This window comes from Orbicella faveolata, unplaced genomic scaffold, assembly GCF_042242905.1.
Source record: "Orbicella faveolata isolate gen_17 unplaced genomic scaffold, um_ofav_v1 contig_12, whole genome shotgun sequence".
In the NCBI taxonomy this organism is placed as follows: Eukaryota; Metazoa; Cnidaria; class Anthozoa; order Scleractinia; family Merulinidae; genus Orbicella; species Orbicella faveolata.
The window spans coordinates 28,749,487-28,801,856 of NW_028301539.1; the positions used below are offsets into that span (position 1 = coordinate 28,749,487).

At 40.1% G+C, this 52,370-nt stretch overlaps 3 protein-coding genes, 1 long non-coding RNA gene and 2 pseudogenes across 8 annotated transcripts; 5 read left to right on the top strand and 1 right to left on the bottom strand.

The window, feature by feature from the left end:
- Positions 1-975: 975 nt before the first annotated feature.
- LOC110049413 (G protein-coupled receptor 157-like) lies at positions 976-3,346 on the top strand (annotated as a pseudogene).
- A 7,855-nt stretch (positions 3,347-11,201) lies between these two features.
- On the top strand, positions 11,202-12,416 carry LOC149117444 (uncharacterized). Its single transcript, XR_016205664.1, has 2 exons — positions 11,202-11,705; positions 12,229-12,416. It is a non-coding gene; the product is annotated as an uncharacterized LOC149117444 (long non-coding RNA).
- A 332-nt stretch (positions 12,417-12,748) lies between these two features.
- Positions 12,749-17,504, top strand: LOC110049357 (cytosolic Fe-S cluster assembly factor NUBP2 homolog; annotated as a pseudogene). The gene is made up of 7 exons (XR_016204660.1): positions 12,749-12,831; positions 13,353-13,462; positions 14,036-14,107; positions 14,579-14,669; positions 15,137-15,246; positions 15,886-15,954; positions 16,373-17,504. The product of XR_016204660.1 is annotated as a cytosolic Fe-S cluster assembly factor NUBP2 homolog (transcript).
- Positions 17,505-21,344: 3,840 nt separating this feature from the next.
- Positions 21,345-27,247, top strand: LOC110049385 (G protein-coupled receptor 157-like). 2 transcript variants are annotated; one of them, XM_089283190.1, is made up of 4 exons: positions 21,345-21,591; positions 21,680-22,529; positions 25,323-25,505; positions 26,235-27,247. In XM_089283190.1, exons 2-4 carry the CDS (start codon positions 21,939-21,941, stop codon positions 26,505-26,507), a joined length of 1,047 nt encoding a protein of 348 aa, XP_089139316.1. In that variant the 5' UTR covers positions 21,345-21,591; positions 21,680-21,938; the 3' UTR covers positions 26,508-27,247. The 2 variants fall into 2 exon arrangements, with proteins under 2 accessions (XP_089139316.1, XP_020610837.2); XM_020755178.2 differs by having other exon boundaries at positions 21,345-22,529.
- LOC110049387 (iodotyrosine deiodinase-like) lies at positions 26,098-30,733 on the bottom strand. The gene is made up of 3 exons (XM_020755179.2): positions 30,325-30,733; positions 28,929-29,245; positions 26,098-28,390 (listed from the first exon to the last, which is right to left on the bottom strand). The coding sequence occupies exons 1-3, from the start codon at positions 30,695-30,697 to the stop codon at positions 28,208-28,210; spliced, it is 873 nt and encodes a 290-aa protein (XP_020610838.2). The 5' UTR covers positions 30,698-30,733; the 3' UTR covers positions 26,098-28,207.
- Positions 30,734-35,445: 4,712 nt separating this feature from the next.
- LOC110049384 (testin-like) lies at positions 35,446-46,932 on the top strand. Of its 3 annotated transcripts, XM_020755176.2 has the most exons (8): positions 35,446-35,621; positions 35,745-35,830; positions 39,640-39,934; positions 40,816-41,046; positions 43,269-43,487; positions 43,992-44,140; positions 44,981-45,040; positions 45,686-46,932. In XM_020755176.2, the coding sequence occupies exons 1-8, from the start codon at positions 35,469-35,471 to the stop codon at positions 46,410-46,412; spliced, it is 1,920 nt and encodes a 639-aa protein (XP_020610835.1). In that variant the 5' UTR covers positions 35,446-35,468; the 3' UTR covers positions 46,413-46,932. The 3 variants fall into 3 exon arrangements, with proteins under 3 accessions (XP_020610835.1, XP_020610836.1, XP_089139317.1); XM_020755177.2 differs by lacking the exon at positions 44,981-45,040 and having other exon boundaries at positions 35,448-35,621; XM_089283191.1 differs by lacking the exons at positions 35,446-35,621; positions 35,745-35,830 and adding an exon at positions 36,200-36,554.
- The last annotated feature ends 5,438 nt before the right edge of the window (positions 46,933-52,370 follow it).

Genomic DNA, 52,370 nt, shown 5'->3' on the forward strand with positions numbered 1-52,370 from the left:
TGTTTACGGCATGAAATTTGAAGGCCAATGCGAATATGTTAGTTCTGTTTACAGAAACTGGCGCTATCATGTAACGTATAAATAAATCGCAGTTTTTAGAGGGGACCTCTACTTCCTAATCAGAAAACCGCAGGAAAAATCGAAAATACTGGACTTCGTTATTATCAGCGTTATGTTACATCTGCCTAGAACATCGGTTGTTGATATCAAAAATGTTGATTATAGCAACAGACAGGAGTTCAAAGTCAGCCAGTGAAACCATTCAAAGTGAAGGCGTCGAACGCACTCTGACTCGTAATCTTTGACTACAACTTGTCCGGCTCCGCAGCCAGCCTCTGCGCGTTCCTGGGCGTTCAGTTAGCTCGGGCTATGAGAACAATGGGTCGTGGTCCGGTCCAATTTAGCGAGATATTAGTTACATAATAGCAGTTTTCCTAGAAATAAAAAAGTTAGTCTAACGTAACCCCTGTGAGGTTTGCAGCCGGCAAGCGCTTTTTACAGCGTCACAATCCACCAGAAAGCAGTACTATGAGACCAAGGGCCCATTTCTCGAAAGCCCCGGAAACTTTTCAGGCCCGTAAAGCCATTTTTAGTCCAGCTGTATCTAAAAGAGGGGAAGTGTATACGCCTCAAACTTCTTGCATGAAGGGAACTTCTCTTCATATTAAGAATATGTGAATAAACAGCTCTGTAATCGTAAGGTTCGAGATTTTGCTATGGCTTTACGAGCCCGAAAAGTTTCTGGGGCTTTCGACAAACAGGCCCCAGGGCCACGTCGTCAAGGTTCGAAATCGTTTCACCTTTTACCTTGTATTTATTATGAGAACACGGCCGGGCCACATGATGGCCACATGATGCCTCCAGATTTCAAATCCAACATGTTTACGACCTAATCACCGTACGTGGCGCGCCATGGCCAAGGCCAGTGGCTGAAAGTAAATACTATTACACATTAACTTCAAATAAGGTCAATAATGCTAGAAGAAGACAGTCTGCACAGCCAGCTGAGGACAATAGTCGAGTTCAGGCAGCACAAATGGAAACCACCTCGACACCCATGCGGCACAGACCGGCTCCAACCACATTGGGTTTTGGGCCCGTTGGAAATACAACTTTAAATCGCACTTTGATGGCCATTACTTCAGTGTTTTCCCTTTTTGGAGCCTTGGTGATCATGCATGGTCACTTACATCACTTGGAAGGATATCAGAACCACCTCCAGAAAAATCCTGGCCTATATCTCCATCGCTGATTGTGTTGTAGTTGCAAGTTACCGGTTTGGTGCATTCCTGCCACCAAACAAATTCCGACGCTTGCGTCACGCAGAGTTTTCTCTCAACTACCGCTAACCTTTGGTCGTTTTTCTGGACCACGTTCATGGTTATATTTTTGTACATTACGATAGCGAGACAGAAACCCCGCACGGTCGAGAAATTGTTCTGGGCTTGGCACATCATCGGTTGGGGAGTTCCTGTTCTCATCGTTGAAAGAGCACTGGAAGATGATGTTCTTGCATGGGATCGAAATGACCGTGATACATATAGTTCAGGCTGGTGTTGGATTAGGGTGCAAGATGGCGGCAAAAGCGCTCACAAAAGCATCATGTGGATGCTAATCACAGGCGAGGTTTGGGAAGTGTTGGTTTTTGTAACTGTTTTGTTATTCTACGGACTGCTGAAGTGCCATATTCGCCAAGAGGTAGAGAAAAAGTTTATTGATAGTACCAAGGTAAAGTGATAAGTTTTTCTTGTTATGTGAGTCAGGGGGGGGGGGGGGAGGGGGGCCTGTCTAAAATTGCGAGGGGCCCGCGTTTACCTCTGTGTATAGCCTGTCCTGACAACTAAATTTTATCATATCGTAACAGGACCAAGAGAGCTTGCCAGATTTTTACTTAATCATTTTATTTCTTTCTCAGGTATATCGTAACGAAAGACAGATGATCACAAGTCCCTCGCTGGAGGCGGCGAAGAAAGCAGGTAAAAAGCTGACCCTAGTTCCCCTTGTTTTGCTCTTTCTTCGATCCTGAGGAATGCTTCGCTTTTGTATTTACTTGACTTCATCGGTAAATAAATCAGAGTCGATAAGAAAAGCTCAACACATTTTGCTTTATTTTCAGGTAAGTGTCAAAAAAAAATATATTTTTTTTGAACGCTGCTTGCGTGTGAAGTACAGAAAAGAGATGCGACTAGAAAGTAGTGAAGGAAGAGAGAGTTCAAATGCCTTTGACAGTCATCAACGTATAATCCAAGTTTCAGTCGTCACTTTGAATCGCATAACTGTGTCACTCAGGCTAATCATCGCTCGGCAATTTCAACTAACAAACCTGTACGTTCCACGTTTTTCATGTGCTCGCACTTCTCTTGACAAATCTTAAGCATTCTTATCCTGCTGATCATAATGGCTGCGCATAGCGTGAAAGACAGTCTATAGAACAGTTTCGTTTTATAGTCTCCGTGTTCAACTCTTTACGTTATGAACCAGCCTGCTAAATTTAATGTAAATGTCTAGGTATTCAGGAAACACTGATTGCACTGGGTAGAAAATAAGATTGTAGCTTTGGAAGAAGTTCCTTTTACAGACTCTTCTAGCAGGCGGGAGAGCTGTTCTTTTCTCGGTACGACGCCGTAAACTCAAACATGAGTTTTCACCGCCAGCGTAAAAGCTGAAGAACATCAGCACTTCAACTACACTTTAACAATTAGTTATCAATTTAATAGACGTTAACCGCCTTAGCCAGTTTGTGAAGCTGAAGTCCTGAGCGTTAGGTCTTTCTCATATGAGAGTCTACCATGTCTGTTTTCTCATTTGTTGGGCCAGATGATAATGGAAGTAATTTGCATTCAGTTTTCTTTTTCAGGGAGTGTTTGAATGTGCTCAAGAATTTGCCAAGTTTCTTTTGTTCTGCTTGTTTACCGAGAAATTTCAAGAGAACGTCCGTAGAGTGATGCACAGTCGTTACCAGTGTTTTGCGAATTTCTGGACCTACAATCCCGGCAAACAATCCTATCATTCAGAGGACAGCTCTGTCAGTGGGGAGTATTCTGAAATGAATGAAACGTCTTCGTTATTTCGAACATCGGAGGACATCAGTAGAAATTATCAAACTACTTAAAGCTACTAGAGGGTTTTCCGGCGGCAAATCTGCAAGAGATGTGGTGTACTGAATTATTGAACGGTTCAGAGAGGAGCCGACAACGAGAAGGCACTTTGTGTGGTTAAAAACCACACCTACTTATGCACAGAAAGGAAAGAAAAACAAGTTGTGAACTAGGCTGCATCTAATATGCAATAATATTCAAGGCGGTTGGGAGAAAAACCTCTCAATAAAGTGTGGAGGTTTCTGTGATTTTCCTGTTTTGAGATCAGTCTCGTAATGTATACGTTTCCATGAGGTTTTTCCCGGTTTCTTTCGCATTGCTTTAATATGATTTAGAGTAGCATAGTCTGTCGCAGGTCATAACTGAGTCTGGTAACACCAGAATACCATAAAAATTGACGTCCCGTAGACAATAAAGAAATAAACAAACGAACACATAGGCAGAGAAACAAAAAAACATAAGCACGCAAGGCGTGCAAGAGTTATTTTTTGGGAATTAAAAGTTCTTGGAGGTAGCTACACTCAGTGGTATGATAAGGTAAATCCAACAAGTTTATTTGGTTACGATGCAGAGCGAAAAAAAATTTTCACTCAAGGAAATGTGATGTAAAGCCTCCTTTTATCGAGGTTTGATTTTAACAATCGATCAGTGACTTTGTTTATTAGAATTAGAACTATATGGAGACAGCTAAACATCATGCAGTCTGTAACAGTAAACGGCAGATTGGTGTTGATTTTGGATAATGTTTCTGACTCCACTTGTTTTATACCAAGAACCAATTTAAGACGAAATCCGATAGGAAATAGAGCAATTTCAGTTTTTAACAGGCGAAAACCTTGTACCAGAATGATTTTAAGAATATCACATATACAGTTCTCATCGCGTTTTCTAAAAGCTAACGATACAAACAGTTGCCTGAGATAACACCAAAAACAAGTCCATGTGAACTCGAGAAAATAAATTTCAAATTTCAGAGAAATTGTTCAAACACGGGTAACATTTCATCATCAGTTGAATTTCGTCAATATTTTCAAGTGCTTCATATGAACTTCAATATTTGTTTTTGACAGTTGGTGTTGGTTTTGTCCACCTTTTTGTGGTGGATTCTTTCTTAATTATAACATCGTCACGCAATAGATCGTTTTCACGTCATCACTTTCTAAAATCCAAAACGAAAGAGCCACCAAAGTTTTTACCTCATCAGGCACAAGAGGCGGTATATTTATATCTGTTTACAATTTTACAGCTCACAAGCGGGCTTCGTTTGGAATCCAGAGCATTTTGAATTTCAGGGTTATGGAGGTGCGTGACACAAGGCTATGATCGAGTTTGTCGAAAAATATATACTTATCCCATGATTTTGAGCCTTTTTAGAAGTTAAAGCATTAGGAAAAGTGCTTATGTAAATGCTTGTTTGATCAGTACTGATAATCAGTCGCCTAGATAGCCAAAGTAAGTTCTAGATGTTTACACTATTTTCCGGCCACCATATTGGTGTACCAGGGCTCTGTAAATATCGGCGAAACATTTCGACGAATATCTGAAGTTTGGGGAAACGAACAGGCTTAAAACGTAGAGAAGTGGCTTATTTAGTTATCTTCTATAACATCATGATTTCATAGCTTTTTCCAGCGGATGGTTTTCGATTTATTTTTTTATTGCGTGACAGTGAAAACGATCTATTCTTGGTTTTCATGTGACGTAGTCATATTCCAAAATTAGAAATTATCCTTCCTTCTGAGGTTTTAGTTTCATCAGATAAAAGACCCTGTAGGAACGTGACGTTTGACAATGTTTTAGCTCGACAGAGTTCTTCTTTTTGTAACAGAGCACTCCAAGCTTTTGCGTTGCGTGACATGAAAATGGCGGCCAGAAAAGACTGTCGCGTAGGTCAAAAGACGAGTTATCGCTTTAGCTTTTGTTAAATAAACGGTGCTTGCACTAGAAGAAGCATTTATTTCAATGTGTCGGAGAACTAGAGTAAAAATTTTCGTTTCAATAGCAAAACTCAATGACGGATGTTTTTGTTATTTTACGGTCGCCATGTTTGTGCCCCTCCGAAGGGCACAAACATGACGTCTCCATACAAAGCTCTATAAATTTGGATGACACGCTTCTGCGAATAACGGGCGAATGAAAAACAGCAGAAACCTGATTCTTGGCGAGGTTGTTTATATAGCAATCATCTATCATATTCCAGATTCTTGAATTTATTTATTGAATGGTTACGATTTTTAGTTTTGATCACATGACTGGTGAAAACCGAGAATAGGATGGTCTTATTCTTAGAGTTGCCACAACGATCACAGATTATTTTGGTTTCATATTCCTGCAAAACCACTTCAAATTGATATCGATTTCAAAACTCGTTTAAACGAGAAGACGCCATTGAAGGTAAAGAGCGTTACCTAACGTGAGACTTGAAACAACCAGACACACGAAAACCTGTATAAATTCTATAACACGCCATGAAACCTTTAGAGTTTGGGAAGTTTCCTTGTCACATTACCCTTCTCAACACCTGAGAGCCTTTTTGGTGACAAAAAGTCAGTTACAGAAAAGGTTTTGTCACTTTATGAGAGACGTAAATTTACCTCGTTGAGCCGCGGAAGGAATCTGTTTCAAAACGAAAGAACCATTGTTTCGCCTCAAAATCCAATTAATTTGCGGTTTAACTTGCCGCCATGCAGTCTTCAGGAATATTTGAAGAGTTTCCATACCATAAACTAGGAGCGAGGAGCCAGTTGGTAGAGCACTGCACCGGTATCATAGAGGTCATGGGTTCGAATCCCGTCCAAGCCTGATTTGTTTTTTCACCACTGCAAGTTATACATATAACTACAATGATCAATCACGTCTTCATATCTTTCTCCGCAGTTCACTTGTAAACTGACGGAGTGTTAATAACTTAAAGCCAACAATAGGAATGTATTGGATTTCAACTGATGAACCAACCAGTGCTGACTAATAAAAGATCGTCGATTGCGTAGTATCCTCAAATATCATTCATGTCCCACCCTCTGGCGTCCTTTGGTCGGGAGTCAGGGCCTGTTTACACGGAGAGAGAGTTACCCTAGCACGCGGGTTACCCTAGCACTGAAACATTTCCTCTTTTTTTCTTCATCGTGTTTACAAGGCTGCTAGGGTTACCCGGGTAGGCGGGTTACCCTATCTGCATGCTAGGGTTACCCTGGCAGGCGGGTTAACGTTTTCCCTTGTAAACACTCCAGGTAGAGTTAACCCGCCTACCCGGGTTAACTTTCTATTGCTTCCAGATCCTTTGAGTTTAAGTTGTCCCGGGTTGTAGGGTTACCCTTCCTGTGAAATTTTGCTTGTAAACCCGGGCTATCTTTTGCCCTCCAACTAGGGTTAACCCGCTTGCTTGGGTAACCCTCCCTCCTTGTAAACAGGCCCTTAACCCGCCTACCCGGGTTAACTTTCTAATTGTTTCCATACCCTTTGAGTGTAACCGCGCGTTAAGGTTGTCCCGGGTTGTAGGGTAACCATACTTGTGAAATTTTACTTGTAAACCCGGCTTATCTTTTGCCCTCCAGCTAGGGTTAACCCGCTCGCTAGAGTAACCCTCCCTCATTATAAACAGGCCCTTAATTAATGGCAGAAGGCGACCCATGTTTCAAGTAGCTTCGGAAGTGTCACTTTCTGCCTGGAGCAGAGTCGAACTGTAGAATTGTCAAGCTTAATTGTAGTGGCTATATTGCGAGGAAAAAAGTTAACAGCGCAACACGGATGTGCCGACTCCATTCCGCCTGATAGCGAATTTAGGGCATTTCACGCTGTTTTGTTTTTCGGGGTTCAGTAAAGGTGTAGGAAAAAATAACTAAAAGCAGTCTAGCCTAGATATTATATTATCTCCAGTCAGTCAATCTAAGAAGGATATTCTACCAAGTTAATTTTAACTTTAATATGAGTTCACATCGGCTTTGTGACCTTGCAGTACTATGACATGGATTGGTTCTTGTTTCTCGACCGCTGGTTTAGAGAGCGAAGGCTCAGGTACTAGCTTTGTGACTGAGACAAGTTTGTCCCGCATGGGCAAATTATCTTGAACAATAAATAAATTTAGAGTAAAATAATCATGCAAGCGTGAGCGCCCTCTGAACGCAATTCGTGTATTCATACAGTTTGATATTTCATAAATATTATAATATTTCATAAATATTATAGAGTATCGTATTTAAGTAAAGAACCTGAGTTTTTGTGAATTTGATAATTATACGTTGAGAGATTTTCGGTCTTCTTCGCTTTTAAAATCAACGTAATGTGATGCAGCCAAAAGCGAGATGAAAAATGCACCAGTACATTTAGAAACTAACGCCAAGGGAATTAAAAGGCAATCAGTGGTCTCTGAAGTAATACTTTGCCTGTTATGCAAATGATGCAATGAAAACTTAAATGCACTGATTTGATACTTTACAAAACGTATTATCAATTCCTTGCTATGCGCGAGAAATTCACACATTTGATAATGAAATTCAAACTTAACGACGCAGTTTCCTTTGGTCCATGCGCACCTAAGCCAAATTTCATTTTCAAATTTCTCAACCGACGTTTAGTTCACTTTGAGCTGTATCCACTTCGCGTCAGGTTTATTGACTTTTAGCTATGCGAGCGAAGCTTTTAAAGGTTACATCGAGTTTGGTTTAAACATTGAGCATTTCATTTCATGTGAACAAGTTTCTTGAAGCCATGAGACTGAAAGCTCGCTTGGCAAGATGGCAACGATCCTTCAAACGGTTTGATTCAAGCATTGCTGGGCTCTGCGGTTTTCACCAGTTAGGACATTTCAGAACTGCACTGTACTAATCTTTAGTGGCAACCGACAAACAGGCCGGATGACCGATGCTGAACGATGCAATCCGCCTTAATTTCTTCTTCACCGGTGAGACATTTAGATGCAGTCACCATGTTGAAGTATGCGAAGACAGATAAGAGAGGCAGGTGCAATGGAAAAAGCGTTCTTAGAGGTAAGGACGAGTTTCTCGTTCTCTATAATCAGCAAATGGATTAAACTTTATTCTAGAACCATTTCTGGCCATTTTACTGGTCATATGATATTTTAAAAGACTAAACAATCTCTTAAGAAAGTTACTCTCAGTGACTTTCGGGCTCAACAACAATTCACAGTGCCAGCAAAAACTCAATGTTTAATTTTCCTAGGAAAGCTTCAACATCAGAACCGTGGAACAATGATCTGAAAATTATATTAAAATGCTTGAGTTAGAAATCGAGTGTATGGAAAGCAGTTACTTTATCCGAGGAGATGACTCTCGCACATTTACCCTTACCACTCTTCGTAAATAAGTTTCATTTTTCATAAAAACTCTTTGTGACAGGATACGAAGAGACCGAAGACAACATGTAATTATAAAACGTTTAAACTTAGTTTTCCTTTGTAAATTATTAATCTAAACACCTATTTTTCTCTAGATTAGTCCTTGAAGCGCTGATTACTGTGCAGTACGTACATTGCATGCATATCAGTCTACTGATCATCAGCCTGGTTCAGTGGTGGCTTATAAGGATCCATACTGTGGAAAAACTGGAGTGATTCCTAGGCGGAATGTCTCGAACAGATGAATTCAAGGAAACAGGAAATTTGAGAAGACCTTCCAGTGAGATGGAAAGCGGAAAAGTCTTTCCTGAGAGCAACCCGGCTGAGGACAATTCTGGTAACGATAGGATAAGTAAATAAGGACACAGGTATCGACTTGTTTCTTAGAAAAATCCGAGATCAGTGCTAAAACGAGCTAATAAAATGTCCATTTTAAAAGCGGAATGATCGCAGACGGCAATACGCATTCCTAAGCTGGGTGGAGAGTTTCGTGCGCTCCTCTTAGTGCTTGTTTTACTTTCACGTCCAGAGGTGTGGTTGCAGTCGAGAGGTCGACTAGTCATTCCGTGCTCGCAAGTTGGAAACCTATCCTGTTGGACACAGCACGCAGGTATCATGAGTACCATGCGACAATCCACTGGAAACATGAGTCTGGATGGAGTGTCGGAATCGGGTGGTTGATTTCTGACCGTTCCTGTACTGCCTCAGCGCTTCTGGCTCATATGGACCCCCCGAGGACTGTGTCTGTATTCAAGCTGGGGCTGCAGGTTGTCGTTTCTGTTGTTGTTTTTTTTTTCTGCAGTCAAAATTCTAAAAGAATGAATAAACACTTGATCTGGGTTTTTCGAGAGCTAGTTGTACTTCTCAATAACTTAGAGGAAGGAAGAAATGTGGACACAATATCCGATTGTATGATCAACCACGAATTGGAGCAGATGAGCCTCTATTTCCTGTTTAGTATTCAGCTTTAAGCAATTCATGTTCCTATACAGCAATAATGCCATTGGCTATTGAATTGATATTACACTTTTTTACCTCCAGAAGCACTGACAAGGTCAGGAGTAGTTCTTACATCAAAGTGGACAAGTGTGCTTAAGCAGCGTTTGCTTGTTGTCTTTCTCTTTTCTGCATGAAGAAGAAATTTAGTTATTGGGTTAATCGAGAATGAGAAGAACTTCGTCATGAAAAGAAAATTTATGAATAGTGATGAAGTTACGCTAAAATTTGTGGGGTTGTAGTTAAGTTACTGATTATTTTCTTTTGTTGTTTCTAAACAGTTTATTGACTTGTTATAAATTACATAAGACAGAAAAAAGTTGCTGTCTGCGTCCTTGTGGTGTTCTCTACGGCGAAGTCTGTGCGATTTCCTGGCCTCAACGAACAAAGAACTTGGCTAATATCCAGCAGTCCTCTTGACCTTACGCTTAGTCAATAACCTATATGTAATGCTATGCTGGACTATGTAAAACAATGGGTAATATCTATTTATGTATAGTTCTGTAGGACTGCAAGGTTTTGAATGCAATTGTACTTTAAAGTTATTTTCTGGAATGTAACCAAGCTTAAAGTTTGGTGGTATATGGTTTTATGAGTTTACTAAGGACTTTGTGTCACTATCAGGAAGATGTACGGCTCTCGGTAGGGCCATATCAGCTCAGTTGTATGAAAGTATATAGTTGTGTAGAGCTATATAGGCCTATCTGTGGCTATGTCAAGCAATATAGGGCTGTAGAGTCTTGGAATGCGTGAAAAATAGCTCTCTATGACTATTTCTAACTTTTGATTGGACTCGATACCACGTTTATTCCGGAGTCAATCGAAGCCTCGTTATGTGTGTTTGAATCCTCCGAACTGTGCCTAAACGCATTGTAGCTAGAACTGGAAATGAAGACAGGAACTCACTCACGGTATCATTCATTATTTACTCATCCGATCTTTTGTGACCGTCGGTAAACTTCGGACTTCCTAGAAAAATGGAACGTTGTCGAACATCTTCGGTACTTTCGGTCATCCGACTAATTCGGAAAATCGAGCACTGTCGGAGAAGTCCGCCTAGTTCGGCGAAAAGAGCATCTTCGGTAATCTTTGTTGAACATCTTCGGAAATCCGACTAATTTGGCAAATCGAGCACTGTCAAATCATGCGCAAAATACCTTCGGAAATACGACTTATATGGCAAATCGAACATTGTCGAAGAAGTCAATATTTGGAAATCCGACTAATTCGACAAAGAGAACATCTTCGGTAACCTTCGGTAACCTCCACGAAAATCCGAGTGATTGGGAAAAATCGAGTAACACTTCCAAAGAAGATAACCTTCGGAAATTCGGCTAATTCGGAAAATGAAACATCTTTGGTAATCTCTGGGAAAATCGAAGAGTGTCGAACATCTTCGGAAATCTACTATTTCGGCAAGACGAGCTCTGTCGAAGCATGTGCAGAATATCTTCGGAAATCTGACTAGTTAGGAAAATCAATTTAGAGCCAAAGCAGACCATCTTCAGAAATCCGACTAATTCGGCAAATAGAACATCTTCGGTAACCGCTAGGGAAATCGTACGTTTTCGAACATCTTCGGTAATCCGACTATTTCGGGAAGTCGAGCACTGTCTGTCCCTTTCGAGTGGTATACCGAGGAATATCTCACAAGACACTTGTATTTTCTTAGTATACACACTCACCTGAAGGCTTGTTTTTATACCGAAAAATTCAGATGACTCGTGGGATATAATTACCCCATAAGGGATCACTGTTCCGCCGTTTTGTTACTTTCTAGTAGCAAAATTCATGTCATCTGGACTGGAGCCCTAAACAACTCAACCCAATCAAGTAAGTGGCAGGGCTATAGCCCTTCCTCCCCCTCCGCGGTCCCTGACCCCATTTGTGGTTTTGCACATATTTCAGTAGCCTGGAATGCCAGTCATCTCCCACCCTCAGCTTAATCCCCGGGCGATTAGGCTGAAGGCGGAAGATGACTGACATTTGACGCCAACCTTTCAGCATCCTCGGAGACCCAGGGGCAGTTAATCGGGACGACGCGATATTTTCGGCCGACGCAATATTTTCGGGCGAAAGTTTACTTCTTGATGTAAACTTTCGCCTGAAAATATCGCGTCGCCCGAAAATATCGCGTCGTCCCGACTAACTGCTCCTGGGTCTCCGAGGATGACCTTTCAGCTAGCAGGAAAGCTTCTTGAGCCGACTGTACCAAGGGATGATCAGCAGTTTCCTTCTCAAATTCAAGATGGCGGACGGTGAGTATTGTCGTGCAACGAATGTGTTAAAAATTGCTGTTTGCACAAAGGGTGTATTTATTCTTTTTCTTTGAGGTAAAACTAGGCCGAAGTATAAGTCCTTTTATGGTATTTTTCGAATACAATTCAAGCTTCCTCCACGGAAAAGCGCTGGAAAATGTGTCCAAAATAATTTGTAAGCAAACAGCCTGAATCTGAATGTTTACAATGCATTTGAGAAAAGCACTGGTTGCTGGCTTTATTATTGTTATATTATGCTGGCGTTATTATATTATTTTTAGAGGTAGCCCATCTTAGGGTAGTCCTTTTGGGTAGTCCATTTTAAGCTGGTCCCTTTTGGTATAAGTCCATTGAGGGTGGTCCATGGATTGGGGGTCAGTGTTTTGTCCATCACCGCTAAAGACGCATGCTTAGCGACATTGTTGGAATTGTCCTCTCTCTCTAGAGTCCAAGTAGGCAAGTACAGCGAAAGCGCTGACTGTAATTCTCACTGAGTAATGTGGTTTTTGTTTGTAAATTTCAGGTCAGTCGGAGCACGTGAGCATGTGATTCTAGTTGATAAAGGAGGAGTTGGTAAAAGTACTGTTTACGACACAGATAGCATGGACTCTTTACAGCAAAGGAAAGAAGGTAAGCGGAAATCTTTGCATTCTGTTGACTTACCTTTACCTGCATTAAGGCATTGATTCATATGCAGTGGGAGGGGCTGGGGGGGGGGGGGGTGGAGAAGCTTTATCAGAAAATTTTCTATGTTTTGGATTGGTCTTGTTTTATGTTTGGGAGAGAGATTTGTTATCAGAATATTTATGGTATTGGCCACATGATGTGTGAACTGGCAGCTCTTAGGGAAAAATCCTGTCTTGGATTCAAAATGTTCACTTTGCCTTCCTCCCAGCACCTTCTGTCTTTCCCTGCCTTACCCCAGAGTCACCCCGGTGAAAATCTGTGGATCTGCCATTGGTAACAGAGAAGTGTCTTGTAAAATGTATTATTATAGCAGTACTGCTTTGATCACGATAAATGGCTAATCTTTGTGTTACCTCTTACTGCATGTTGACTTGTGTGGACCAAGTATTCCAAGGATGATGACTGTAGAGGGAAAAGATATACACCAGCGTTCTGCTGGGTGAGTGATAATATAAAGGATCATCTTCTGAAGCCTTAATTTCTGTGGGAGCCATTCACTACATTATGTATATACTTTAATCTATATCGTGTAACAACACTCACACTTGTGTTTAATGTGTAACAGTAAAAGAGTGTCTTTGAACTTTGGTGGCTCAATACAGGAGAATTCCATATCTCCAGTATGATAGCAAGAAACTGACTTGAAGTATTGCAGCTTCTCCTACATGGAATGCTGGTTTGTCAGGGGCCACCACATGTACCTCACGTCCTTGTAACTTTTTTGGGTGGACTTGCTTGGCCTTGGGAAGTCTTTTAATTCACAAAATTTAGATTATTTGTAGTATAAATGCTCTAGACCAGTGTTTTAATTATTACACTTTTCATATATATACTTCACTTTCTAAATTTTTTTATAGGATCAGCTGTTATGTTATTGACATCAAAGCTTGCCTATGTTCCTTGTCGAAGATGTTTACAAGTATTTTCTAAAGACCACTGAGAGTGAACCTTTCTTTTTAGTTGGGTTCCAGTTTACACAGACAAGGACCAACGACTGGCTGTTATGTCAACTGGTTTCTTGTTAAATAACAGAAGTGATGCTGTCTTGTGGAGAGGACCTAAGGAAAATGGTATTTATTCCTTTATGCTCTTTACTTAATACATATTTTTTGATTTACCTGTTCAAGCTTTTTAATCAAAGCTAGATCTGAGTGTCTCACCATCAGTGAAACTCTCCTGAAATCACTTCAAGGAGCTGTGCCACCACATGTTGACTCATTTTTTGTAATGCACAAAATTACCTTAGTTTAAAATGTAGGAAACCTAAAAAAATATGTTTTCTAACTAAAGGTAGCCGTAATTAGGCTTTATTGATAGTGAGCAAACAATACTTAGTTTTCTTTTTTAGGGGCAGTATTACGTCTAGTTGATATATAAATTACAAAATTTTTTACGTGACACTACACTATTTGTACAAAAGTTATGCAACCACTTCTGGAAACACTGTGGCTTTTCTGAGCTTTTGAATGAAAGGAAGATGTTTGAAATCAGCAAAATGTTTTACTATTATTTTAAAACAACTTTGTTCCAGGGCAGTGCACCATACTGTCTGCAATGTACTTTTATTAATGATTTTAAAATGGAGCAGATTCTGTAGACTTTGAGTTCTCAAGTGACAGTTACTGGTATGTTTTTTTTTTTAGCAATGATCAAGTAGTTTCTATCGGATATGTGTTGGGGTGACCTGGATTTCCAGCTTACTGATACACCTTCAGGTATGACAACTACATGTATATAAAATGGTATTTTCAGAGGCTTGTGATGTACTGATGTGTGAGGGACAGTGGCCCAGTGGTTAATGTCATACACTGTAGATCAACAAGTCTGGAGTCAAGGCCTGTTCATGGGTCTTTGTACTGCATTCTTAGGTTAGAGACTTGACTTGCAATGTCTCTCATCACATAGGAGGAGAAATGAGTACTAACAAGTTGTTGGCCAACCTGACCTGCAAAAATACAGGGATACAAGGGGGCATCCAGCAGTAGGCTAGCTCCCCATTAAGGACATTTAAGGGAGAGGTAACAATACTCCATACTAGGAGACTGGAGTTGACCTCCCCTGATCAAAGTAGATATACTTTTTATTGTTAACTTTGCTGATAGTACAATAGTGAACAGTCATTTTGTAGTATGCAGTGTAGTCCTATCATTATTGCTGTGTTCTAAGATTGGTTTTGTTCAATCCAGGAACATCTGATGAGCACATAAATGATTACAGTCAGTAGAAAATCTGTGACATTACAATCCAGATGGAGCAATTTTTGTCACTACCCCTCAGGTATGCATATTAAAGTACTTATTTATAAATGTTGTCAATTATTAGTAAGCCTTATTCAGATTTCGGAAAGTTTACATTTGCTAAAATTTGTGTATTCTGACTACATAGTACATTGTTGATTTAGCCCTGAGAGCATTGAAGAAAGGCCAGCCTTTCACTTGGGCATTTACTAGCCTTTTAATAGCCAATCAATTCAGGTGGAATTGGCTCTAATCATTGTTTGGTCAAAACCTAAGATTGGTTTAGCATCAGTTGATTGGCAAAATTAGTCTTCAGTTTTGAAATTTTAACCCTCATTTTTTTCCCTTTGTTCTCAAAGAAAAATATCAGGAGTTGTTCCTGGGCATGGGATAATTCTCCATCTTCAATTGCTTAATAAAGATTTGCAAGACATTTACCAGAATGAACTAGTATGTAATACTTGGCATTTTCATGGATTTTTGAATAACATTTCTGTTGTTTCTCAGGGCGTGGCAGTGTCTGATGTCAGAAGAGAACCAACATTCTGCAAGAAAATTAAAATCCCAATCCTAGAGTGGTGGAGAACATGAGTGGATTTGTCTGTCCTCATTGTATTGTAAGTGTTAGCCTCCTATACAGATGCTCTTTGGAGGAAACACCCAAGTGGGGGGGGGGGGGTACTCCTATGTATGGGCTATGTAGATTTGTGTCATGGGATAGGGTATAATTTTTGAGGTTCTCAATCCTTAAATAGGGTATCATTTTTGCCCCTGTTGACATTAATTGCATTCACAGTGATCTTTAGACAGGGTATCTACCTAAATTGTGACTGCTAACACTGCAGTGTGTAAATGCCCGGATAAACAGAAAATAAGTTCTACACTTGATGCTTTTAAACTTCCAGTGTCACAGAAGTGAAATACAGCTGACCCATTCATGCCATTCATAGTTTTTGTTTTTTCCTTGAATTGGATACCATTTTTCTTGGTTTGGGCCTTAAACGGAGTATCAGTATCTTTTGCTTCATCTTTAAATACGGTCAGGGTTTTAAGACCTTTCAGTGCACACCTACAGTATCTGGAAGGAACCACTGCTTGACAAGTCCATGCAAAATGCATGTGTGCAGGGGACTATTCCTTTACATGATATTAAAAAGAATATTTACTATACTACATGTATAACTTGTTGTACTTTTGACTGTTATAGTGTACCTTCATCGTCAGTGTGAAATAATATTCCAATTTCTTTCTTTTAGGAATGCACAAAAGTGTTTCAAAAGGAGGAGGTGAAGCCTTGGCAAAGAGCTGTGATGTTCCATGTTTAGGTAAAAATAGTTTCTATCATAGGTGAATACACAGGAAGGGGATAGACCGGTGAGGGGCAATCTAGATCATGTTTCATGGAAAATGGTCTTTTCACAATGTATTGCACTTGTCTACATATTTAAATTTAGTATCATTGAAGCAGTGAAGTATATTTCTGGAAATGCAATGGTCTTGTTTGCTGGAAGCTTAAGGAATGTCAATCAAATTCTTTGTTTTGTTAAGCTTATCAAAGTCAAAGCACAGAACAAACTGTTTGTGATCTAGTCTAGGACTAGGGGTCATTGCAAATTGCAGAAAATTCCCACTGATGTGACGTGTTCAATTTGACATTGGAATCAGTCAGTTTTCACAGAGGAGAGTCGTCTAGCTATATCTTGCTTTCAGCTCTTGAAAAAATATTTTTTTCCTTCTTTGTAGGTTCTATTCCACTGGATCCCAGTCTAACACAATCCTTAGAAGACGGTCAAGCCTTTCCCAACTCACCATTACACTAAATGCAATAAACGTAATCACTTCCAAACTGTTAGAAATGGAAAGCAATGGAGATCAGTGATTGAAGGAACAAGTACTTTTTTTCAAAAAATGGTTGTTGAGTATGTGGCATTTATACAGTTGGACAAATGTGACTGAGATGGCCAAGTGATCAACCACTGGTTTTCTCCTTACAGTGCCAGTCTCTTATCAATCAAATCAGTGATGAGAATTACAGCAATCATCAATCAAGCCCTGCTCTAGTCTTTAAGGAAGAAAACATAGAAAAATGTGGCTTCACCCCTCTATGGACGTTGTGGGAACATATACATGTAAACCATGTACAACAGCCTCCTTTACAAAGTTCTACTTGTTAAAGCAAGAAAGTATGATTACTGAGCAGCATCTTGATTTGGGGAAAGCTTCGTTCAAATTTTGCGTCGATACATAGTTACATAGTGTATACAACTTCAATACTTGTTTCATCTGTGACCTCTTCAGTTGGTTGCCAGTAAAGATTTGTATTTGGGATAACTTCATGTAACCATGCATGAAAAATAAAACTTGATGCTGAATAATAACAACTGACAATATAACCAGATAGAAACAATAATAATAAGACAGAAATAAACCAGTAAATAAATAAATACATAGACCAAAATAAAAAATGAAAATTACTTATAGTTTAACTTGTGGTATCAAGTTTTATTTTTCATGCATGGTTACATGAGGTCACCTTGGATTTGAATCTGTTATGGGCACTAAATTAAGAGGTCATAAATGAAACTAGTTTTGTAGTTGTATTGTTAGTGCAACTGTGTGTTGAAATAAGATTTGAATGTAGTTTTTCGCTATCAAGGTGATGTTAAATGATTGTACTTTAATTTTGACAAATGGACTGATGTTGCAGAAATGATTTATATTCAGAGAAACAATTTGAATGAGGTCTTTCCTAATCCAGGTAGTTGCAAATCATAATTTTACATGGCCAGTAATATACCTAAGATTCTTTGTTCAAAAACTCATAAAATGTTGCAGCTGAAAGGTCAATAAAAAATAAAAATGGAAATAAATACAAGTGGTACTGCCTCAGTTATCTGCATGGTATTTTGTGATTGTACGAATTGCATGAATAATCAGTTTGAGTTACTTTTACGTGTGAGAGAAATTAATGTAGGGATGGCAGATTTCCAATTTTGGTTTTAATGTAGTGAGTTAGTGTGCAAGCATGGCAATACAAGAGTTTTTTTTTTTTTTTGTGAATTAGGGCCTGTTTACAAGGAGAGAGGGTTACCCTAGCAGGCGGGTTACCCTTGCACTCACACATTTCCTATTTTTTTCTTCGTCGGGTTTACAAGGCAGCTAGGGTTACCCAGGTAGGCGGGTTACCCTATCTGCGTGCTAGGGTTACCCTGGCAGGCGGGTTAACTTTCTCCCTGTAAACATTCCAGGTAGGATTAACCCGCCTACCTGTGTTAACTCTCTAATAATGTTTCCAGAAGCTTTGAGTGTAACCACACATCAAGTTGTCCTGGGTTGTAGGGTTACCCTACCTGTGAAAGTTTGCTTGTAAACCCGGGCTATCTTTTGCCCTCCAGCTAGGGTTAACCTGCTTACTAGGGAAACCCTCCCTCCTTGTAAACAGGCCCTTAAAAGCCCTTAGATTTGGTCTGGACTTGCCGCTAGATTGGCTTCTTGTTTGTTTATTCTGACCGTGTGAACAAGAGTCACTGATTCGTCAGTTTTAATCGCAACCAATTCATAACTAGCTGTCCGTAATTTCTTTGGTTTTGACAGAGAAAACCACTTCAAATGAGGATATATCTCAGTATCAATTCCAAGGAATGTCTCATTGAGAAGACAGTGTTACTCTGTGAACAGCGTTACTTAACTGAAACTTGCATTCACAAACTGAAAAATTTTGTGCAAACATAAATGGTTTGGACTCAATTCTTTTTTCGTGAACTGCAGGTCATGCAAATAATATTGATGGGAGCCTGGGGAATACCATCATGGATGAAATCCCAATGTACATTTTGCACTAAGAACAATCATTCCTGTCCTAGAATTGAGAAGTTACTGAGCGGCTAAGACTTGCTTTATTCAAAATTTCCCGGGTCAAAGCCTTGATGACATGTTAGTGTATTCCAAAGACTATGATTCTTCGGCTGATTATCGAATTCTGTCAACTCTTTTGAAACCCATCCACAAAGTCCTGGGCTCAACCATAGTAAATGAAGCATCAGAAATGTCAGAAAAATACTTGCTTCTGTTTGTAGAAAAACAAAGATGGCCGTTGTAAAATCAGGATGAAATCTCCACACACATGATTCACCTTAACAAGTGGCAATTTGATTGGTTGTTTATAGTAGTTCCAGTCTGATTGGTGTGACATACACACATCTCTCACTCATCCATTGATCCACTGACCTGATGATAACATACCCCAGACCCACTGACTAAGGGGTATTTTTTTTTTTTACACAAAAACCCCTCAAAAATGGCACCAAAGAAGACTAACTATGAGCAGGATGCTCCTGCTATGAGCAAAATCAAGTAAACAGTACAGACCTGCCAACTCTCCTGGTTTTCCCAGAGTCTCCAAGTTTTTCATCAAATCTCCCAGTCTCCCGGTTAGAGCATCAAATCTCCTGGGAATTTCCTACTGTGGCTCTTCTTAAATTTTTTCATTAATTTTGTTATTTTCGAGAGACGTCCGGAACATTCAGAAGGCCTTCGGGTGATTTTTGGAGAGTATTCAGACATTGTTGAAAATTATATTCTTACAATGCAAAGATTTCTAGCCGTTTCCAGGTTTTTATACTCTGGGGGTTGGCAGGTGTGACGGTATGTTGTGAACTTGATAGACAGGAGATCTCTAGGGTTGCAATTTTTTTCTCAACACTTGGGATTGTTTTTTTCTATCTAATGAAATATGCATATCCTGCCCTCGATCATGCAATCTGACTGGCTTTTTAATGTTGGCATTAGTTAGTTTATTGGGTGCAGGAAAATGAGATTTTCGCACCCCAAGCCACTCTCAAGCCCATCTATAAACCGAACTGAAACATGAACCCATAAAAAGTAACGTGTTCTTCTATTAAAGTTGAAAAAATTTTCTGGAAGAGTCCCTGTCTTTTTATTGCCACCTGGCATATATATACTTCTTAAAAATTTGTGGAAAGTTTGGGCTTCTGGTTTGGGGTCCTATCAGTTTACATGAGTTTGCAACAGATTCGAATTAACAAATTGACGCCAGTTTTTTATGCATCTGTCCTCTTATTGATGATAAATTGTATCATAACATTGTCAAAGTGGCTGTGGAACCACAAGCCGCAGACAAGCGGTTCTGCAGTGAACTTTGACAATGTTATGACAAAATTTATCATCAATGATAAGACAGACGCATAAAAAACTGATGTCAATTTGTTTTTCATGATAACAAGACCCAAATAAATGGTCAAATGCTGGGAATAAATAAGGGGACAAGACGCCGTAAACTTGCCGTAAACAAAGATAAAGTGAATTTTATTCAAAATGACGCAAACATTATCAATAGCTTTTCTCACTTTTTGATTGGCTACTTTAAAAAGTCCATAAAATCTCATTGGTTAAAAAGTTGACAATTTGACAGCTGAAAATTATTTTAACTTGAAAGCTGGCATAAATTAAAATTTTATCCTACTGTACTCTTATTGATAATAAAAATGAGCCAAATATTATCAGCGAACGAGAAATTTGGCATGATAAATCAAGCGGTGATGCTCATTTTTTGTTTTTAACAATTCGGAAAGCGTGACATCAGTAAAAGATCCATTTAACGTCTTTCACAAGGGAGGCAATTCTGCGCAAGCATTTTGAACGCAGTTTGCAGTTTTTCTCCACGATAAGAATTGGGAGCTATGGGAGGGTACTGTTAACTACAAGATTTGCCGTGTCAAAAAACCCACATGGGAGAGGGAGGGGAGTGTGAACGTCGTATGGCGCCTGACCAGGCCGCCCTGGGACAACGGTTTATGCATCAGTCAATTCCAGCAGTGCCCATCCCCCCCCGGGCTAACCCCCGGGCATTAGCATTTTTTAAAAAAAATTGGCAAATTCCCCGGGGTGGGGAAACATAAGCTGTCTAAATGCCCCGGGGTGGGGACGAAGAAAGAGGGCAAATGCCCCGTCCCCGGGATCGTCGCCTTCCAACACCTCCGCAGTTTTTTAATTGATCAGTGAATAAAACGGTCAACTGTTCAGTATTTTAATGCAACGTAAGACTTCAAGGACAACAGTACGTGTTAGTTGATTCTGATTATATTTAATTCTTTATATTTGTTTTTTAACAGTTTGCTAGAGGATAGCTGGCATTGCGGCGGACGTGCCCCCAGCCGCGAGCGATGATAGGCGCCTGTATTCGCAGGCTACTTTTTCTGTGAAGAATCAAGACATTTTAAATGATGATGCATTGCATTTTAAGCTCGCAAGATCTGTCTTGAAGATCGCATCATTTGAATTCGCAAACCTTAAGTATTTTAACTCCACTTTCATGAATTTAAAATTTAAAATGCTAGGCTAGTTTTGAATGCGAAATGCGAAATAGTCGTGTTCACGTCAGTTTACGTTATTGTTTTGTGATAAACAAAATATAGTTCACCGTGTCGCTTATATTTATATGCTTACAAGAAAACATAACTTTAAAAACAAGTTTCTCTAGTCCCTGACGGACAAGCCATTGTTCGACAAACGCCTCGTCTTTCCCGATGAACTTTCCAAAACACGTGTGTCGAATGCCCGGGAGTCGCCCCGGGGTACGCAAATGCCCAGCCCCTGGGCCGCGATAAAATTGCGGATGCCCCACCCCCGGGACTGAGAACTTGAGCAAATGTACCGCGGTTGGGGGGGGGGGGGGGATGGGCACTGCAGGAATTGACTGATGCATTAGTCTTGGTGGGGTCATGTTGCGAGAAATGATTTTGCAAAAGACACAAACATTCTCCGGTTGCCGTTACCGTGCGTGAAGTATTCGAAAACAAATTCTGCCAATTTGTAAAAGTTCTTTCGACTTCGTTTTATGTTTGTCTGGTTTGGTGGAAGCAAGAAATTTAGAGATTTGGGCGAGTTTTCGGATTGCGTTCAAAATATTTGCGCAAAGCTCCCGTGTTTTGCAGGACATGCAGGTAGCGGTTTTCCATGTAATTCGCGTAAAGGGATGGCACAGGAGACAAAAGTTAACTCTTCGTTGTTTTCTTTCCTTATTTTACACAGAGTGTTGACACCACTGTACTGTCCTGAATGCCCTTGTGTACGTGACGGCTAGACGTGACGCATGCTGAGACGAGCTTATTTTACGCACGAAGTTTACAGGCCTATTTCTCAACTGATAATATCAGATTTCTGGTTGCGAAAAAGTTATTGAAGTTGTTCAAAGTTCTTAACGCAATTATTCGTTCATAACTTCGGTGTATCTGTATCTAATATTGGCAGCGTTACATTTTCATTTGTTCAACGCACTCAACGGGAGAAAATGGAAGACCGTAATATGGCCAATGAAATTTTGACGACAATAACCTCTGTTCTCTCTCTTTTTGGCACAGTTTTCATCGTCATTTCTTTCTTCATGTGGAAGGATATTCGAACAACCTCAAGGCGAATTCTTGTTTACATTTCCATTGCAGACTTCTTCACGTGCGTGGCAACTATCGCTGCAGTCACGAATTTTTGGTTATCTGGAAGTGAGAACCCGCAAGTTTGTCTTGTGCAAAGCGTAATCGGAACTCTCTCAGTGCTGTGCTCTTTCTTCTGGACGGTTTCAATGGCTGTGTATTTGTACATCTCCGTCTGCATGAAGAAATCGCGTTTAGCTGAGAGGTTAATGTACGTTTTTCATGTTTGTTCGTGGGGAATTCCTTTATTAATCGTAACCCTTGCCGCATCATTGCATAAGCTTGGAGACAATGGTAGCAAGGTTTCTGCAGGATGGTGTTGGGTCAAGATAAACTTGAACTGGAGTGACCAAGTGTTCTGGATGCTGTTGGCTGGAAAATTGTGGGAAATAATTGCATCTGTCGTTATTGCTGTACTCTACGCTTTGCTTAAACAGAATATGAAGAAAGAGGTAACAACAATGTGGAAACTGTAAATTAAGTAATAATATTTTTTTTTCAATTAATTATATTTTATATTAGAAGTCATGTATAAGGCACTCATAATTAACAATTAGATTATGAGCTCGAGATTTCTATGGAGTAATGTCGTACCTCAGTAAAGCGACGTTCTGATTGGCGCTTATAGACCGTGCGTGCTCCGTTCGGTTACTATTGTTAAATCAACCAATAAATACTCTGCTACGCTTGCTACAACAGTTAACGAATTGGCCAATCACAAAGCTCGTTCAGTGTGATACGGGACTACTGTTTCTATGAGGTGATAGTTGGTGAGGCCGTAGAATCAACTATTTAAACAATAGAGTGTTTCTGTCGAGGAACTATTGGCTGATAGTTGCCCCGCGGAAATTTGATGTTCTTAAAACAAATATTTGCCCTCGAAGCTTCGCTTCTCGGGCAAATGTGCTAGTTTTAAGAACATCAAATTTCCAAGGGGCAACTATCAGACCGATAGTTCCGAGACATAAACACTCTATTGTCTTTATTGTACACCACTAAATTTTCTTCCGTGCGCCAATTCAAAAATCATATTGAATTATTTTCAACTTTTTTAGATGAAAGCCGTGAAAGCCAAACGTAAAATTTGAAAAAGAAAACAAAAAAGACCCTCTCATTATAAATTCAATTGTTTATTTCCTGTAAGCCTGCTTGCAGACATAAATATTTTCACAGACAAGTACTATCCATCCGGGTATTTTCCTCGGACGGGTATGTATGGGCTGACAGTGTCTCTCCGCGGATGAACACTATTGCGTCACGTGATCAGTTTAAACCAATAAGAATCGGAGAAAATTTAGTGGTAAACTATAATGCCTCATAGAAATCGAGAGCGAATAATCTAATTGTAATAGTAGAATTCTAACTCAAGTTATCGCAAATAATGATTTCCAAATATTTTTCGACGCATTTTTGAACTTTACACTTTAACAAAGTCACATGTCTTGAATCGTCCTTGGTAAATTTGCAGTTGTTTATGTGCGCGCATTGGTTTTTCAATAATTCCAAGTTTTTAAAGTCAAGAATCTGTTTATCTCCTTCTTTTAGTCTTCTCAGAAATTTAATTATCCATTTACATCCAAACTTTCTTCCAAAAAACGTCACATTTTGTGGACGACCGAAAGCTATTGCATTCTTATGGCTAAAAGTATACGAGTAGCTCAGCATTTGCATTAGTATACTAGTAGAATTCTACTAAAGCTGTTAGTAGAATTCTACTAGTATACTAATGCAAGTGCTGTAATCTGATTGGCTGAGCTATTGCGCACTATCGGCCATTAGTTCACCACTAATTTTCTCCGATTCTTATTGGCTTAAATTGATCATGTGATGGGATAGTGTTCATCCGCGGAGAGACACTATCAGCCCATGGTGCCCGTCCGAGACCTGGTGAGACCTATCTGGTGAGTTTTCTCACAAAAGCTAAGCGTATATACAAAATAAACTTGACTTACTTACTTACTTGAATTGCAAAAGCTTGAAATTTTTGAAAGAAATTGATAAGAGCGTGTGCAAGTACACAATACCAAATTGACAGTTCAGTTCGCACGAATTCTCTAAAGCATGAAGCACTAAAACCAGAAATAATTGGAATTGTTATTTGAAGGAAATTTCAGTTAGAATTCTACTAAAACAATTAGATTATTTGCTCTCGATTTCTTTCAGGTGATAGTTGATTCAGCCTTTGGCCTCATCAGCTATCATCTCATAGAAATCTTGAGCTCATAATCCAATTGTTAATTGTTTATTAGAGTTGAGTCTGTGGTCGAGGTCAAATATTCTTTTGTTGAAAAAGGCATACAGATGAATGGCGAATGGGTCAATACTAATTCCTTATTAGCCAAGAGTGAGGTCTTTATGGGAAAATCTCAAACCAAGACCATGCTGTATTGACCAAGCAATAGCCTGCACAAGCATCCAGAGCACTGAGCGATAGTGAGGTCAATATGGCAAGGTTGAGGTTTCAGATTTTCCCGTAAAGACCGAATGTTCGAGGTAAATAAATAATACCTGAGTTGTTTAATATATAGCTTTTAGCTCAGTCTTTGCAGGCCCATAATTGGCCCATGGGCATTATGCATGGGAGAATAATGCCCTACGGTTAGCCAATCAGAGTGCACATTAGATTGGCTACAAACACATGCCATATAACAAAAAAGCAGAATTGACTCTTGATACATTTGTATGCCAAACAATTGATAACTGTAATAACAGCTATTTATCAAAAAGAAATTGTTTTGCTCTTCCTGTAGATCTCTACACTAATTGCCCCCCCCCTTCAGTGTCTAAGGGGGGGGGGGGAGGGAGGGGCTTAATGTAAAGGGTAGTGATAATTCACAGCAAAATCTAGTTACTTCCTGCACTTTGGTAACTGGAAATTAAAATTGTGTGAGACAGTGACACTAGGTTGAGATAACAAACCAGGTTGAAGATTAAATGAGTTTGAGATTAGAGAGAATGCTAATAAATAACTGCGGTTGAATCCTGATTTCTCAAACAGTTGATTTTTAGAACCTCCTGATAACTCAAACCAACAATTGTTTCCTTCCCCAGTTGAACACTGCAGTTTTATTCCTGATTTCTCCAACTGAGCGATTTTTCAAACCAATTTCGTTTTCCTTGAAGATTCGAAAAATCAGGATTCCAATGTGTATTTGGGACCATATAGGTGTATGTAGGGCTCAAAACATTTATAAATTTGGGCATAATGAATCAAACACATTAATAAACCTAATCTTTCTCCCCAGCTTCATCACAAGAGCAGAGTTTTAACCCAAAGCACTGTTGTACAGGCTCAGAAGGCAGAAAGGAAGTTGATATTTGTTCCATTGATATTTGTCTTCTTGCGCATGTGGGGTACCATACGATTTTTCCTGTTAATTGCTGATGGACCAGATTCTAAGTCATATGACTGGCTACTTATTTTGCAGGTCAGTGTTACAATCAAGGTACAGTTAAAACTTATTAGGCATGCGCTTTCGGTCACTCCAGTGACTCAGTAAACACTCCATTGTGGTCTAATTAAGCAACCCATACACATATTTGTAGCCTATGAATCCACTTGCCTTTTAGTCACACACACGGGCAACTAGAACAAGTTGTTGATTGAAGTGGTGTTCCAGAGGGGCTGGTGCTCAAGAAGCTAAGAGTAGCTCTCACAACTATTGCCTCAAGCAACTCTCACACTTTTTAGTGTTCTCCAAACTTCCCACATGCAACGTAACTCCACTGTGCGTGAAGTATGAACTTGCTAATTAACAAAAGAAAACTAAATGAAATTTGAGACAGCTTTCAGTCACTTATTGTCTTCATTGAGTGTATGAGAACTCACAATATCCCTTCTGTGCCTGCATTTTCAAACCTGAGTTTTTCTACAGGTGTAACCTCTGGAGTTGGCTGAAATGATCTCTCTCTTTATCTGAGCCCCCCAAATGGTCAGGGATACTCAAAAACAAACAAACAAACAAACAAACAAACAAACAATGACAACAACAACAAAAAAGAAATGAATCATTCAATAACTGATGATTTTCCTGTTTTTATTATTCTATTATTACTTAGCTAAGAATGTTACAAGTATAAATTTACTTATATCATTCATTGTTAGTTGTCAAATTAATCATTAATTAATTGATTTATTGTCTTAATTTTAATTTAAGGGCATTGGAGATAACGCTCCAGGGTTTGCAAACTTTCTTCTCTTCTGCTTTTTTACTGAGAAGTTTCTTGGGAACATTCGCTGGTGTCTTCAATCTTGTACAATCAGCTCTGCACCAAAAAATCAAAGTGTCTACCAGTCCAGCTCGTCGGCAACTTATGGCAATGATGTGACAAATATACAAGAACCAATTATCAGTGAGCACAACAGAAACAGAGAAACTGATTGTCTAAAGGGGCAAATTAACCCTGATTATTCATCAATGGTTTGCTAACTTAACTGATTGAAATTATGTGAGTCAGTGAGTAAAACACGGTGGTCTGACATTTGAGAGAGTGCCTTCTTTGGTCAACTGAACAGCTTAACACAACTTAACGAAAAATGTTGCATTGTCTTTGTGTAGTGAAAATTGTATTTAAGGGATTAAATAGCCTATTGCCTTGAGGTATAGTTTTTCTTAGTTATCTCAGTTTGTTATATCATGTTTGGACTAGAAGTGTTATAAGCTGTAATATTGTTTACTTTGTGTAGTTTTCTGAAGATACTACATGTATTCATGAGAATAACTAATTAAAATTCTTTATAAGTTATAAAATATTTACCATGTATAATCCTTATATATTTTGTGCATCAGATTATGTTAAAGATTATGCAGATTTTAAATTTATTTAATACTGCTAAATATAATGATATGTACTGTGGATAAGTATATTTAGAAGCCTACTACCAGTAATCTAATACCAAGAAGTACATTTTTTCTTTCAGATAAAAGTAATTTTTAAGTAACTGGAAAAATGGCCGTATGTGCTCAAGGGCGTAAAGAGGATTGAGGATCAAATAGTGGTAAAAGTCTGCATTAATTGGATTTTGCAGTGATCAAAATGCATGTCTCCCGAGATCTCCTATTATGTAATAACGTAACCAGTACTACAATGACTATAATTAACACTAATTTAAAGGAATCTATAACTTGTTCTTTCAGAAGTGCAGCAGTGAATAAATGTTTAAAAAACATTTAAGAGACTGTTGTGTATGGCGATTAGATGTTTTGCCAAGCGCATACCAAATAGGCTTGTATTGCAACAGATCAGGCTAGTCAAATCAAGTATGGTACATGAAGTGACTATCACTGTCTCTCTGAATTAGATGCTACCTACCTCACAACAGGCTATCAAATGAAGTATTTTGTATTGTCATCCTTGCAGCTAGCAAGTAGCCATTTATTGTCTAGTCTCACCACTAAAATTCAGCTAGTATTCATTAAAATTATACACTACTTCTATGAAGTAGAAGCTGATCTTGTACCATTGAACCCTCCTGTCTTGAAGTCTTAAGTAAAAAAAAAGTTTGAGGGAAATTATTTGAGTTTGAGATAACCAGGAACTTCAGGACAAATGAATGTTCCATTGCTTATTCAGACTGAGCTTACAGGGTTTTTATGGTTTTGGTATCTCTACAAGCCATAAAATATTAGTAGCTACGTTACCCCAGAAAGTGAGCTTTAAACTAAAATTTCCTCCTTGATACAGGCCCATCCAAGTAGACTGAACACTTGGAGATAAGTGTTTTTTTAATGAATGGTCATGTCAGGAAGAACACATGAAGGAGACATTTAATTTCAAATGGAGGGGTCAAACATTAGCTGTCAGAAGTGGGTCATGTTCTCCAAAATACCTGTGTGTAGAAACTCGGGTCGTTATAAGTTGTTCTCAGTTTGCAGGGGACAGCTAAAAAGTGAGATGATATGGATTTTCATGGTAAGATCTGTTGTTCCAAAAGTGACATGACAAAATAGATCACAAGTTCTCTTCTGTATGCGCTGTCAACTTGAATGGGCTTGGCTTAAGCGGGAACTTTAAATCTTACTTTTTTTTCGGGGGTTGGAACTCAAAGCTATACTTTATAGAGACACCAAAACCGAACATTCCCTGTAGCAAGTAGTTTGCATGTGTCTCATGCATGTGTGAGCTTAGCCTACTTCATGATCATTATATCTTCAAGTGGTTTCCTTTTGATGTCTGGTACCAGGGCGTCATTAGCTGGGTAACCAATAGGAAGCAGTAACATCAGCTTTTCGTTGGCTTTCCTTCCCAGTAAATCCCTCAATCGTGGCCCAGCGTTCATTGGAGTGGAGGTTACTGTCACCAATCCTGCGTTCTGTAAAAAAATTAAGACACAGAATGTTTACTACTTTAATTTATGTTTCAAGACTCTACCATAAGCAAGTGAGAGGCTAGGGTGATGCTTGTTACCACTTGCATGTCAGAAAAGAAAAACAGACAAACAAAAAATGTACTAGGTATCTTGTAGGGGTAGAAATGATTTTGTGCCACACCTACCAGGTGATATGTATTCTCTATTTTAGTAGCCTCTTCTAGGTGTTCAGTTAGTTAGGGTGCAGCAAGAAAAATGGCAATCGCAAAAATAGGGCAGAACCACGGCAAGAGAAAGGTCCTATCAGGGGTTTTTGGGATACAGGATAATTACCAGTAGGTGAAAATTAATGGGTAGATATTTCTGGAAAAAAAATTGATGGGATAAGGGATATTTAGACCAAATTTTCCCAGATATTGAGTACAAAATTTGTTAGTCTTTGAACTAAAATTTACAGGATACAGGATATATCTAGGCCAAAAGTAAATAGAATATGGGATACTCAGACTCCACTGTCCCCCCAGTGGGACCCTTATTTTACCTGAATGGCTGCTAGAAGAAGACCAACTGAGATGCAGACACTCATTTCATGATAGTAATGTGTCTTCTTACTGCCGTCCTCTCTGAATCCATAGACTTGCTTGAAAATCAGGATAAGATAAGGTGCACTGTTCAGGTATGGTTTAGACCATGTTGTCTTCACAAACTCCAAATCCTTTAACCACTTCTCTCCCATTCGTCTGGCATAGTTCAGTTTTTCTTCTTCTTCTACAATCTCACGGATGGTTGCTTTAAGTGCTTTGTCTTTCACTACTACAAAGGTCCAAGGTTCTGTATGAGCTCCACTAGGGGATGTTCCTGAAAAATTATTGAACTGATCAGGCCATTGAATGATGACGCAAACATCTGAATGTGGCCAGAGAGCGACAGTGGTAAGGGTTGCAACTGATTCAGCATCAAAGAGAGGATGGATCTGGAGGGTACATTTATGTTGCTGTTTAGTGTTCTATCTACCAAGGGAAGGGCTAGTTGGATTCTTTTCTTTTCTAGGAGGAGAGAGAGAAGGGGGGTGGGGGGCAGGGGAAAACAAAAAAGTATAGCTTCTAAAAAGACAAGGAGAGATGCCATCAACTGGAAATGATTTGAAAGTTGGAGGGGATTTACTAGCCTTTCCCAAGACATCAAGGGACTTCTGGATGCACAAAATTATCAATTGGTGACAAAATTTTCGAGAGAAATTGTCATGAGCATCAGTCATTTGTTTATTGATTAGGTGGCTTTGATTTTCCAACAGTTGTCTGTTATTTCTTTTCAGAACACTGGGTGTAAACATTTCTGTAATTTTTTTTTTGTTTTTCATATCCGTAGCCCGTAAACAGGCTCCCTAGTGGGGCAGTGCTTGGCTTGCACAGGAGCCCCTGCAGTGTACCCCAGGGGGAAGCGACTCTCATATATATAGGACAGGGGTGCTTGTTGGAAATTTGGGAAACAGTCCCTATAAGGTACCAAGATCCCGTTTTGTGGGCGTGGCTTAAAATGTATAAATGTATGTATAGGGACCGCGAAAGCTTCTGCTGTGCAACTTTTGAGCCTGAACACTCTAAGAGGTACCAAAATCTCGTTTTTAACCCCTAAAAGGTATGACAAGAACCCCTGTCCTTTATATATGAGAGTTCCCCCCAGGGCTGTACCCCACTAGGGAAATATTTCATGGGCTAATTGACCTAAGGAACCTTGAATTTGTAGCACACTTGTTACAAAATGATTTATCATACTGTATATTGCCCTATAATGCTTAAATTTACTTCAGCTGACGCTTCTTACAAGGAAACACCTTGCATCTCGTAGGGTGGAGGGGAGGCGGAGGGGGAGGGAGACGGATACGTTGCGGACAAACTTTTTTGTGAAGAGAGAAGCGTGCGTGATTACATGTTTACCTGCAGTTCTGATTATGTTTTCTACGACTTCCAATGGAATGTCTTCGTCGCTGATTTTCCGAACTGTTCGCCGTTTGTTCATCTTTTCGTAGAACTCGGCTGACTTTTTCTTCATTTCTTCCTCGGTCAAGCGATCGTCAAACCAGGGATAAGGTATATGTGCAGCTTCGCCCTCTCCACTTGTTCGAAATCCCAGTGGATCTGGAGGAGGTATAGCAACGACGTCACTATCCTCTAGAGGATCCACATCAACCGTGTAGCTCGGTGTCGGAGATTGAAAAACTCCTCTAATAAGTTGGGCGATGAAGAATCCAGTCAAAATCGAGACAATATACGGCCAGTAAGTGGCGAGAAAAGGTGCGGAGAATTCCATAATCACCCCGAACCGAACCCACACGAGTCACGACAGTTTCATGCCAGCGGCGTCACGTTCAAGGAAAATCTGCTGGAAGATCTGGATTCCGGACTCCGAACTCCAGACTCCGGACTCCGGAATCCCCAGGCTAAAATCAGGAATCTGAAATCCCGAATAGGAAACGGAATCCGAATTCCAGGTAAAAACGGAAGAAGGAGAAAAAATTCACTTCAGGATTGAGAAACGAACATGAAAAGTCCTTCCTTCCCCTCCCAACCCCCATCTTTCTTTTTTTTTGGGTCTCGCCCCGTTTTCCGCGCAGGCACACCGAAAATCCCGTTCCTCGGTCTTTCTTTGCTCCCAAACCCCACGAAAACGCTTCCTACGCAGGCTAAGAGACCGATAAGTCTTCCGTTTTGCGCTGGCGTTCAGTTTTCTTGCGATTGTATCCGCGCGTTCAACAAAAAAGCACAAATGATTGACAAATTTCCTCTAAGAGAAACGTTTTTGTGCGTCCTATACTAAATACCCTCTACGTTTCATTATCATTTAACAGATATTAATAAACTGTTTTGCAAGAGCGGGGGGGGGGGGGGGGGAGAGGGGAGCGGGGAGACCCTCGTCATGGAAGATCAAAAAACCTAGTCTGAGTAGGGCAAATGGTGGCAACACAAGGATGAGAGTACACGGGAAAACCGAGAGTTTGTAGGAGTCGATAAGAGCGCTTGAGAGCTCGAGTTAGCCGCCGCAGTTTCGTCTAGTTTGCCGAGCCGAGCTTTAAAGGCCTGTACACACTAGGGGACTTGTCCATGCAACTGGTCCCCTGAAGAGTTTACACGAAAGGACTGGTCGTAGGGACTTGTCCCACGAACAGTTCACACGAAGCGTTTTAGGAACAAATCGCAGGGACTTGTCCCAAAAATTCAAACTGGTTTGAATCCGTGGGACTAGTCATAGGGACCAAAGTTGGTCCCTGCGACTAGATTTTGAAGCAAAAATGGCTAGATCACACGATGGGACTTGTCTCGGCGACTAGTCGCAGGGACCAGTCCCCTCGTGGGTGGCGACCTTTACAGCGCGTTATTTCAGACCGTCAGTTGTTCCTCTTCATTGCAATCTCGATGTGAATGGAAAATGGCATCAGAAGTGTTTAAAGTTGTTGCTGTTGTTAGGAAACGTCTTTAAAAACATTGCAACGGCTTATTATATTAGGAACCGAGAAAAAAAAAAAACATAATTTATTCACACAAGGTGATATATAAAAAAAGAAACTGGGCTGTTAGAGTATTGAATAAGTTTTTAATACAGTGCTTAACTGTTAGCAAATAAACCCGCTTTACCGTATTCCAATGTATGACAACATGCACACAAACCCCTTTTTGGTGTGATTGTTTGAACACTCTGATGGAATGCCAAAAGATCTTTACTGGAAACTTTCACGACAACAAACTTCCACCTAACAGCCATCTAATTTTATTCACGATAAAACGCTAAAAGTAATTTTGTTGGCTTGAAATGTTAGCCTTATCCCTCAAGCTAAACTTCGAGACGGCTGACCTTTGAGGTTTGAATTTCGTCATACTAAGCATTGGCACCGCGGGCCAAGGCCAAAGACGGAAAGTTGTCAGATGTTGTACTAGATAAATAATTGTAGCTAGAATTTATGCCAGAACTGACAAAAATTGTAGGCGTATTTATTCACGTCAAAGTCATTTCTACGAACGTTTTGCATAACTAATGCTTGAAAACGTTCCCGTTTTGTATTATCCGAGTATATAACAGCATAAGTATTTCAAAAGGTTTCTCGTCAGCTTGAATCCGTCAATCTTGCTACTTATAAATATGTAAACAATCAGTACATTCAAACCTATATCCATAAGAGGTTACCCGCTGTCCCAGTCATCAGTGACTGAATTTAAGGCTCTTTGTTTATGATTGATAAAGTAAAATGAACACAGCATTTTGATATGCTAAACTAGATGCGTACCATTTTCCAGCCTGCCGATCGACAGTGTTAACTGGAACCAGAACCCGTTAACGTTTCAATATGACGTATTCGATAAAAGCGCCCTGCCCTAAATAGGCAGTTCTACAAAGCCGAGCTTTAAATAATCTCTCCGTACTGTGATAAACACCCTAAATGTTCTGACGAATGGTCGCAAACGTGATTTGCTAGTTGAAAACTGAGGTATTAACATTCCTTCGCCAAAAAACACTAAATACTACTTAAAATGCTTGCGCGCATGCTAATTGCTATTCCATGCTAATTGCCATTCCATGAGGGATTCCAAGCTGTCCCCCACCCAAAATGCCTGTTTCACATCATGTTAAGCTATGCCTATCAAATGAGACGTTTTATGTTTTTTTTTGTGACTGATTTTTAATATCGATTTAAAGCCCTGCGTAACGTTAATCATTAATTTATAGATTCAGAAAATTTTAATATTAAACAAGCGCTGATTGCTACCGTTTCACCTACCCGGTGTTTCAGAGCGTCTGATAACCTTTTAATTAAATATACCGCAAACACCGGCATAAGTGGAACTAAATTTAACTCCTTGCGAAGAACTATGCTAAATGTCTCATTCATTGTAATGAATATTACTAGTTTGTCTAAACTCTAATTTTTCTCGCCCATGTATACATGTAAGTGAAAATTTCTGCGCTCTAAGTCATGTAAGTTTTGACCTCTAATTAACCATGCTACTTGCCTTTCGTTCGATATGTTTTTATATTAACGGGGAAAACTTTTAAGTTGCCATTATCCAAATAGCCCAGAGTTCTATCTTAAACACTCTGTTTTTAAGTCGCATTTAAGTTTTTCCTGTCCGAAAACATAATTAGGTTGTCTGACATCATCTGTAAAAGCTGATAAGAAAACTTTACCAACCTAATATGGGAAACTCGCAGCTATTTATAAATCGCGTAATTAATATGAGTCCCTGACACTTTTTAGGTGCACTTCTTCACTCGCGCGTGACACGAAATTGACACTCACGCGTGGATGACACGCGCCGTAGAACTTACTCAAACAAATACATTTGCACGCAAAGCTCGGCAAGCTACGCGAGACTAAAGAACGCATTTCCATATTATATCGAGGACATTATTTATTAATAGTAATTTATTTATTTATTTGTTTATTTATTTATCTTCAGTCGAAACTCCTGTATAAGCGGACACCCTCGCGACCAGAAAAGGTGTCGGGGAGGTGTCTGCTTATGGGCGATGAACAATGCAGACCAATGCAGAGTTTGTATCTGACTGGGACCATTACTAAGCGTCCGCTTACATTTACATACTTAGGTACACTGCCTCATTACTGACTTACTTACCACATTTACCACTTACTTAACTAATTAACTGCAAACAAACACACTAAACTTGCATATTTAGGAGCACATTACAAAATGTCCGCTTACGGGAGGTATCCTTAAAGAGGGGTTGTCCCTCCTTACGGGAGGTGCACCTAAAGGAACGGTGTCCCGCTACGCCCGAGAGGTGTCTGTTCGCTAAGATTCGACCGTACATAGTACCGATACGCTTCCCTCGGGACCTAAACTGCATTCCGCAATGTAATGTATAAAGCAAAACAAAAATGAATCAAAGCCAGTTTATTTAAAGTTTGCAATAAATAGCTTAACTAAGCTTAACAAAAGTTACACGTGCATTCAGGTGTTTACGAAATAGCGATCCTAATTCTTCTGAAAAACAACAAAAATAAATAAAGCAACATTACTAACAACGGCTGGTAAAGTTCTAAGAAGAGGGAGAATAAAAGAAAGAAATCACCGGATAACTAGCTATGATGATACTTCAATTTGAATTTCAGTTAAAACTCTCCAAGTATGAAGCCCCAAACTGAATCAGCTTTTCTTTCAAAATGTTCGGCTCTGAGAGCCTTCGGTAATATTTCAACCCGGGATTTCAACTCAAATCACAATCCCATACTTGAAGATTCTGTTAAATATTTTCATCTTTTTAACGGTATATTGACACTAATAAGCTTGCATTAGATAAATATATTTTCAATCTTTGATCCTTTTTCCCTCATCGCAAATAAAAAAAGCTACAACGTAAACAAATATTTTTTGTGTCTGCAGTGAACGAAATCCAGCCCGATTCAATCTACGCTTGAACTCCTTTGAAAATCCAAAACCATAACAATAGATCAATCAAGGCGGGGTTGAAGAAAAACATTGAGGGCGTTTTATAAAGGGATTACAGAACAGTTATAACTATTTTGCTTCTAGATCTTCATTAGATCTCATTGTAATTCAGCCAATACTTGAGAAGATTGAATAAAGCGCTGAAGAATTCAGACTAAAGGTGACTTAAGGTGGATTAACTTAAAAGCCCTCTTTCCGGATTTAGATCATATCGGAAAAATCTTCCCTCCTCATCGTCTGCATTTCATTGTGTAAACGTTTTAAGTGCTTTGATGCCACCTTCGGTTTGTTTCATGTTGTATTCCTATTGTTTTCTAATGTAGATTCCATGCAGTTGTCTTGGTTTTGAAAAATTCTTCAGCGTAAATAATGAAATCAGATGCACACACGTCAATGTTCTCTTTTTATCCAGAGGTATTTATTTTGCAATATGTTCTAAGCACTTCCGGAGGCTCAAAGCTTCACGCACGTATGAGGCAACAGACTACGCGCGCACTTCCTTGGATTCTCGCGCGTCCGTCCGCCGCCCGCGCGTTTGGTTATGACATCCGGCGCGCCCTGAGGGAGTGAAATATGAAAACCTTGTTGGATAAATATCAAGGAGAGATTTAATTTCGTGAATGCATCGCGCTTCGCTTAACTCAACAGTGCATGCGACCATGAACGTAGGGCACACTAAGCCGCGCGTTGTCGATAATATGGACAACTTTCAACGGTTCTTGAGCAATGATGAGATCAAAATGAGTTCTGAGCGATCGTCTGCGTCGAAGAAAGTGAGTAAGCCACAGGCCTAATTTGAATTACTAAAATCACGCGTTGCAATCTGCTTGGCCGACGCGCCGCGGATTGCTAATGGCTGACGTATTCCTAACACGTTTGTTGTTCTTCGCTCTCAGGGAATTTTGTTGCAGAATCTGGATGAGGGTAAACCTTGCTTGAAGTGTGGAGAGAAATGCCCTGGATTCAGTTTACACGTGTGGCGGTGAGTGGGGCAAACTCAAGTATCTTCAAATTGTTTATTTTTGAGTCCATTTTAGGTATACACCGCGCCGCGTTGTCAGCGAGATGCGAGTTAATGAAATATAAATTTTAATCCTGTTGTTTAGACTAAAAATTATTCTCTGTGTCTCCTAATTAAGTACAATAAAGCACTTCAAATTTCTTACGGACCGTTTCATTCCCCACCCGCAGTAGTAATTTTAATACAACTACAACAAATTATTTGCTCTTGTGAGATAAGTTAAGCTTTAGTTTTCGATCCGAATTTTCGTGCACAGGCAATAACTGTGCGCTTGACTTCAGAGTATCTGCCATTTCCAGCTGTTCATGTTATCACCGCGCAGTTTTTACAAACGTGTTTTGAAAAATTGGAAATCCGCGCTTTGATGGTTAAGCAGTAATATGTCAGTGCAGACACGCAATAGCGGGTTGTCATTGTGGATATGTGTCAAGTTTTGAGCTGCCGCGGGGCATAAACATTCACTTTTCATTCATTAAGCGCTTCAGTGCCTAAACACATAAGCTGTATCCATGTTAAAACCACTGGTGTGAACAGCAGAAATTTTTTTCTGTTCAACCCCCGCCGGTTTGTTGGCGGATTCTGCACATTTTGATTACGTGAGAAGGTTGTTTGAACTCGTCATGGACACAACGAGAACAGAACACAGAAGAAAGCCTCCGAGAAAACCACCCAGGCCGAGTATAAGGTTAGTTACTTTCAATTTCGCGAATGAGTGCACCCGTCGAAAAAATATGACTTGAAAATTATTGCTGGAATACAGAAGAGCTGGGCTTATTTCTCGCCCCCTTTGGCTTTAAACACACATTTTGAAAACATGAAGGGAGTTTTGATTTAAAAAACGTCTTAAGACATCATGACATGGTAACAGTTTGGTGTAGTTTTATGACATACAAATAATTTTAAATGCGAGACGACTCAATTCTATTCTTAGTCCTAGAACAATCCAGCGATATTGAATTGATATATTCATAGAAAAATCGTGACAACCAAACAGATATCACTGGTATATGGTTGTCGACCGTGTCGTAGATGGATGATATCTGCACGCCAACGGATCCACATTACTAGAGATAATAAACTGCTATTTTCAAAGCCGACAGCCTTAAGTACTTACAAAACAGTGACATTATGTTGTGGACATTTCTAGTCCTTTGAATTCGTTTATTTTGTCTGACAAGTCAAGGAGACAGTTGCGTGTGAAATAAAGCGCTTTAAAGAAATTAGGCGACTAGACCCTCCATGGCATCCTCTCGTTGGTTCTTGGGTGTCAAGGGTAAAGAAGAACGCCTAATTCTGGAAAGTTTGACCGAGGAGGTCTTGTGAGAATCCCTCGCGCGTGGACACATACAGAATATCTATACTGTTCCTTGGCAAGGAAGAGGCACAATGTCAAGACTATTATCACTCACTGCCGGTCATTAGATGAATTTCGTGGTAGTTTTGTAACTTAACACCGCAAAAGTTTTTCAGGTCACACAGACTGATGGCTGACATGGTTTTAATTTACGCCGAACTCAGACAAAAATACAAAAAAATCGGGTAGATCATAGAACGACTGCAGCGAAACACATTAACAATTTTCACAGCTAAACGAGTTTCGTTCCTGCCCTGGTCCTAATCTTGACCATACATAGTAAAAATTTGTCAGAGTAAAAACTGATTGCTTGACTAATCAGCAAATGTAAACCGTCATTGTTGAATGGAATTGTGTTTTTTTATATTCCTTTTAAGGCGCATTCTTTAAGTTCCTCAAGGGTTGGGGTTACCCCTAATTCGTCCCCATTTCCGGGAAGAATGCGCTGTCTTTCCTTCGCGGCTTGTGTTGTGTACAAAGAAACTCCGCAGCTGCAAAGAAATGTTCTAAATTAAACTAGTTCGCAGTTTCCTACAATTTTGGAAAGTCGGAAAGCAATTTTCGTATCTGAAAACAATGTCTCTATTTGGTTACCGAATTCAATTCAAGATTTAACAGATAAATCGACGATCAAATTTGAGTACGTAGATTAATCGCGGTTTCGAAGTGTGGAGTCCCATTTTCATTTTCCATAATCCATCAAGCGAATGATTTCCGCTTAGTTTTACAGCGAAAATATAAGATAATAGAAGCAGCCTCACGCTTCTGAACAAATCTTCTTCCTTCAAGTCGTTAAAAATTCTTTTCCACATGTCGCAATTTTTGAATACTTTAGGCATCCGAATCGCGCTATTTTGTGCGGTTTTTTTGGCGGGAAGAACGGCGGAGACTTTGGTCTGTCATACGCTTCTATTACACCCATTGTGGAATTAACCGAAAATTCAACGAAATTAATTTCAACTTGTGACCACAAGTTCGAGATGCCACGTGGCTGTTATTTGACCACAATATAAAGTGGTGAATAAACTCATGGTAGCAACATGAATTTTGCGCGACACGAACTGAGATTTCTACATATATGAAACCGCGAAAGTTACGTAGCATGGTTTCGAAAGAACGCATTGACGTCCACTGATTTTCGCTTTTTGAATCGCGAAAATGAAGTGAGGTGGTTTCGAAAATGAAAAATCATGAGGTATTGTCCTGTTAAAATCGTGAAGTAAAAAAGTAAAAAGAAAAATTGATGTTATAAGATATTTTTAATTTGTCCTCTTGTGGTAAGACGGAATGCCAAAGATATCGATCATCTCAGAATCTCATGCTAAAGTCCAAAAACAGATCTTGCACTGAATGAACATTTATGATCACACGTTATTTCGTTTTCTCTCCTTTTTTTGATCTCTTTTGTCAGCCACACATTTTGGTTGCCCAAAATATACTCACCTGACATCGTAGAAAATTTTGGACCCGTTCCTGAAATAGATTTTGATCGGTAATTACAGAGAAACAGATGTCTGGGATAAAGGCTTCGTTTGTTTACTCTAAGAACGTTGCGAAATACAAGTTCATTACGGCTTCTTGAAACTGGGGAAATTCTATGGCCGAGAATGGTTTGACCGAGAAATTTTCTCGGTTAGTATTTTAGTATTAAATCTTATTAAACATAAGGTAAGAGCGATTCTCTGCAATTGAAATAAAATCATTATATCTGTTATTAAACTGTTGACTTCCTCAAGGTAAATATTTACATAGCTGCTGCGATTTCTTAATGAGAAACTGTTTATGAAAGGTACAAGGGACTTTGGCTTGTTCTCACACATGAAGATTGCTAATAACGCATATAGATTACGGATTTGATGGAAAATGAATGCCACATAGAGAATTTCCAATCGCAAATCTTACAGGGCAGCACTTTCCTTGGGGTCGGGACGAAGCATGTCTTTACTATGCTTGGCCCCGATTGGACGGCTGCCAAATCTATGCAAACCTTGTTATGACGTCACAAGATAATTTCGTTTTGTGCTCACTCACTAGAGGTTGTCGTCAAACAAACAATGTTTCCCAAGCCAATTTTTTGTTCAAGAGCCGAGTGTTACTTTCGTATGTCTCTCGAGCAATAGATCTTACCTAAGTTATGGGTTGGGCAATTTTCTGCGGCATGAAGTTTTTGCTCACCTTTAGGTTGTGCAGTAGCTTGTGCAAGAATTGTTTTCAAAAACAAAACAGTACCTGGATGGTAAAAAGCACTTGCTCGATTTTTTTCCTATGGCCCGCCTTGGACGATTTTTTTTCTCGCAGTTTTTGCGGTGCAGAAATATTTTTGGTAATTGCTCAACTCCCCCCTCAAAAAATATTGGTCCGTCCGTAACCTAAGTTGCCAGGAATAATTCCGAAACTTTCCCTTTTTTGTTTACAGCAAGGTGTGCTCCAACTGCAAATGTCCTCGGGAGAATCACGATGTGTCTGTGGATGTGGATGTGGATGTGGATGGAGTAGAATTCAAAGTAAAAGGTCTTAAGATCAACTCAGACATCGACCACGAAGATGACTTACCCGCCCCTCCCCCGTTACCAAATAACAATGATTACCCAACTGTGACGATTACAACTACTCAGTCCTACCCTGTGGATAACGACTTCTTACCGCCCCCTCCCCCTCCCTCACTGGCTGCAGATTACCTCTGGTCGCCACCCGATCTTACAGCAGGACAGGTATGAAGTAAAAATATGCAGTATGGTATTTTTTCTCCCAACGAACTTTTTTTTTCTGTCTCGGGTGAAAATGTAAGGCAATACCAACTTAATATCGCTATTTCTTTAATTAACTTTTTCGGAAAAAACCTCAGCATGGGGTTGATCTTAAAACACATTCCAGGTTACGGATAAATTGAAGTTTGCACTAGTCTCTTAGAGCAGATTTTATTTCAGTCTCGAAAGTAATTGGTTTTGCATCACTACGTTGCACGATTGGTTTAAAACACTCGCGCCATTTTTTCATCCAATCAGAAGTAAAACCAAACCTAATCGTGACTCGCTCGCACAGATTTTCCCGCGCTTTGCGTCAGCTACAGGTAATTACTTCGAGTTTTGATTGGTTCACTCAGTTCACTCACCCAGTTGAGTTGCGCGATCTAGGCATACAGCATCTATACTTTAAGTTAAACTGTAGGTATCTTTTTGTTTCTTGGGAGGCGCGTTGACCTCATGGTTGGTACGCTCGTCTCCAGATCGAGCGGTCCGGGTTTAAACCCTGGCCGGGGACATTGTGTTGTGTTCTTGGGCAAGACACTTTACTCTCACAATGCCTCTCTCCACCCATGTGTATAAATGGGTACCGGCGAGTTTAACGCTGGGGGTAACCCTGCGATGGACTAGCATCCCAACTATTTGGAAGTAGAAACACTCCTAGTCGCTTCAGGCTACAGAAGTCGGGATAAGCTCTGACCTAATGGGCCACTTGGCTCCTCTGCAGACTTTATGTTGTTGTTGTTGCTACTTGCAACACCAACTATTTAGTACCCACTCCTTACCTACTAAGGAAGACATTAAACTAGACCAGCCTGATTGTTATGTCGTCACTATTTCGTTTTTAGGTGGAGGCTTACATGAAGTCCCTGCCAGACGATAGAATCCCTATCCCTGACACACCGGGGGAAGCTTATTATATAAAACAGCGCTCGTACCAGAACCCGCCCCAAGATAAAGCGCCGGTGCATTTCTCTAATATACCGGAGCCGCAAAGAGAAGCTTTTGTGCAGTTCTGGAATAACGAGGATAACGCCCGCGGGACGGGACGAGTCAAAGTCCCGCTTGGAAGACGAGAGGTAAAGTTGAAAATGAATGACGTTGAGAATGATAGCGAGAATTATCAAGGCCGAAGTTGAGACGGATAACACGAACCAAGGCCTTGATAATTATCGCTATCACGCGAAAACTGAATCCAATAATTGTTTTGTTATGCATACACCTGAGTACCTGTAAAGCGTAGTCACTGTTCATCACATCAGTGTGTAACAACCTCTTATTTACCAAACGCGAGGGCCGCACTGGGGTATATATTGGACCGAGATCGTGGCAGTACGGACCGAGTGCACCGAGGTTCGTACAGATTCGTCCGGGGGCCAATATTCCCCAGTAGGGCTCGAGCAAGCTAAGTTGGTTAATAGTTCATAAGATAGCATGTAAAACGAAAAATACACGACTTACTGTAGGACCGTTTCTATGGTCCGTATGGCAAATCACCCGATCAAGAAAGAACTAATTAAAACGCACGGATCTAACCAGGATTACTTAATTTGCCATATAATATTCGGAATATTGTTGGTTATCGGTCAAGGTTGTCGTAAAATTTATTAGCCGTGGTTTATATCTGTAGCTTGTCCTCAACTCATCGCCCAAAAAGGCAACATGGAGACAACGCTGGCGCTAGTTCTCATGCTTTGAACATCTTAGCCCGTTACTGGCACGACATGTACAGCAGACAATCCGCACTCACGAGCTGCCCTTAACACGTGTTTGTCAAGTGTTTCAATTATACGTTGAAAATTCAGATGACACGAGAAGCGTTATGAGTCAAGGTATTCTTGCAGCCTTGTTAACAATGACCTAATCAATCAGAGACAGGGTTTTATTGTCCATTGCGAGAATGTGCGACAGTGTACGACAGTGGTAGCAGAATAGGTTACAAGGATAGCTTCAGACGGTCGTATCTCACCAGGTCTAGGGACAACACGAAGCTGCGGAATGGCAATTCGATTAAATCCTCCTTATTCGTCTTTGTGTGAAAGTTTCTCTTTATTTACGTTTACAATATTATTATATATATCAGGTACATAGAAGCGTCCATTCTTAATCAGCCCTTTTATTGGAAACCTCGGTATGAAACGAGAATTCGATCATATAACACCTGCCATTCTTGTAACATTTAAGCTTACTATCATGTATGTACGCCAAAAACAGCTTTATCCCTCTCGACTTCTGACCCTGAGGAAACAAAATACTCATAAGCTAGCCGGGATAATCCAAAAACATTTTAATCCTATTTAGCCAGTAATTCATCCGCAATATCCGCTTTTCTTTTATTAAAAGAATTCTGAAATTAGAAGATAAAGGATTGATTAACTATAGATCAGCCTAGCGGATTAAAACCTCTGCCCTTAAAATGACACTTATCTAATAAAATGTGCCATGAATAAACGTTAGGATGGGTATTCTCGCATTACCAAAGGTAAAGTTCGCAATTTCCAAATAAGCGGGCAGTTATATTTCACAGAAATATCGGTAGCAATTTGTCACAGTGTATGTAACTCGGGAAATTAAAACGACCGTGACCTAAAACGCTCAAGTATATTGAAGATACGAGGTATTTCTGTGGAGGATTGGTATTTCTTGTGACAGCATTCCAATCGATCAATTAGCAAGGTTTAATTTTTGGACAGTAGGTCCTTTCCGGTTATTTTATCACTACTGCCAAGACTGAAGCCATTTTACACGGAAGCAGGAAAATTAGTTTGCTATATAATCTCACTCTCGCCCGACTGGTCAAGAAGGAAAGCTGGTTAACATTCTTTCCTGTTTTGTACTTCTAGCAGGAAAAGCTATTAAATGTTATTCAACAAGTGCCTTGCACTCAATGAACTGCTCTCCAATTATCCACTTTATCAGTCGTGTTTAGGATTCGTCTCACTAGACCTCACTATGAATCAACAATATTTAACGACTTGCTCGCCCATTTACTCGTTGGCATTCTGTGAGCAAATCAAAATTTCCACAATTACTCCACAATAGAGGAAGTTATAGGGGAAGAAGAGGAAGAGAACCAGAGGGGAGAGCTATCGCCCCTCCAGCCATCCCATTGCCTTTGCACTCGGTTCATTGATTTTTTTGTTCATTTGACTTCTTCACACAGTCCTGTGGAATCCATTATATTCTATCCGCTGATTCCTCCCCCAATCGCCCCTCTCATGTCACACTTTCCCGTGAGAGACGGCTGGGAAGTAGATAATTTATCCATAAATTTACCATTAGCTTTATGTATTTTCCTCAGACTTGCCAGTCGTGTTTCAAGACTATTCCTAAAGGTGATGTGGTCGTCATGGCCGAATTCGATGAGAATGAAGTGGCTTGTTACCATGCAGCGTGTTTCTGCTGCTCCACTTGCTGGGAACTGTTGGTGGATCTGACTTACTATCGATACGGAAACAAAATCTACTGCGGGCGACATCACGCGGAGTTGTCAAGGCAACGTTGTTTTGGATGTGATGAGGTGAGGCACTTTGCAACGATATGTTTTAAAATAACTCTTCACGATGTGCAAAATTACCTTGAAATTCAAAACACCTCAAGCTTCTGGTAAGAAAAAGTTTGGGCAAGAAAAAACACCAAGGAAGTAACAGTGAACCAAAGATGGCCACGAACAAGGACGTTTCAAATTACTCAACACTGCGACGGATTAATTATGAAAGATTAAATCACAATTCTCCTTATAATAACAACCAGAAGCATATATGCTTCCGTAACAACACATAATCAAACATGCGAGCCATCAACAATCAGGTGTTCTTTGTTTTTGTTTTGTTTTTTGCCAGAGCGTAAAAAAGATGGTCTGTTTGCTGGTTTAACAGACTGATACGAGAAAAAAACAAATCATGATTCAGTGTAGAATATTGCCCTGACTTGATGCAAGGCTAAGGGAATGAAAATGCTGTTGATTTTTGGCTTATTATACACGGTATCTTACAACAATTTGTTTTTCTCCATTTCCGTTCAGTTGATCTTCACTGGTGAGTACACAATAGCTATGAACAAAAGCTGGCATTTGGGACACTTCCGGTGCAGTGAGTGCGACATCAGTATCACTGGCAAGCAGTTTATCGTCAGAGAAGAAAAGCCCATTTGCACTGACTGCTTTGATCAAAGGTTTGTCAGTAATTAAGATGCGAATGAAATGCTCGTACTTTTTACGTACTGTTCAGTTTTTCAATGCCTTACCTTAATTGTGCGTTCAAAGACTCAAAGTAATATAACGATGGCCCGAGACAACTAGAAGGGTTCTTGCTTCAAATTCAGCCCTTTCTGCAACTAAGCTGACCAAACAATCTTCTCGCCAGACGAAGGCGTGAAGAAGATCCTGTTATTTTTGCCTCTGTACGAATCCTTTCTGTGAGATACCGGTTTTAACTTTTTTTACTACTCCTAGGCTCAAATCGACAGTTTCTGGTATAATAATGTTTTGGGTTTAATGGCATAGATTATGTAGTTTCACGACGCGGACGTTCTATGACATTAAACCCAGGATTGCCACACTACTGAAAGTTCACTAGCAACAGATAAGCGCACAATCTATTCATTTAATATGGCAAACCCCGAGGACATGTTTTATATGAATACAGTTTTCTTGTCGATCAATGTCTGAAAAGCGCCACCGTTTTTATCCAAGATGTGCGCTTAAAATACGCCATCACGGATTTAAACGTGGCGACGAGCCTGGATGCCATATTCTGCCGTTGTTATCGCGGCCATCGTGATTCCTTAGGGTCCCTTAGTTACGGTTAACAGATTAAAACGAATCTCACTTCCATGCGCACCTTTCTAACGCACCACTAACATTTGACTAGTGGTTTGCGCCACTAATAATTACCTTACGCGGTAGCAGTTCATCCAGCTCGCCTCTGTGATTGGTTGTCTTCGCACAGACGTCACACCGGACCATTCTAACCATGTTGTCACTCTCTCCTAATGATCATTTAATGCATATAGACCAGACAAGTTGGCCCATGAGATCTTTCCGGCTAACATCGCCATTACTCGAACGCAAATGTAAGTGAGATTCGTCATTATTAGTGTGTATTTGAAGCCCATTTATGTTGTTTTGATGCTTGCCTTCCCAAGTAATCTCCTACCGAGACCTCTCTCTCTCTGTCATTCCCAACCGCTTGACCGTGGGAGACCTGGGCTCGAGATTACTCATCAAGTTCTTAAAGAGCGGGCTGTCTCTTGCGTGAACGACACAAGAATGGATGCCGTCCTCAGCAAATCGTTTCGAAAGAATAACAACAACAACAACAAAAATTATTCGAGAGCTCCGACAGCGGTCGCTTGACTATTTTGCCATCAGGATACGTTACCAAGGAACATCTTCGACGGAAAAGGCGGACACAATCTCTTTATTTGTGTCCCCTACGACAGTGCTTAAATTCGTTTTCATTGGTAGAGGGGGGGCTAAGTTAAAAAAAAAATGACAGATTTAATTAAAATCTAGCTACTCTAAGCAAAATAGAAAGCGAGGCCAGTTGTTAGTCTTTTATGATAGGTAATTGAAAACTCAGATTCCGTCACTCTCATAGAGTAGCAGTGACTCTATGAGACCGAAATCGGATGTCTGTAGCTCACAGGCACATCTTATGCCAAGTAGTAAAGGCCTGACAGGGTTAGAATTCTAACTTACAAATTTTCGTGACGCAGATTTGCCAACGAATGTGACCACTGTCACGCCAAGATTGGACCGGATGCTAAGGACGTGTCTACGGCAGACAACCGCCATTGGCACGAGATGTGCTTCTTGTGCGATTTATGCCGAAAACCGCTGCGATCAGACGGCAAATTCACCTTCTACAAGGAGCAGGTTCTTTGCAATGATTGTTACATCACTAATTTCCAGAAGACGTGCGAAGGTTGCCAATACGCGATCGAATCAGGAAGCGCGCGTCTAGAGTACAACGGGACCTACTGGCACGAGGAGTGTTTCAAGTGCGCCGTCTGTAAAGAGGCTATTGGAACCAGCGGTTTCGTTCCAAAGGATGACGAATTCTACTGCCCAGACTGCTATCAAAATCTGCACGCCAAACGCTGCGCCCACTGTGGCGAACCGCTGTCCGAAGGTGGCGTCCTCTACAATGAACAAACGTGGCACAAAGAGTGTTTTAGCTGTTACAGCTGCCACGAGTCTCTGGCGTCTCGCCCGTTCTCCGTTCACAGTGGTAACCGCTATTGCATCGAGTGCTACGGAAGATACTTAGCCAAACAGTGCGAGCTGTGCTTTAAACCGATCATCGGAGGCGAATATTTCACTTTAGAAGACTCGAATTTCCACAAGGAGTGCTTTAACTGTAGCCGGTGTCAGCGTTCCTTAGCCAACGAGGGCTTTGCCAGAGAAGGAGTTGAACTTCTTTGCGCCAGCTGTGCTGACTAAACAGCGGCTTTCCAGTTACTGAGCAAACAAAATGTGACGATATGCCCAGCATAGTAAGAATTATAAAGAAACTGAGTCACTTTATGATTACATTTTCCCCGGCCGTTTCTAAGCTAAGTCGCGTTTAAGTAATTTGGGATCTAGGATTGTAAGTCAATGCTCGAAACCATAGAAAATAAGGTCGAGATAGGCGTGAAAAAATAGTTCAGATGTTTTCAGACCACTTGAGCTAACTTAAAGAATAAACTCAACACTGACTTGTAAAAATATTTTAAGTTTAAAATGTTTGTAGTTTTTTACGTTTTGTCATGGAACATTATGTGGGAAAATTTACAGATTTATGTAGATCAAAATTATATATTTTTCTAAATATGTATGTTATAAAGAATTACTATACAAGCTTTTAACATTCTCTAATATAATGTCGAGGATTATACACTGTAAATCTCAATGTGTTATCTAATTCTATTGTAAAAATCTTGTTTTTATACCGATAAAGCACACTCTAAATGGCAGAGAACTATGTCGAAGTTTTCTTTATTCCTTAACTAATTCAAGTGATAGTAGAAATTGTGTCTAAGTAAAATCATGATTTCACGACAAACGCTCATATTAAGGCTCCTTAATTCCAAGCCTGGTTACCTTTAGGCGTTGACAGTGAGGGGGGGTGGGAGGGATAGGCCCGAGGGTGGGGGGACTTCCATACAAAAAGGTACGGGGGGGGTGCTCGTCGGAAACCCGTAAGAAGAACCAAGATCCTGTTTTGTGGGCGCGACTTGAATTATTTTTCACCCTTAAAGAGGTACCAGTGCTGAAGCAACACATTATCTCCTGTCATATTATTTTCGGTTCAGTGCCCTAAAAGGTGCCGAGAAGCTCCTGCTGTGGACCTTTTGAGGCTGAACACCCTGAAAGGGACCAAAACAGCGTTTTAACCTCCAGGGAATGGGGTCAGCGGGGAGCAGGAATTCTTATAAAAAATATAATTAAGTGAGTTACTTTTTTTTTCGATGGCTGTTTTTTTCTTTTGTTACACGCAGTAAAGTGTTGTGATCATTTACTCCGTAGTGATTTTTCCCTCGGCCACATATTGCGCCCGAATTATTACCAACACTTTGTTCGTGAAATACGTTACGCTCATGACAACAGTAATTATACAAACTATTAAATGCGACTTCCATTTAAAACTCCAAACTCTTAGAACAGGAACATTTCTTTTCCGAGTTAATATCATGACAGATAGGATATTAAACAGGAATTCAATAAACAGCGCTGAAACGATTCTTGCTACAAGTTCTAGAAACATTTCCTCGTATTTTTCAACACTCAAGTTTAGATGAATGAAGCCATAAATCTGAATTATTCCAACAGAGAGCACAATAGCGGCCTCATTGGACATCATCTCGTGTATTGCCATGTCAGCGGCTAACCTCTGAGACCGGGGCGTGCTCATGTACGCAGCATTAGATCGTCCTCGTGAGTCGTGGTCCAATTCTGAGTACAGAATTTTCTGATTGTGTATTTTCTCACTACGGTGTTCTTTTAGTACAGTGATCAACTCGAAGAGCAAGTGAATTAATCCATGGCCTATGCTTACCGTGATAAACGCTAACAGACTTTTGAATTCTGCCTGCATGAAGCGGTAGACGATACTGCAACCAGTGCTGGCAGCAGAGACCAAGACATATGACGTGCCAGGATGATTCACTCCATTCAACCTTAGGACGCATTCTTTAGAAACCACCTTTGGTAGTATGACGATCAAAAATCCTAAAGCTAGAATGGCAACTTTTATAAACCCTTCTTGATGTGCAAACCACGGAAACAGGACATATCCACAGATATAAAACACTGGGGCTCCCACGATGAACTGTACACCAAGTTTAATTGTCAAGAAACGTGCCCCGAATGGATTGGTTTTGAAAATGTTTCTACTAATAGAAAAATTGCTTATAAAAACAACAGTTATGAAAAGGAAATTCAGAGGATATGGGATCCAGGGAGGAAAATAAAGGTCATACACCGCAAGGAGAAACCTGTATCCTAGGTCGATCGAAGCCCCAACAAGCGTAACGATCATTAGATTCACCTCTTTGAGAATAGACCATTTAAAAACCATAAGCAGCAACGCCGGCTGCCAAAAGTACAGAAAGAAAGATTGGTACGATTCGCCTATTATGCGTCGCCGCTTCAGTTTTTCAGGATAAGAGGGGTCCTTCAGCTTTTTCCATTCACAGGTGTAGACAATGCTGATGATATAGTACATCAAGAAAAGAGCGCCAATCCCGACTACTCCGCCAAAAACTGTTACCCAGGCTGAAAACCAAGCACTCTTCTTCAAAGAGTCCTTCATTGGTGGCCTGTTGCGTTTCCACGAGTCCCGGCTACCTGTGCAATTTTGAGAGCCATCAAACTCTTGAGATATTGTATCTTCTGGGTCAAAGTGCTCGAAATCTTCCTTTTCTGTTGATCTAGCCTCGAATTGCCCCGTAAGGTGTCCGGTAAGAGAGTGGAAGACAAAGATTAACAGCTCCACTGGAACAGAGAGGAATTCTGACATGATTACAACGTTGCCTTTCAGTTTAGTCCTACGTTGAAAGTACTTGAACCGCTCAGTTTCAGTGCCAAAGGAACACTTTATCGACAGATCATTTGGTGCATATCATTTCGATTTCTTATACTAGTGCCTGAAAGACTTAATTAAAATTCATTTCATTTTCTTTTGTACGACTTACCATTAGGTTCTACGCCAATTATCAGTCAGCTTATGACTAACGTAACTGTGTTTTGATTCATTTCTCAGAAAGATCGAAACCCTCGTTAATTACTCTTTGTTTAGAAGTACAACACGAAAGCGTCGCATTTCCAAAAGTATCGGAAACGTTTAGACACCTGTCATGCGGTTTCGTTTCAAACAGTTTCAACTGAAGACATGAAATAAATATCAATCGTGCAAACTTATTTAAATTAAGTGTAACGTCAACACGCCTAAGAAAAGAGAAATAAAACGCATCTGACGAGTGATGATGAAGAAATAGATTCGATAACCAACCTTAGCCCTAACCTCCAGTTTTCAGTCATAACTCAAGCGTTCTCGATCGTCCACAGAAAGCAACAGGTCAAACGTCAAAGAAACCGGAGGAAATTGAAATAGGGTAACGAATTTTTGTTAGGTCTGAAATAGGGAAGAGAAAATCACATATTTTGGTGTGAAATAGGGAAAGGGTTTCGGAAAGCGGGTTGCACACTTTACCCAATGTTTCTGGGAGCACCCACTCTTTCCCCCCACACCCCGCCCTCACGGCTAATGAAGTGCAATTGAGCCAAAGAAATGTTCCACTTGTAAACTTTTATTACGCCCTGAAAAGTTGTTTTATATTTAATACACTAAAAAGACGAGGTGATGTTCACCGGTCCCCAGTTATTTAATTGCGGTTGTTTCTGTTTTTGTCTTTTAGCGCAAAACCAATTTATGACAAAGTATAACTGGTTTATAAGTATGAAATTAGTGTTATGCTTGATGCAAACAATTGCCCCGTACTCCGTGCATGCTGTTTTACTTATGTCAACTTGGGTGGCAGTCAAAAAATGTATATAAGTCCGTCTCTTGACGCTTCTGAAGTGTGCTGCTGGAGTGGATTTTGGTTTCGATTCGCAAAGTTTCACATCATTTCGAAATACTTTCTAGTCACCGATTATTGACCCTACATTGATGATACTTGGCCGATTAATCTCGAGAAACTGGATGCATCGTGGTAGAGAAATACGACAGAGTTTGCGATGGTCAGTTACTGAGGTAAAGTCGCATTCGGGCTGGCTAACTCTTTAAATTCTAGCTGGCGAAGTTTCTCTCAGTTTTCATAGCATGAAGTATCTAGGATTATTATATGGCAAGCTCCGCGAGCGGGCAAGATGAATCAAATCCTGCGCTGTGATTGGCTACCCGAGCGGGCAAGATGGAGCTATCTTGCCCGCTCGGGACTACCCGCCGTGTCCCGCAAGAAAAATTTCCCCGAAAGCCATATAATAAATCCTTTATTGACCAAGCTTGTTCGGTCAAGTTGGCTGGATATTGGCCTCGTTCTTTTTTTGCGAGTTTATGGACCTCGACTCCGTCTCGGTCCATAAACTCGCAAAAAAAGAACTTGGCCAATATCCAGCCATCTTGACCTCACACTTGGTCAATAACCCATATATATTGCTGGTTTTCACTGTCACGCAATTCAAAATAGATCAAAATAAAAATCAAAACCGGTCAATAGATAAAGTCTAGAATCTGGGAAATGAAAGAAGGTAAATATGCAAAGACTCTCGCCAAAATTCTGGTCACAGCAATTTTTCTTATGCGAGATATGCGGAGAAATTTTTTCCCCAAATTTATAGAGATTTGTATGGAGACGCCATGCTGGTGCCCATCCGTATGGGCACCAACATGGCGGCCGGAAACCAACAGAAACATCTGTCACTGAGTTTTGCTACAAAAGCGTGAATTTATCCCTCAAGGAACTCTAAAACATTAAAATAATACTTTTTCTAAGATATAAACTGTTCAGATAGCCAAGTTCCCCGAAATAAGTCACTTTTTTAACCATCATGACAGCTCTCTAGGCCGTCATGTAAATGCCGCGTCACGCAAAAGCTTAGAAATTCAAGCGTAGTTTATCACAAAACCAAGAACCCATTCAGAGCGAAAAGTTGTATGAATATTAGTTTTCAGCTGCTCTTATACATCATTAAAGTAAAATCCCAGGAGGATCAATAGTTTTGTAGTTCGAATTTTAGTGACGTCATGTGAAAACCAGCTATTGCTACTCCTCTCGGATTGTATACAAAGGGTTACCTCCCCCAAGCTTTCTTTCGGTTGCTCAACTGATAATTCAACGACGGTACCTGACTCTGTACGCCCCTTCAGTTCTCACCACAAGAGTGAAGTGGACTGCGATTAGTTCCTCTTTCGCTTAGTCCGTTGTGCGTTGCGCGAAAGTAAACCGCGAGAAAAAAATTAACCGCGCGAACTCCTGGGGACGAGACCCACGTGCGTCTCGCCCCCAGGATTTCATGTCCACGTGGTCATTTTTTCCTCGTGGTTTATTTACGGTCTCGCTCGACGGACTTAGCGAAAGAGGGACTACTCGTTGTCTAAGAGTGAAGTCTCTTGCCCAAGAACACAACTTAAGGACCCTTATTATAGCGCTTGGACCCGGGATACATCTCGTCTCGCACAATTAGGCTAGTAAAATGTTTTCGTAACGTTAGTCCTTGTGTAAACTCAAGGCTTATTATAAAACTAATGATATTCATATTAATTAATCCCCTGATTCAACTTCCTCGATCGTCAACCCAACGCCCAGAAAATGATTTTAATGATTTTGCGACCTACTTTTCGGCCCTTTTTTTTGCAATTTAATAAAAAGATAAGTGTATATATAATACTTGTACACAATAAACTTGAACTTGAACTTGACTTGATTTCAATTTAAAAAAAAAAAACAAATTTGGTTTCGATTCTTCTCCTTCACTCTCTTCTCGTGATGTCAATTATGCAAATGTTGAATTTCAAAAACTTTTGTTCTCGTTGCATAACGACATTCCTGCAAAAGAAAAGGAGCTTTACATACAATTCTCTCTCATTGAATAAAAGACCATTCATTACTGGACTTAAACGTAAGTGTGTTGTTTGTAATTCAACACTATATATAACTATAACTTGAAAAGTAAAAATCCAAAAGACACTACTATCTTCAATAATGGTCCAGCTTTGTTGAAAATCATTGTGAAAGTGCCTTGAAACGATAAAAGCGTGTTGCAATGAATTACGCTTGCACAAGCTAAGGTTGTGATGTCAAATTGAAAAATATTATGGAGCCATTTCCAAATTACAGTGTGTCACCGAGTCATGCATATATCTCTAAAAACTAAGTTCAATATGCACTGCCTTCAACAATTCTTAACATTTTT

Coding starts and splice junctions, on each gene's coding strand:
- LOC110049387 (XM_020755179.2), bottom strand. CDS start 30,697: ATGGAATTCTCCGCACCTTTTCTCGCCACTTACTGGCCGTATATTGTC. Junction 29,246..30,324: donor AAACATAATCAGAACTGCAG/GTAAACATGTAA, acceptor ATAATTTTTCAG/GAACATCCCCTAGTGGAGCT. Junction 28,391..28,928: donor TTCTTCTAGCAGCCATTCAG/GTAAAATAAGGG, acceptor ATTTTTTTACAG/AACGCAGGATTGGTGACAGT.
- LOC110049384 (XM_020755176.2), top strand. CDS start 35,469: ATGCATCGCGCTTCGCTTAACTCAACAGTGCATGCGACCATGAACGTA. Junction 35,831..39,639: donor TTCAGTTTACACGTGTGGCG/GTGAGTGGGGCA, acceptor TTTTGTTTACAG/CAAGGTGTGCTCCAACTGCA. Junction 43,488..43,991: donor GTTGTTTTGGATGTGATGAG/GTGAGGCACTTT, acceptor ATTTCCGTTCAG/TTGATCTTCACTGGTGAGTA.
- LOC110049385 (XM_020755178.2), top strand. CDS start 21,939: ATGGAAGACCGTAATATGGCCAATGAAATTTTGACGACAATAACCTCT. Junction 22,530..25,322: donor AACAGAATATGAAGAAAGAG/GTAACAACAATG, acceptor CTTTCTCCCCAG/CTTCATCACAAGAGCAGAGT. Junction 25,506..26,234: donor ACTGGCTACTTATTTTGCAG/GTCAGTGTTACA, acceptor TTTTAATTTAAG/GGCATTGGAGATAACGCTCC.